The sequence below is a fragment of the Sinohyriopsis cumingii genome, chromosome 8 (genome assembly GCF_028554795.1).
Source record: "Sinohyriopsis cumingii isolate HCF-2022 chromosome 8, ASM2855479v2, whole genome shotgun sequence".
NCBI lineage: Eukaryota > Metazoa > Mollusca > Bivalvia > Unionida > Unionidae > Sinohyriopsis > Sinohyriopsis cumingii.
Genome location: NC_142968.1, coordinates 48417733 through 48489821, shown reverse-complemented (window position 1 = coordinate 48489821; position 72089 = coordinate 48417733). Strand labels below are relative to the sequence as shown.

General features: G+C 39.7%; 1 long non-coding RNA gene across 1 annotated transcript; it reads left to right on the top strand.

Moving 5' to 3' along the window:
- The first annotated feature begins 14715 nt into the window (after positions 1-14715).
- On the top strand, positions 14716-39881 carry LOC149793448 (uncharacterized). The gene is made up of 3 exons (XR_016422789.1): positions 14716-15033; positions 36793-36886; positions 37726-39881. It is a non-coding gene; the product is annotated as an uncharacterized LOC149793448 (long non-coding RNA).
- Positions 39882-72089: the final 32208 nt, after the last annotated feature.

Sequence of the window (72089 nt, the reverse complement as noted above, 5' to 3'; positions counted from 1 at the left end):
TGCGGGATAATAGTTCCTTTGCAGAATGTGAGTTATGTTGAGGACTGCCCGTCATCTTTTGCTGCAGTGCTGGGTCCAAAATTTCGACGTCAAAAGTGTTCTGAGTTTCAGTGATGTTTTGGATTTGTGTTGGGTGAATCATTTCTACTAAAGCCACTTCCCAATGGGCTTCGTGATCTAACGGGATGGCTTGAGGTAATTTGGCCGTGTAACAGCACAACGTGTTGTTGGGAAACACCTCCATGGAACTGTCACTGGGTAAAGTTAAGTAAAATTGGTTTTGGTAACTCATAATTCCAGAGTTCTGTGGCTGTCCGAGGGGTTAGTGGACGTCAGAGGCGTGTCTCCGCCCAAAATGGGGTTCTGGTTGTGGTTGTTGTTGGAGTGGTGACTGGCACTGGCACTGGACACAACGTTCCCGTTCGAGGAGAATTTCAGGGAGGGATTAGGAAGCAGGTAACCGATGCAACTGCTCAATAAAATGGTCCACAATTGTTTGTCTCCTTGTTGCAAACTCAAATTGGCGATGGCTGCCCCGATGACACAATACACCACGAAGATTTGGCAGAAAAAGACGATTTGCGTTTTAGGCACACGTTCTCCACACCACACCCACAAGGGTTGTTTTTGTAAATCTTGCACAGAAGAACTGGGTGAAGAAGGAGTGGTCGACGTAGCTGCGTCTGCTGTGTGAAAGGGCATGATGGTCACTTCTTCTTTTTATAGTCGATGACTTGCGAAGCGTCGATCCAAGAATCGAAACTGGGTGGATATCCTTTCCAACGTACTTTGACTTCTTTGACACGTCGTTTGCCCACTTTACGGGTTCTGCGTTCGAGAATGCTTTCGATGTCGTACACGTCGTCTTCTTTTTTGGTGACACGTTGTAACTCGGGCAAATAAAACGTTCCTTTGAGTACTTCTCCGTTCATGTCTTCCAATTTATAGACGGCAGGATGACGGCCATGCACTCGTCCAGTGACGCGAAACAATTCGGTCGTCCAGTTAGGTAAGTAACCTTTGTCGAAAGTGCGTTTGGTTTTGCCAATGCGCACCCAATCTCCTACGGCCAACTCTCCACTTTTCTTGGGGACAGCCCTCGTCGGGGACGTACCAAACAGGTGCTCAAACACTAGCACTTCGTTGTCGGGAGTCACGTCTTGCGGGGCACGTCCGATGCTTCGATGGTAAGATTGGTTGTACGCTTGCACCAGGTGCGGTAAGATGTCGATGTACTTCAGAGTGTGGTGATGCGTAAAATATTTCCACATGCGTTCTTTCAAAGTGCGTTGAAAACGTTCCACGATGCTGGCTTTGGTTTCGGGATTCTCGGTGGTAAAAAAATGAATGTCACGTTTCTTTAATTCTTTTTGGAAAGCTTGGTTCAGAAATTCGGTGCCTTTGTCCGTTTGCCATCGAAGAGGGTGACGACCGCTTTGTTTCAACACCCGTTGCAGGGCTCGCACTAACTCGCTGCTGGATTTGGAAGTCAAGGGCACGACCGAGGCAAATTTGGAAAAGACGTCGATGACACAAAACAAATATTTGTAGCCACGATTGTAGCTGGCCAAATGAGAGACATCGGCTAAATCGGCTTGCCATTGATGATCGATGCCTTCCACTCGGGTGCGACTTCTGGCAAACTTGCGTCGAATGGGTTTGTGTAAAGTGTAGGTAGCTTGTTCTTGTAACCATCGTTGCACTTGAGGTAAACGGAGACTTTTCAGTCGCGTTTTGGCAGCACGATACAATTTTTGAACTCCTGCGTAACCTGCAGGATGCGAGGGATCGTAGTAAATGCTGGCTAAGACTTTTTCCATTTTTTTGTGTTGGTTGGTGTGTTGATAAGGCACCCACTCTTGGAAGAGGCTATTCTTTTTCTCTTGGGGTATTTTCTTGGATTGCAAGGCTTTGCGTGTGCGACCGGCAATAGGTGTTGAAGAGGAGGAGGAGGATGTCTGAGCGGGGGATATCGGTTCTTGTTTCACTTCTGTCTTCACTTCTGTCTTCACTTTCTTTTTCTCTTGTGATGAAGAAGGGGTGGCCATCATCTTTTTAATCCATCCAATTCTGGAGGTAGGTGGTGTTGTTAACTTGCGTACTTTTTCTGGTGGAGTTTGAAACCCTTCTTCTTCTTCTTCTTTTCCTTTTTCTGTCTTGGTCACTGATACTGGTGGTACTGGTACTGGTACTGGTGATGGTGCTGGACTTTTCATCAAGGTCTTAAAATCTTTCAGAGTGGGTAGAGCTGTTTCGTCTAAAGCTTTCTGGTGAAAGAGTTGCAATCGTTGCAAGAGTTGACCGTACTTTTGCGATTTTTCTGTTTCGGACAAATCTTGGCGATCCATCAAGGACTGCAATTCGTGTTGTAACTGGGACATCTCGCTCAAATTGGGATTGGGAGGTAAATGCGGGGTGCGTTGTTCTTGCCACCGATGGTATTCCATCCATCGTTTGTAAGGCACTAAAGCTAGTTTTCGTCCTTCCATGGGGTTGTCAGGGGTCAATTCTGAGATCTTGGGACTTCCGAGGGCCTTTTTATCTTGCTCCCACCAGTCCTCCCAACATGGTTCCCAAGACTCCTTTCAGTATGGGGCCTAACAAGAGAGGTAAAATGCCTCCACGTTGGACCAACATCTTCTTTTTTTGACGAATGGGAATTTTCTTTCGAACCATTTGGCGAAGAACGTGACGATGTTTGCCTAAGCATTGTTTCTGGTGTTTGGACAAAGGGATCGTGCCTTTCAAAACGTTCAAACAGCATTCGCACACGGTATCGATGACCTCTTTGGAGGCCGTTTGAATGAGTTTTTTTCGTAGGGGTGGAGAAGCTTTGGACAGGACAGATAACAGGTCCCCATGTTTGGCTAAACGTGGTGGCAGTCCTTTCCTTTTCTTTCCTTGGGGTTTTCTGGAGGGTGACATCTTTGAGTCTTTAGGAGCACCTAAAAACACTGATACCCTACTTGGTCACAGGCCTTTTTTATACTGGAACGCGTCGCCACTGATTGTCTTTACGTCGTATCAGTTTGAGGACAGGCATGACACGTCGTGCAGGGGTACGTAACGGACTAAATCGAGCCAGTTCTTGCTTGGACAAATCCAGTAAACTTTGTAACATGCCCGATCTTTCATGGACTTTGAATTTGGGAGAAGGTACTTTGTGAGCAGCAGCCACTGCCACTAAATTGGAGGGTCCTGCCACTGGGGAAGTTCTTTTGGGGGTCATCAACGGAGAAGTTCTTGGTGTGATCAACGTCTCCAAGTACTCTTCAGTTCCTGGTGACATCAACGGAGAAGTGGATAAACGTGAGGCTGCCGGAGACGCAGTCACCGCTGTGGCAGGTCGTGGTTTGCGAGTGTAAGGTTGCGTCCTGGCCGAAGTGCCTCTCTTGCGACTAGTTTTCTTCTGTGGACTTTTCTTTTTCTGAGGACTTTTTCTCTGTTTCTTTTTCTGGGGGCTTCTTTTCTTTTTCCGGGGTGGTGGTGTCTGGTAAGAGGAGGGTCCTGCCACTGGAGAAGTTATTCTTCTTGGGGACCTGGTCTTTTTCTTTTTCTTCTTGGGGCTTCGTTGGACTTTTGTCTTGGGGATAACTTTGGGGGCATTAGGATCCCATCTTAAGAGTGAGCGAATGATGACCCCTCCTAAAGTACCGCTCCCTCCAGGTTTCAAAATGATTTGTTTTTTGGTTTGAGTGTCGATGCGGGGATCGGCCAGTTGGACCAATGCGACTTTGTTTCGATCGAAAAAGCGTTTGGTTTGATGAGGAATCTGAATGATTCCTTGGAGTAATTGACGTGCCGTCACCGTGAACCATCGTAAGACTTCTTTGAGACTAGCTTCTAAGACACGAGCTCGTGTTTGTGGGTCTTTTTCTCGACTGATGCCATACAAGGCACGAATCAATTTGACGGGAAGATGCGACTGAAGGGACGTCATGTTCACACTGTGTGAGACAGACGAAAAAGGGTCTGAGGTTTTTATAGATTTTTTCATGGGGAGTGAAATGAAGTCGAGGACGGAGACGTGTACAGGACAGACCCTCCGTCTTGGCACCAGTGGTGAAACAAGTGGGTACGAAATCGCAAATCCTCGGGGGTCGTAGGTTTCAAATCGACGAGTAAATAGGCGTGTGGCGTTTGAGTGGCATCGTCGTACGCCTGAGTCAGCCAAGGCGTTCCTAACTGTTTGGCTAAGACTTGCACTTGCGATTTATCTCGAGGGCTTTTAAACAAGACCACGTAATGCGCATTGAGACTGATGGTGCGATGGGCTTTACTTTGTTGAAACAAATTTTGGGTGATGTAAACGACACTGGCATTACGGTGATGCCCTTTGCGCGTGAACCACAATTTAATTTCTTCTTCGTCTTCTCCTAACATGTCGTCGAAAATGACCAAATGGGTTTGACGGGAGTCAGAGACGATGCCGTCGTCTTCTTTAGGAATGCCTTCCACAAACACGATGGAATCGCCTTGACTTTCTCGCAAGAGGTTGTACGCCGATTGCCACTCTTTGTAACACCACACGATCCGTTGAGGTGGCCGATCGATCAAATGATGTTTATGTTCGATCAAACGTTTGACGAATTCGGTTTTGCCTGAACCGCTAGGTCCAGCAATGAGCATGTTAAAGGGATGGCGAAGATACAAAGCCTCCCAACTGGCACGATCTAAGTGTTCGTCGATGACTTTGACAGTAGAGGAAGAGGGAGCAGAGACAGCAGAGGTAGCCATGGTGTGAGAAATGTCACTTGTGACACGAAAAAAAAAACAAGACAAGACTTTATATACTTTTTCAGAACACGTTTATTGAATGTTTTTTTTTCAAACATGAATACGAAAGACAAAAATACATAAAAGCCAAAGGCTTAAGTACAACAATAAAAGGCACATGATAACTATGAACGTGGAATAAACACAAGTGTCTGTACAACATGTTTTGGGTAATGTTCTAACCAGTTCTATAGTAGGGGGTAAGGTCACACAAGTGTCCTCCCGAAAGGGTCTTTCAGGCCTGTCCACGACAGTCCTGTCCTGGGTGACGGGTTCTTCTGGCACCGTCACTAACACGGGTTGAAAAGTAACTTTTTTCCTTGAACAACTCTCGTGCATACTGGGCCACTTCTTGGGTCCAAGCCTCAAAACCCCATTCTTTCCAGGCACGGACATCTGTCCAATGGGGATGTAAGTCACAAGCTACACACACATCGTCATACACGTCTTGGGTAGCTAAAAGTTGACGAATCTTTTTTTCCTGTTGAGGTCGAGAAGTATCCAGATGAAACCGCAAGGCTTTGAGCAAAAGGAGTTTTTCGTGACCATTTAAGGCCATGGAGGTGGTAAGTACTGATCGTAAAGAGTCCACAAAGAATCGGCTGGTAAACGAAATCCCAGAAAACACGTCACTAAGACACACACCACTTGTTGTCCCAAATTGAATGGATACAGTTCTTGTAATAATTGATGGTAATGATCCACGGTTTGAATATGGTCATTGAGTTCCTTCCACGGAATCTGTTGGATGACATGTGACATAAACCGTGGCATGGCAGCCTGTTTTTATATTCTCTTTTTTTTGGATGCAATACACGTACTTTCTAGCCAGAGATCTTCGTTCTCCAGTAGGGAATCTAAATCTTGCATACTGTAACCGAAACGTCAGAGTTCGTTTAGAAGTTTCCTCTTCTGCTAAGTAGATTCCACGTAACAAATGTTGGTAATCCTTTACCTTGTCTTCCTCAATGTATTGCTGTAGGTGAATCTCGAAGTAACCATAATTATGAACATGTCGATCATTAGCGACCTCAAAGTTTTGAACAATGTCTGACCATTGAAAGAATTTCTGACGAATCAGTTCTCTTATACCATTCAGGTACCAGTGGTTAAAAATCTGGTGACGTATCGGATGCAGTTGTTCTTTACGTTTGACTTGTATTTTGACCAGCTCTCGGTAAATGCGTTCTCTCAACTCCACAGGCAAAGCACGAATGTTCTCTTGTAAAGTATCCATGAATAGGTCATACTAAATCCTCTTTGGTCTGACACAAGAAATGTACTGTTTGCACAAACATGGTTTTAATTCATTGTCGAATCTAAATCGTTTCACCACTAATCTACACATTACAATTCGTTCAGAAGTTTCCTCTTTCACCAAGTTGACATTGCGTGAAAGATGTTGGTAATTCGTTAACTCTTCCTCTGGAATTCGATGCAGTACGTTTACAATGTAGTAGATAGAATCGTCAATACCAAACCATTCCTTTTTATAACCAGGAGGTCGTTGATCAATGTCTGTCCAATGGAACACTTTCAACTCAATCAGTCCTTGTATAGCCTGAAGGTACCAGTGGTTCAAACACCGGTGACGTAATGGATGCAATTGTTCTTTACGTTTCACTTGTATTTTGACCAGCTCTCGGTAAATGCGTTCTCTCAACTCCACAGGCAAAGCACGAATGTTCTCTTGTAAAGTATCCATGAACAAATTATTATGGTAAGAAGTTACTTCAATGTCTCGGTCCCACTAAAGGTAAGTAATGACAATTCGGTGACCATCGAGCATGTTCAACGTAGGCCGAATCTTGCGGTTCCCAGTGGTGAAGTGACACACCGCAACTGAAGTACTTGACTTTATCTCCTTCGCCCAAGTAGAAAAATCCGGCTCTGGCTAATTCTTCGGGGGTTGGTCCTCCCAGATACTTAGGCCATTTTCCTTTGAACGATTGAAGACGATTTTCAAAGTCGCAGTATTCCGACAAACGCACAGGAAACGAATATTCGTCTTTCACAGGTTCGTTTCGATGAGGGTTGGGTGACAGGAACAGGAGTTTGCTCAGGGCTGGATGACATCCGTAGGGAGGTAAACGTGAAGGTCGACATTCCCCTTTAAACCCGGTAAAATGTCTAAGAGGACGAGCGGCATCGCTTTCGCATCCCTCAGGTTTGACACGCACAGCATCACTTTCCATGATAGGGGCAGTGAGAACAAAGTTCCCATGATGCTTTACGGCATCGCTCAGGTCACAAGGTACAGCATCGTATCCATCGCAAGGCTCACAATCGCACTCGTCTGCAAACTCCGTTACGCAATTACAATGGTAACCACATGGACAATCGCAGTTTCCTTCCGGACATTTTCCGTCGCAATGCATGGGTCTTATCCATCCAATATTAGTCACACTAGAGGAAGATACAACTTTTTTACAATCCCCAAACTGGAACGATGTCTCTTTCAAAGTATTCATCTTGTTCGCTCGGTCTTGGTAGTCACAAAGAACTATCGATCTTGACCATAGCCCTTTTTTATACTAGTCTCAATGCAGTCTCCAGCTTGTACATCTTTCCTTTTTTACGTTTTTTATGTCCTGTTCTGGAAGGTACCGTCTCTAAGGTACCGTCAACATTGTACCGTAGTGTGATGGGTGGAAAGGCCATAGAAAGGTAAGGGCAGTGCGGAGACCATCGAGTATGTTCCAGAATAGCTGAATCTTTATAGATACATAGATCCATTCGTAACTTCAGTCCGCAAGCGAAACACTGTACCTCGTATCCCAATCCTGACTCAGGTCCCAAGTAGACAAATCCTGTTCTAGCTAAAACATGCGAAGAAGGTAATCCTTCCCTATCCGTAGGCCATTTTTGAAACGTGTCCAATCGACGGGCACAATCACAATAGTCAGGTAAGAAGACTGGAAAATGGTAAGGTTTGAACTTGGAGTTCTCATCGGGTTTCTCACTCGATTCTTGCTGTGGCGAAGTCATCTTTCTAGTGGGGTAACTATCCTCTTACAACCAATGTTTTATACCAACGTGTCCATACGGTAAGGTGAAATGATTGGGAAGTCGAACTCGCTTTTGGTATACAATTTGATAGACTTTTTCCAAGGGTCGACTGACGATGTGATGAGTGGGTAAACGTACAATCTTGTTCGGTTGATAGGTGGTCACTTTAAAGTTTCCATCCTCTCCCGATTGCAAGGCTTCTTTCAATACCCCAAAGTTGACCACTCGACTGGTACGATAATTCAGAGTCAGTCCTTTCACTTTGCACGTCGTGTGCACTTCTCCTTGTTTGTCACGGTATTCGTAGCCGTAATTTTTGGGACCACCACTGACGAAACTTAGAATCTTGTCGTCGGGATGCTCGTCTGTCCAGGCTCCTAAACGGTCTCCTTCGATGTCAGGGTGATGTTGAATCGAGTGATGGATGTAAATGCAACTGTCCGTGTCAAAGTACAGGACGCGTTCCCCTAACAGTTCTAAAGCTTCGTACAATTTTAAGCGAGCATGAGCTGTCACGTAAGCCGCAATGATGACATTTCCAAAAGGGTCGTCTTGTACAAAGTCCAGATCTTCTTCGTAATTGACCAAGATCAAATTCTCTCGAACGACGTCCACGTGTTTCATGTATTTGGTTTTGTCGTGAATCATCTGGAAGTAGCGGGAAGGTTCTGTCAAATATTCCGTCTTGGGTAAACACGGTCGTTGTGCCATTTTACCCCACAAGCAATTTAACATCACTTTGGCAAACGATCGCCTGCCTTCGTTTTTCTCGATGTGGTCTAAAGTGATGCCTTCTTGTTCGTAGTATTTCTCTTTGAATTTTATTTGGTCTTCGGGAGTGTGACACCAGGAAGGATAGCCGCTGGCTTCTTGCTTCAGTTTCAAAAAGGCATCCACGTAGTCTGCGAAAATGCTTTTCTGAGTAGGGTCACCCTTGCGGTATTGTTGTGTCTTGGGAAAGTGGCAAATTTCGTACACTTCTAACAGTTGGTATCCCATGCTCAGAGCTTTGAACAATTCTACGCTGACCCAGGTTCCCGTCAAGGCCCGTTCTTCCTGGCTGTGATGGCAAGGTTGGTCTTGGTTGCACGTTTCGGCACAAGTACGGCACAAGGGAAACATCAGTTTGCCTTGACAATGGTGAGGTAAGACGGGATGGTATAGGTTCGTGGGAGGCAAAACTTTACACTTGATCAAGCCTTCGTATTGTCGAATGTTTTTCAGGTCGATGTGTTCCGTCAACAATTGCGGGTGCCCTACGGGAAAGCGACAATATTTGCACACGTAGGGATACAGCGAACACACGTCCAAGTATTTGATTTCTTCTCCTTTCTCTTCGTCGGCTTGGTACAGCAAACAGGTGGCATTGGTCCTTCCTCCGTACAAACTATCCCTCGGGTTCAGCGGGTCCATGAACTGGTAACTTTCCACGAGGCGTTTAAACTCGGGATCGGTTTTCATACAGTGATCGTACTCGTGTTCCCACATTTCCACCACTTGGTATCCTTGCTGTTCTAACTTTAGGCGCCGCTGACAAGTGTCCTGGTACAAGTCTTCCATGGTTCGTTGCAAAAACTGATTTTTAGTGCCACGGTCAGGGTAACAGACGGGACATCCGTGAAATAAGCAACCGTTAAACTCGTACACGATCTTGGGGTTTTCCAAGTCCCAGCCATCGACCGAATACGTTCCGATGGTCTTTTCGCCCCCACCGTTGCGAGCATGCTGAATCCACTTGTCTTCCTTGTCGCACAAGTAATGTAACCAACGTAGGGCTTTGACCGAGTATTGACGTTTGACAAAGTGGGTCGTTTGAGGACTGATGACAGCCACGGTGTTTTCAGGCATGAATCGTTGTCGATACACTAAGGAACACGCTTTGGCAATGGTGCAAGCTTCTTTCAAAGGATCGACCCCTCCGTGTTCCATGAACAGTTCTCGAAATTTTCCACAGCAACGCCGTAAAATGTCCACGTCGGAACGACAATACTTTAACATTTCTTCCTGAAAGTCGAAAGGATCCGAGGCGTGAGCCTGGTACCAAGCGTAGAAAGCTTCTCGTTGTTCGGTACGCATGTTGTCGGGGTCGTAATAGTGAGCCTCAGGTAAATGGGGTAGAACGGCATGTTGATTGGCTTCCGTATTGAAAAAGTGTGGAAAGTACCCTTTAGCCATTTCTGTCATTCCAAACGTTTTAGGCATTCGACTCAAAGGCATGGCCAAGTAACTCATCGAATCTTTAAACTGTACTTGTCCCACTTGCATGAAAATGATTTTGGCTCCGTTCAAAGTGACTTTAGGACGTTCGGTGCCTTGTTCCGTATAGTATCTGAGAAGAAACTGTCCATCGTATCCGGAAAAATTGTGAGCCATCACTGTGGCATGACGATGACAATCTCCGTAACGTTCGATGTCCTCTTGGCTCCACGTCTTGTCGATGGGGTCTAAGACCCATTGGGCAAAATCGGCTAGCGTGTTCAGTCCCCGAAAGATTTTTTCACGCCCTCCAGGAATCTTGCTGCAGTGAGGGCAATGACTGAAGATAGGTTCTTGAATGCACTTCTCGCACGCTCGATGAGCCACGCAGAAATTAGGAATGTGAATGCCAGTCTCTTGCATGCATTCGAAATCGAAAAAGATGAAATTGCCTTTCTTCTTGTGACCGTCCTCTTTCTCTGTTGGGGGTTGGTATTTTTGCACGTAACATTCGTGTTCCAAGTCCACGATGTGGTGACAAATGTGACATTTTTTCTTTCCTGAACATACGTGTGCCTTGGTATTATTGGTACGTATGACTTGTTCACACGTAGAGCACAATCTCAGGAGTTGACAAGCGCATTTTTTCTGTGAACCTTGCGTCTTCAAATGTTGTTGGTAACAGGTAGGGCTGACAAACGTGCGCAGACAAGTTGAACAAGGCACTGGTTCTTCGCTCAGACAGGGTGAAGAGGCCAAACATCCTGAGCATTTCCATCCACAATGCTTGTGTTGCTCTCGATTGTTATAACCATGGTCACATTTCTCACAGTAATAACCGTATCCCAGGAATCCGGTGATACTGGTAATGGTATCAAAATGGTCATCGTGATGATAAACATGAATGTATTTTCCGTCCTTAAAATCTTGGCCTCGAAACAATAGAGGCCCGCGCATTTCTTGAGGGTGCACTTTCAAGGTGTATCGTGGAGCTAGGGCATCTTGCAATTTTTGCATCTCAGGAATGCCACAGGGTGTGTCTTTGGACAGTCCGGCTTGTTGTAACAGGAGTTCTGCTTCGTTTCGTTGTTTGGCTCGGTCGGAACGTTGAATAGTGTTCCAGGTTCTTTTCCATTCTACCGTGTCGTTCTTGTTGGCATAGGTTCGTCCCACCACGATGGCACGGGCTAAACACATCTGGTCATGAGGGTTGTGAATTCGGACGAGACTCTTTTTGGTGTTGCGAAGGTCGTCCACCAATAACATCTTTTTGCGTCCAGTCCCTTGAGGAGGAGAGACGTGGGTCATGTCCAGTGTGGCTTTACCATCGGTGATGTCAAACTGATCAGTAGATTGTTGTACGTGTTGAATCTTGTCCATGACTTTGGAAGCAGTCAATTCTGCAGGGGTGCTAAACTCGATCCAAACAGGGGATTTCAAACCGTCGTGTTGTATGGAAAGTCTCAAGCGATCGTCTTCTTTGGGTTGACATTGTCGCTTGAGTGCAGTGAGCAAAGAATCCCACACCTCAGTGATGAACACTTCTGCTTTCTCTAACGGCACTTCAGCCTTGAAATCTTTAAACTTCACTGTGTATTTGTAAGCCGTGGTTCTAAATTTTCTAGAGGAGCGGTTTTCCGTCTCTCGAATGGAATAGTACTTTTCAGGGTTGACTAAGGGTGGTGAACTTGGTTTAGAGGGTTCGGATTCTGGTTCACTCATGTCCTCTTCAAAATCACTGGCATGAATTTGTGCCAAGATTTCAGCCCTGGTACGAGGCGATAGATCACGTTTCTGCCTCTTACTTTCTTCTTCTTTCTTCTCGAATGAATGGGATCGTTTCATCTTGAAAGCAAAAAGTCAAATGACTCAAGTTCAAACACCATGAGCTACTTTATAGTCATAGCAGACCAGCGTATATAAAAGGGTGTGTGTCTTGTCCTTTCACTATTCATTTCACTCTCAAGCCGAGCACAACGATGGAAGAGACTAACCAGATGGAACGTTTCGTCAGAGCTTTGCGAGGGGTCATTAGAAAATTCTCTTCAGACCAGCCTACGGACTACTCTCCTTCCTTTAGAGATAAAAGTCAAGATACTTGCTATATCTGTCAGAAGAAAGGGCATTGGTCTTCAGAGTGTCCAGACCGTCAAAAAAGAACAAAACCAGGGGCTAAAAAAGACAAAAGTCAAGATACCTGTTATTATTGTAAAGAAAAAGGACATTGGTCTCCAGATTGCCCAAAAAAGAAACAAGAGGAGTCAGAAGAAAAGAGGGATTCTTCAGAAGAAGAGAGGGGTTCTTCAGAGGAAGAGAGGGATTCTTCAGAGGAAGAAAGCAGACAGGTCAAGAAAAAGAAACAGGAGAAGAAAAGAAGAAGGGAAGAAAGTGAGGAGGAAGAAGAGGAAAAGAGTGTGACAGTGAAGAAATTCAAAAAACAGAGAGACTAAACAAGGAGACAGAAGAAGTCAATGAACTTTTAATTAAAGTGTTGTGTTGAGAATTGTGAATTGGATTGTAACAATGGATAAAAGAATAAATGAATGATATAAGGTAAGTGTCTTTGAGTTTTGATTTTAAAATAAGAAGCTACACTCACGCACTCATACACAGACACGTACTATAAGGGTAAAGTGGGTGGGGTTTTTTTTGAGTTATTGGCAAATTGAAATTGTATTTCTTTTCGAGAAATGTGGGTCGCCCTGAAAAGGGCCTATTTTTATTTATGGTGTAGGGGTGAGTTTAAGCAATCAACTTTAACTGCCTTATGCCTTTGCCACGGCCAAGGCCTACTTCTGAACTGCGTAATGTTGATGATGATTGGGTTGAAATCACTAAGGGTGGTACGGTAGGCTTAGTCACAGGGTTGACGTGTTTGGCTCGGGAAGGTCGTATTCTCTTCGGTCGTGATAAAGAAGTCTGATACATTTGTTTCAGACTTCTTAACTCCGCTAAAATGTCCAACAGTACCGTGACCGTTTGATTTTCACCCTCTTGTTTCTTTGCTGCTACTTCTTCTTCTTGCTGTTGTTGCTGTTGTTGCTGTTGTTTTTTTCTTACCTCTTCTTCTTGCTGCTGTAGGAGAAAAGCTTGTTCCGCTTCCTTTTGTCGTTTTATAAATTTCTCCAATTCTTCTTTCTGTCTCTGTCTAAAATTCTCCACTTGCGGTAATGAAGAAGGTAACGAAGGTTCCGGAACAAATTCTTGCGAGGAGAGAAAATCCACAAAATCCCAATTCACCTCTTCTGAAAGTAAGTCCGGGTTCCCTTGGGCGGTCTCCCCTGTTGGTGCACCCCATTGGATCGTTTTCTGAGTTTCCGTCATGTTGAATCACTGCTGCATAGATTGACTACACACAAGCGCTAGCGAATCTATATAGACTACGTGACGTCACAGACTGTTCTCTTCGGATTGGATGCCGGCTGACTGAATTCTGTAACGCGTGTTCAGATTGGTGAATGAACTCAATCCGTTTCAATCCTACCTCTGCCTATAAATAAGCGCAGTTCAGTGCATTGATTCACCTGTTCTCGTCGCTTCAAGATGTGGACCACAGTTGAGTCATCCACCCTTGTGTCTTCCATGATGTTTCGGACAGACTTGCTCATGTATGTCCGATCCAAGTGGACCGTTGTACACAGGACAAACACCAGCCTGTGGATACGTAGGATTTACGTGGAGAGGCAAGGATGCCTGAAAAGAGTGCTAATTTACGGGCCAACAGTGAGACGCAGCCTAAGGACAAGAAGAAGACCAATGCGGTGCCATTTATGTTAATGAATACATTAACATAAACCCAAAGGCCCTTTTCAGGGCCAGCCATATTTCTCGAAAAGAGATAGCCTTTCAATTGCCTACCCCTTTTTTTAAATTTAAAAAAAAAAAAATCCCATGTTAAATTCCCCTTGTACGTAAAGTCACCCACGATTTATTCCCATGTTAAATTCCCCTTGTACGTATAGTATCCCACGATTTATTCCCATGTTAATTCCCCTTGTACGTATATGTTCCCACGATTTTTCGCCATGTTAAATTTCCATTGTACGTATATGTTCCCAAGGGGGTCTGTAATGCTAATTTCCATTGTACGTAATGTATCCCCCTTCACTACTACCACCCTTCTTTAGACATTATAGCCACCCTTATTTTGACAATATAACCGATAGTGTTCTACTCGCAATTCACTATTTTTAAGGTACCAGTTATGGTCGATATTTTGACTACAACAAACCACGAATATAAATATCCAGCGATCGCGCTTTCCTCTGGAATCCACGAATTTAAGTACAAATAAGATCAACTTCTAATTGTTCTTTTCCTTTTGGTTTACGTACGAATTCATGGTAACTGGAGGGTGGAAGATCAACATAATAATGTCACGCACTCAAATACAGAGAGAGAGAGAGAGAGAGAGAGAGAGAGAGATAGATAGAGAGAGAGAGAGAGGGATGTTTAAAAATCTGTAATGAGCGTAATCAAAAGGATTCGACATTTTGCATGAAATTTGAATCGTCCTCTCTTAATCTAACTCATAGGCAAGTACCACTGTGTCCAGTTTTGAAATATATGATTAATATGCCCACTTTTACACCGTATATCATTTACTTTTCTCTTTGTCCGTCTATCTCCGTCTATTTCTCACTGGGTTGTTATTCTCTTATGCTTCTTAATGACGCATTAATGCATCTTTAAAAAAAAAAAAACATAATGGGAAATGACTCATTAGGACATTCACCAAATTTAATTCAGACCTTTGGAATCCAATTTTCCATTGCTTCCCTCTAATTTGGCGGACAATCGGTCCGAAATGAAATTTGGATGGTTCACATGCGCTTAAGAGCCTCACTCGGAATAGATGTGTGCTTACACCCAATTAAACAGGAATGTGTGTATTGTATATGCAGTGACACAGTATTAGTATGTGATATTGTATCATAGTGCTTGTATACACAGAGTACAGGACTGTTTATCTGGAGCTATAGGCAAGAGTGAACCTCCGTGAAAGTGCTGACAGAGATGTAGCTGAATACAAAGATGGATTCGAATTTTCATGTAAGTGATCCTTTCTACTAGATGACATTTGTGTTTAGTATTTAATACACGTATACACTTCTACATATATACTTTCTATCGGTTCAGTACGTCAGTATTCGCCTCAGTTTTCAGTCGTTATCTCATGATCGCAAGAGTCAATTAAATTGTATGTACAAGGTTTTGGGGCATGAGAACACAATACTAATGATGTAGACTTTATAGTGCCGATTGAACGTTAAGTTCTCAAAATATAATACAGGTGTCCTAAATTTAACTATTTTATCTGTCTACAGTTCTCTTTACTTAAGTATGTTTTTTTTTCTTAACGTAAAGTGCACGTATCTCCATGGCCTCTAAGCATGTTATATCTCGAAAATCATATTTTGTGCGCGCAAACAAGGAACGTTCTTGACACAAAATGCTATCAATAAATGCGACAAATGGCCAAATAGAACAAAGATAAAAGCTAAAGTCGGACGTTGCTAAAATACTTCTTTAAATGACATTTATACCTTCCACATCTTCCTTCAAATGCGAGTTTAAGCTATATCCCCCCACCCCCCCCACCCCCTCTCTCTCTCTCTCTCTCTCTGACAGCAGCTCGATTCACTATCACGTTTGTATTCTCTTACATAAATAGAGTTATTCACTATAACGTGCTAAAGAAGATTTTTGGTAAATATGCATGCAACATATGGGATTTGAGTAGCATGATATACATCTGGCAATATCTGTGTCAAATACACGTTTCAGGTTTCAAGAAATTACAGTAAATTTTGCATAAAGTGCAAGTCAACTATTGATTGCTTTCTATATATCGTGGAAAACGAGATCTTTGTATAGGATAAGATCTTGATTACACTTTTATCACACACAAACACACCCATACACAAATAAACACACCCATATACACACAAACACACAGATACATACACAAATACACCCATACACACCCATACACATTCATACACACACAAACACACACATACACACGCAAACACACCCCTACACACAAAAAAACTCCTATACACACACAAACACACCTTGTATCCTATTAGATCAGGTCATATAACTGCAAACAACTATTCCTTAAATAACTCTGAAGTGACCAATTAAAGTGTCTCCTTGTCCTGAAAATGTCCATTCCGCTTGTGTCTTCGTCTGTCACTTAAGTCGTGGTAGCAGATGATGCATAAAGTGTGTTCAATTCATTTAAGGATTCACGTTTAATTTTATAAATTCATTGACGTATTACTGGAGTAAACTATGTACCAACTTTATTATGATCGGATTGTCATAATACAACTTGCGAAGCTGCTGGAGTGGGTGGGCATGTTATGCGTATCTGTATCATCTATTTAATTTATAGCATATTTTTGTTTTAAGTCCCCTTTGGGTTCATGATGTTTATATTTTAATTCTTTAAATGCAGTGGCTGGGTAGTACTATAGTAAAGAACTTGTACAATACGTGTAAAATTCTCATTCATGAGTCAAAGCTGATTTCCTACGTCAAGTGAAAAACTATGTCGATCAAGCACGCCAAGCTTTAATTCTAATGGAGGTCACGAAACTAGGGGTCCATTTGCCCTGTTGAAGCTAGCATGCAAGTCCTTATTGTTGGTTGGTTGAATGGTATGAGAAGGTCATAACATGACCATTTGATCTATTTAACAAAAGAATACAATTTAATTGTTCGAAAATCTTTCAGTGAATCATATTCTGTTGATGTGATGCGTATATTATGACTATATAATGAAAATACACGTACCACTTATTATATTCTCAATATATACTAGTTTTGTAAGATTCGTTGAGAAAAAAATTGTGATTTTTTTTATATATTTGTTTGTTGAGATTAATAGACTGGAAAGTCTTTAATGTAAACAGTCAGTACCTATTGGGTTATGTGAATTTATTCAAGGACTTAATATTTTAATAATTCTATCGGATTATGGAAAACTTTTAATGGCTTCGGAAATATTCTACCGGTAAGTTCATGCGATTACATTGAAGTAAAATTGTTTGGATTTAGAACTGTGATTCTTCAGTGTTCCTAACAATGTAGCACATGAACAGATTAGAACTTTCATTCGGAATACCTTCGGACAGTTTCCGGATTAGTGAGAAATTCAATTTAGTACATTCTAGGAATTCATACACTGTAAGTTATTTTTATAATTCTTTCACTTTGTTTTGGTTTAAATTTTATTTAAATAACTTTATATTTGGAAACTTCAATGCGTGTTGTAACGCAGGCGTGGTGGGTCGGTTATTACTTCCTAATCTTTAAATATTAATTAACTGGTCAGTTCTTATAATTTAATTTTACAGGTATAAACGACAGAATAACTAGAATTATGTCAGCAAATCTACTGATTATATTCGTTCTAATTGTTGGTTTTTCCCGTGCATGAACCCCCAAAAAAGAAAATGGCAATTACTATTGTGATGTGAATACAGCAAATTAGAAAATGGCTCGCATTTTCAAGGGAAACAGGCAGAAATTGACCATTTATTGGTGAATTCCTCACACTTTCCTTCTGTATCAGAGAATTAAATCAATTCAAACAAGATTGTCGATAAATACCCAAATAATCAACAGTCATTCTTTATTTGCTTAATTTTCTATTTACAAGACTTCGAAAACTATGGATAATGAAAATTATACAGATTGTTACGTTCACTTATTACGTGGTAGTGGTTTGGTCTGGTCATTGTCATGGAGCGGATCATCGACTATGGTTTTATTGCCCGGATCAAGTAAATAAAAAATAAAATATGAAATTCTTGGATTGAGTAACTGAGTTCACCTAGGTAAAATATAACAATTGTAAGAAGTACATAAACAAAACTTATAAGAAATGCAATTGGCCGGTATGTTGTACCGACGAAACAAACTTCATCATGAAATCGAGTGAACGATCGAACTAATTTGCCCTGCATGGCTGCATAACGTTGCTGATAGGCCACCAGAGTCGCTACATTCCTTCTCTCTCTCTCTCTCCAAGTAAGTGATCAGCCGTAATTCCGTTATTTGCTGCCTTTTCCCACTGTATGGTATCTATCTATCTATCTATCTATCTATCTATCTACACACACACACACACACACACACACACACACACAGATATATATATATATATATATATATATATATATATATATATATATATATATATATATATATACATACACACACACACACACACACACACAAGAAATTTATTCTGGCGATGTTAGAGCGAAACGAAATACTGGCTGATGCAGTACATTAATGGCAAATGGTGATGTATCAAGGAGGGAACTTTATTATCATTTCTAAGGAACATGAAATTTAGCAATGCAATCGAGGACGCACACGTTTACACAAATATTCTATATAATCCATACAAACTAAGGACGCACACTATTTGACAAAATCACGGAGACCGTGGACATTCGTACTTTATGACCAACAAGGACATAGTTGCACATCTAATCCAGTCTTAACAATCAGTACGACCGTTCAGGTTGCCTAGTGGTTAGAGAGTCCGCCTTGGATGCGGGATGTTGCGGGTTCGATCCACAACAGAGTCATAGCAAAGACATGACAATGGTACTAAAAGCTGCATCGCTAGGAGCTCAGCATTAGGATATTAGTGTTATGACTAGTCGGCCTGGTGTAAAATATATGTGACTACGTGTGACGTCATGCTACGTGTCTGCAGCATAAAGCCCCAATGCTCGACATCACTATAAACTGCCACACTGCAGACACCCTAGCGATATAACTGAAAGATCACATACTAGTATTAATAAATTGCAACCTCCATAAGGGTTTCGTCTACAACTGTTCTTTAGGTCAATTACATTATTTTTGAAATATATATCCTGTTGTTATTGACTGACTGATGCATTAATTGATATAATTATTATCCTGCAATTAGACTTTAGTACGACATAACATGCGTCGGACTAATTCACCGCTTTTGGAGATCATATCGTAATAAATTTGGAGTATTCTCATTTGGTTATAGCGCACCGTTTTAAGGAATTATTAGATTTGTGTGATTATTTGTTTGATTAGTGGAGCTCGATGCAATGGAAATATTCCTTAGCCGGAAACAATTAGCCATTTAGTAGGAGCAAACGTCATGGAGCGAAGTGTTAGTGAGTTTCCATGATGCCATGGTTGATTTTAAAAATCACCGGCCATACTCCAACATTTTCCTTTTTACATCAGATTTACATTACGTGATTAAAAGTAGTTACGCTTGCATTAAAAGAGCAAAAATATTATCAAGTATAAAGAGGAAATAATAATTGAATTACTCGAAATAAAATTATACAACGCTGTTACTTCCCCTTACTTCCGATTTCCCACCTATAGAGGACGCCAACCGGAAATGACGTACATTTATCCCTATAAGACGAAGTACACGCTTCTTGTTGTCGAAAAATAAAACACTATAAACTATGGATAGGGAATATTTAGATGAAACTAATGAAAACTAATTTACTGTTCAGCCTTATATCGGTATGCGTGCACGACGCACTAGATTGTGTCGCTTTCAAAACATTTCCATTGTTTCAATTTATTTGGAAAATTTCAGTTAATACAGGTAAAAAGAATCAATGCTGGCTTCCCTGTGTCGGCAGACTTTATATAAAAAAGAAGAAAGAAATAGGCACATTTATAGAATCCAAAGGAACCAAACATGACTTCCTTTTGTTGGCCGACTTCAGAAGAAAAAATCGGCACACTAAACAGATACCAAAGTCAGTTTCCGGGGTTGGTTTGCTTCGTAATAAAATAACCTATATATTTGATATACTGTCGGTAAGTTTAAACAATGTGTTTATTGCTATATGCCAGTTGTGTTTATCACCCGGGCTTCTATGTGTTTGCCATATGTAATCATAATTGGTGTTTGCAGGGCAAATATTATAAACAATAATAACTTGCTTTAATAATTACTTCTGTAACCCATGCTACCAAAAATATTATCATTTTGTACTCACATTCAATGTATTTTTAAAAAATTATTGTTTATTTGCGAGATACCGTCTTATAGTTAACCTGGATACAATATAATCTGGGTCAGTTTGCAATAAGTAACTTATCATGCGTAAATGTCAGATGCCTTCAAGCAATCGGGTGATGTTTTCGTCTCATTTGCGATTTTGTTAATTGAGATAAGCGATACACTATACACCAAGGATGCATAGGCATGCCGGCATCCGTAACATATATATTTCGCATGATGAAAAAAGAAGGAATGTACGATAACAATCCAAAGTTAATTTCTTTCATTTTATTTTCAAACAAGTGTATGTTTTCAATTTCTTTTGTACCGTAAATGTGTGTGTGTGGGGGGGGGGGGATTAAGCAAAAATATTTCCTTTCTAATTTCTACGGAATAATGGAGTAAATATGAATGACGATATTGACCAGTAATCACAAGCTTTCAGTTTACGCGCGCACACACTAAGACAACTTGAAGAAGAAAAAAATAAACAATACAATTAACTGGTAAGAGCTTCATAATGCAGTAAAAAAAATACTGACCAAATTCTTAACATATTCTCTCTCTCTCTCTCTCTCTCTCTCTCTCTCTCATGTGTAATCAAGTGTGTATTGTATGCATCAGTGTTACAACGTGAAACCTAAAATGAAGTGCATTTGTTATAATATTTCATGTACACTACCCTTCGCACAATGTATATATATTCTGTAGAATATTATCTGTTAAGTATTCTTGTTTTATATATCAATATTGATACTTTGACCAGAAGAGTTAAATCGAGAATGTCGTTGTGCAGATGCATATATGTTTAGCATAAAAAATGTATATAAATATTTTAATTAGAACACGCAAGATAGGTCAGTTTGTGTTTTCTCCCATAAATATGTATGTTACGAAGTATGATTATTTTCTTTCAAAGAATATCAAAATAGTTTATTTAAATTCAGCTTTTTTCCTTAAACCTATCTTACATAGCATCTACATTTTTGTTGAAGAAAAAGAACGTACAAACTATTGTTAAGTTTGGCCGAAGCATTTTAGCACACACACACACACACACACACACACACACACACACACACACACATGCTTCGGTATTTCTGATCAACAACGTTTGTAAAAATAAATAGAGATAAAGATTACCATACAACAAATCTCGAGAATGCACCATAACCAGAACCGCCTTAGAACGAAACAATCAGGCATGACTTCTACATATGGTTTATTCAGTTATGATTTTACTCTTTGTCTCGGTTCATTCGTCATGACTTCCTTGCCAGGATACGCAGCTAACCTCTCTATGAATCACATCAAAGATTCAGCTGAGGTTTCGGCTTAATCACCAAGGACACATTAGCACTATTTAAGGTGTGTGTGCTAAAATGCTTCATGTTAAAGTCGATAAAACTTCCTTATTTAAATTGCAATCGGAACTGAAGAGAATGTGTGCATTTATCAAGTTTATTGGTTCTTTAAAAGCGAAGCAAAACCCACCTATTGGGGACCGCTTTAATAATCGGCAAACTATGACCATGTCAGATGTTTTAAAAACAAAGTTTTCTCCAAGTAGTAAAATGTACCCTCTCTCTCTCTCTCTCTCTCTCTCTGCATACCATTTACAATCTTGATTTATAGTACACAATCTTTATATTAATTGTGGTATTATGAGTTTTTATTGTTTTGAATTAAGTACCATTATTTGCAGAACCTTTTCAAGACACTACACTTGATTTGCAGTCTTTGTTACGCTACCCTTCTAATCGATGCAAACAAACACTAACTTACATGGCACATCAAGATGATGCTTTATAAATGGACTGAACATTAGTACCAGTGGGTAAGGCTAACTCAGTTTTGTTTGATCCATACATGTGTGAACCAATGACATTCAAAAGGGTCAACGAAATCGTGATGAGAAAAGACATGAATTAAATAAACTTGCACTAAGTACCAACAACGCATCTTACTTTCAATGAAGATAAATAATTGTGTTTTGTTTATGCACTTTATTATTTTCTTGAAGTTTGGTGGTTAATTGAAATAAAGTATGTTGTTTACGCCATAACAAAATCAAAATACGTAGGTCTTGAATCATCTGCAAGAGTTACATCACGTTGTCCGATTAAGTTTATTAATTATGTGCTGAAAGTAGTAGATACTAAGCTATGTCACTTCTTGCATACATTTAACGTCATGATCAGCAATCCGTTCTCTTTTTAGCTGGGTATAAGTTTACGTCCGTAGTCAACTTTAATGTTTGTTCATATTGTAATTGTATCGTCCCAGCGACCACCCTCTTTTTACCCTCTTTTTACCACGTCAAAGGACTAGCAGATTAATTTCGGAAGGCATTTAAGGCACTTTTACGCAAATGTACCCAGAATCCATAACAGAAAGGACACCTAATTAACCGAAGTGACACACTGTCACACCAGTGCCCAAATTTTTTTTTCTTTATGTCTGTTTAGGCAGTGTATGCATGATTCTCTGTCGACTGTACCACTTCGCGAATATATTTTGTTTTGTAAGGATTATGTGCAAGTACCAAGTACCCAATTGACTAGATCGAGCGAAACAATATACATTTCATAACTGACACTTTCAAAAGTCACACACACAAACACACACACACACACACACACACACACACACACACACACACATATATATATATATATATATATATATATATATATATATATATATATATATATATATATATATATATATATATATATATATATCCACAACATATGCGTCAGAAAATGTCTGTCATTCATATGGATCCATCCTACTTCAAATGTGTGCCGGTGGCTGATATTGGAACCATCAGGGCTATTTACGAATCAAGAATCGACAGAGGAGTTGCGAAAGCATCGAACCATTTTTTTCGGTCGCAACTTCTCAGGCAGTCATAATATCAATCCAATTTTGTAATTGACCGAGGCGGTCCGAATAGATTTTAATTTTCATTTTTAGCGAAGACATTTACGGCGAGAATATATGTGACATACAAACACGTTCCGGTTGTTGTATTAGGAACGATGGCTGCCATTGCAAACTACAAATGTAAACTACTGACTAAAATTGTATAAAGCGTTTGTAGTCTAGAATATTTTACTTCTGCTCGGCTGTCATATCCTATAAAATGGATTTCAAGAGGTCTTTAACACCCACAGCATGACTGGACTTACTTAATCTCAAAATTATTTATAAAGTTAGTAATGTTAATGAAAACAATTGTTAATTTCAACGCATGTGATAGTTTCAATACTACAACTACTACTACTACTACTACTAATAATAATAATACAATAATATTTCAGATCAAGATTCTTAATTATACCCGTTCTAAGTCGTTTTGTTTACTCGTCATACCTTTTACCCTATTTTCTGTTTGTTTGACATGCTAGGTTCAGTTAGGTATTGTGTGTAAATAATTGAAGATAACAACATCTTCGACACCAAGCTCGCTAAAACATGATCAATGTAGCGTTGACTGAAACCGATATCGAGAAACTGTGTGAACGGTCGAATTTTGAATTACAGTGAACATTAAAGTTGAATGCATTGAGCATTACAATTTTATAGCATTTAAGCCAAAAAAGTCACTTCGACCTTTCTTCGTTCATCTCCCCCATGTCAGTGTAAACTTCAAAGGGGCAGCATTCCAACTCAGTGAAATTGACAGAGGTATCTTAACACGGTCATTAGAAAGTAAACATTTGAGCTACCAACCCTAACCGCTTGGTAGGAACCTATGTCCACTTATAATTCGTTTCAAAGGGAAATTGGTACGCACCGTCGTTCACATATTCCGATCTGTCTAATCCTGATGAAAGGAATTATTTCTTTGGAAATATTTAAGGCCCGCTGCCTACAATTGGGCAGAATAAATTAAGGCGTACACTTTAGGGCAGTCAGACTTTAAAGTGACGACCTTAGTCGAAAATCTTTAGTCTGAAATCTTCCGAAAGAGGAAATAGTCCTCATTCCGTGGGAAGCCTAAAGAGAATAGTGCTTTCCTGGTTAAACAAGAAAGGGACCAGGTGCCCGACTTGTAAAAGGAAAGACAAGTTTTAGTGCTAGGACGCACAAGTTCAGAAAGAGAACAACAATACGGTATGCCATTTTAGTTTCACGTAATATTCTATTATTTTATTGTTTGTCTTATGCAAATATGTTTGCTATGACTAGGTTTCCATATTATGTATCGTTTATTCAGTTTCATGGAAATGTGTTGATGCTAGAGGTGGTATGCACTTTATTTTATTCAATTTCATGGAAAGTGTTGATGCTAGAATTGTTATGCATTTTACCGTATAATTTTACAGTTATTAGTTCATTGGTATAATTGATTGCATGCGATACAAATGTTCACATGTGTAGGATTTCATATGAATATACGAAATAACTTCCTTTGGTTGATACAGATTATCGTGAGTTCCCGATATTTACCTAATATCTGATTTTGTAATGTTTGAATAATCTTGTAGGTTAAGGATTGCTGTGAGTTACAATTTGTGCATTCCATGAAATAGTAATCGAACATGTAATAGCATGTAAAAAGTACGGTAGTAGTTGATAGACGCTCACGTGGTAATTTTAAGATCTGCTGCTGGAAGCGAAGTCAATGTCCTACCGTTCTAAGTAAGAATTTACGTGGATAGCCAACAAGCTCTAAGTAACGAGAGGGAATTTTTATACGTCGTAGAGAGTGGGGTATACAGAAATGTAGGGTAATTTTGTCCTTTAAGGAACAGCTCTCTGGTAGAGAGACGGGACAGTCTGAATACAGAAGTCCGAGGAAAGGAAGGACGATATCAGAATAAAAGGACAAGGAAGTCCATGAAGGGGATAAGCATAGAGGTTAGGAAAGACGAACTAGGGACTTTGATATACGGTCAAAAGAAAGTAAGGTGACGCACATCAATCGTGGACAATGCGCTCTTTTCACCTCTCGTTATGATGATGAAGTAGATCCAAATTAGACACACCTGTTAAATTATATTGCCATATTCTAACTTGAATTGGAACTGCCGTTATTAATTTGTTCTGATTAAATTTGTTATTTTCTTGTCAAAGGGGGATCGTATTGCTTTATTTATTCCCAGTATGTTCGATGAGTTCTCTGTTGAAATTCAATTCTTCTTCACTCCCACAGGTCTATAATATCGAAGGAGGTCATCCTGTATATAGCGCCAGCCAAATCCAATTAACCATCCCTCTTACTAAGAGGGCGACGTTATAAACTGTATGAGAGATAATTCGCTGGATGGTTTGTTTGTTAGGTTGATCGTCTTTTCCGTTGATGCCGCTGCACCTATCTTGGTGCATCTACTTACTATCTTATCGTCAAGTCGTATTTCCGTGGCACTTCCTGAACAATAGCATAAGCAGATTATGTGGGAAGCAATATGACTCTTTGTTACTTGGTATATATAACAGTCGATATATCACGACACTTAGTGTGTATGGATAAACAAAGTTGACAAAATTGTGAAAAGTGAATTGAAACCTTTTGTCAATATATACACGAATGCTCATAAATATATAAAAGAATACTCGTCAATGTAGAAAAGAATTCTTGTCAGTATTTAAAATAATACACGTCCATGTAGAAAGAATACTAGTCAATGCAGAAACGAATACTTACCAATGTCTAAAAGAATACACGTTAATATAGAAAAGGATATTCGCCAATATAGTAATGAATACTCGTCAATATATAAAAGAATAGTCGTCAATGTAAACAAGAATACTCGGCAAAATAAAAGAGTACTACTCGTCAATGTAGAAACGAATTATTGCCATCGAATAATAGAAAACTCGTCAATACAGAACGAACAGTGACAAATTGGATGAATAATCTGAATAGCTTCCATAAATATGTTTGAGATATATAGCTCTTGCCGAACATTATGATAGATAGACAGTTCGGTGTGTGTCGATCACTGATAATGACTTTTTTGTTCTTATTTTTTATTTTGTTTCTTTGTGGGGTTTTTTTGTGGTTTTTTTTGCCTCAGTAAGAGCAACCCATTTTCAAGAAGTAAATATGCTAATTAGTCGGAGGGCGTTCTCATCACACCTGAGAGGAAAGTTGCGGGAGGGAGTCACGGTAACGCAACTGGTATAGCAACAGACTTGTAATCCAAGGATCGTGAGTTCGATACTCGCCCAGGCCAACCATAATCCGTTGTCTCAGTGCTACTTTGTGAAAGCCACACGGTTCTCTCATTTTCTTGGCATGATAAAGCCAATAATGTGTTAAAAGGCATATTAAAAACATCTTAACAACCATTGTATGCACTGACGGTATGACTTGATTTATTCAGAAAGTTAAGGCAATGTAACGTTGTTGCAAATAATAATAATAATAATAATAATAATAATAATGAGGACTTCGTATAGAGCCCAATCTTTAGAATCTCTAAGCGCTTTACAACATTAGACAACACCTATAAGATAGAAAACATATAATGATATGATTATAAAAACAAACACCATGAAATTAGAAAACATTAAAAAAAAACATGCTGAGAATATTTAAGGTAGGAAACATTATTAGGTCTTTAAGTTTGTTCTTGCAGTCGAAATAAGTGAGTTTTGAGAGGCCTCTTGAATGTGATCACTGTGTCTTTGTGTCTAAGTTCAGTTGGCAATTCATTCCACGTTGCTGGGCCCTGGTATGCAAAAGAACGCTGTCCATATGATTTTGTTTTCATAGTGGGAATAATGAATATACGATTGTCAGAAGAGGAGCGTAAGAATCTTGCCGGTGTGTACACATGGATGAGGTCGGATAGGTATGTTGGACTAGAGTCCGACAGTGAAACGTAGCACAGAGAACAAATTTTGTGTTTGATTCTGGATCGAATGGATAGCCAGTGTAGGGTACATAGCAGCGGGGTGGTGTGCCCTGGTCGTGGTACTCTAAGGATGATCAGAGCAGCTGTGTTTTGATCTTTTTGAAGTTTTGGAGCAGATATTGAGATGAACCAGACATAATTGAGTTACAATAGTCCAGTCTTGAAAGTACTAATGAACACACAAGTGTTTTAGTGGCATCAACTGAAAGATATTTGCGAATTGAGCAGATGCGTCTCAGCTCAAGATATGCATCCTTGCATATGTTCATGACATGTTGGTGCAATGTGAAAGTACTGTCCAGAGTAACACCTAGGTTTCGTACTGATTATGTAAATTTAATGTTGGTGTTGCTGATATTTGTTCTTTGAGGTATAGGATGTGAATGAGAAAGTCTTTGTGTTGTGATCAGAATGGCCTCAGTTTATCATCATTCATCTGCAGCTTGTTACATGTCATCCATGATTTCACATCTGAAATGCACCTCTCTACACCTTGGATGGTAGGATCAACTTCAGTTGGGTGGCTAGATTTGTATATTTGGGTGTCATCAGCGTACAGTTGGTGAGACACTGGATGATGATCTATGACACTTGAGAGCGACTGAGTTTCAGAATGAAGAAAACAGGTCCAAGAGCAGACCCCTGTGGAACACCACAGCATAGATCAACTGGTCTGGAGTGTATTCCATTTTCAGATACAATTTGTGTCTTGTTGACCAAGTAGGACTTGAACCACGTTAAGGCTGTATCATGAAAGCCAAATACATGCTGGAGACAGTAAAGTAATATATTATGGTCTATTGTGTCAAATGCTGCAGCCAAATCAAGGAGGATGGCTGTAATCTTTCTACTATCCAACGCAGAGAGAATGTCATTAACTACTTTCAGAAGAGCGGTTTCAGTACTTTGGCAAAGGGAGATATGCAGATTGTACATTGCTTAAAAGACTGTTTGAATTTAGATGAGATACAAGTTGGAATAGAAAAACCTTTTCTAAGATTTCTTGTATGAATGGGAGATTAGAAACTGGGTGGTAGTTCTTTAAATCGTTATGGTCTAGTGTTGGTTTCTTCAGCAGAGGCTTTACAATGGCAGTTTTGAAAAAATGATGGGTATTCCCCGGATGAGAGAGAGGTATTAATGACATCAGTTAGTGAAGGCGATACTGGATCTAAGCACTCAAGCAGCAGTGATGTTGGAATTGGATCAAGTTCACATGACTTTGGTGCACTCTTCATCAGGATTGTACGTACGATATCCATAGAGACAGGTTCAGCTGCTGCTAATGCTTGCCGCTCAAATTCTGTATCCCAACTGTATGGTGACGACGAGTCAATTGAAATTCTGGTGTCAAGCTTATCTCTAATGGTTTGTACTTTGTCACGGAAGAAAATTGCAAACATGTCCGGAAGGTCGACTGGAGAGAAAGTAGTTGGAAGTGGTGTAGATTTGTTCCTTGACATTAGCTTGTTAGTAATCTCGAAGAGCTCTCTGCAGCTGGAACTTTCCATGATCTTATTAATGTAGTAATCTGATTTCGCTGCATGGACTATATTTGTGACATTCTTCTTAGCGGCTTCATAGATTTGCTTATGAATAGTGAGTCTGGTAGAAAGCCAGAGCCTCTCAGCTTTTATCGTGGTCTGTCGACAAAGAACATTAGCCTGACTTAATTTTAGTGTGATTTTTATTTTTATTTTGGGGGGAAAATGGGGAATGGAAAACATATATTTTACGTATTTTATAATATCATGACTAATTGCGTGTCTAATGGTATAAATCAACGCCCTGACCAAAGTGCGTATCTAAAGGTATTGTTCAGGAAAGGATATTCTCAACAAAAAAAAAAAGAGTGGAATAATATAACCTTGTCATTGTATTGGCGTGGTGCAGCATGTATTCAGGAGATTTATGCGTAATTCAAGGATATAACAAGTTGAAATGCGATACTAAATGCCCTGATGTGTACAACAGGTACATAAATGCTCAAGCCCACTCTTATTTGTCTTGTTTGTCTCTATGGTAGCCGTAACGTTCTTTGACGTTTTGTTGACCGACACAATAATCGCTTTATGTACTCGCATAACGACTTGTTCAACTTCAAAATCTACAGATCCAGCTCTGCTGCTGCATAATTCACCGACTGATTCTGTCCAATTTGTTTAGAGTAATCAGTAGAACAAACAACAAAGACCTTGATCGGCAGGCGCATTATGCTACGACGGATCAAGATCTTTGTTGCTTGCAGTTTGACTCGACTTACAGGCGAATATATACAGTACATGTTACGAAGGCTGTAAGTTAGCTTGATATCATCATAATTATCTAATACTGATATAATAGAGACGTCAGTTTAACGGACATAGTACATTTTGTCAAGAAATTCGAATCGATATAGCACTGCTTGAAAAGCATGTATCAGCTATTTGAATAACATTGCCGAGCACAAGATAATCTTTAATAATTATATTAGCAGTATATTTAAGAACTAGAAGCTATTTATATAAATGTGGAAAAATGTAAAACGACTTGACTTGATTCCGATAGATCGATAAAGCAGTGAAAGGGAAAAATAATATTCGAACTCGAAAATTATGGCATCTACATCGATCACTCAGACCACTGATATACACAGATTATAATACATATTATTTTATACTAGGGACAAACATCTATAAGATAGCAGAACTGCGCAAAATGTCTTATTTAATTCACTGTATTAGTTGAAAAGTTACACCAGTAATTGGCGGGGTTGTCAAACTTAATCGATTTCACTATTTTAGCTTTTTCAAATGTGCTAAAAAATGAATAAATAAATAAATAAATAAATAAATAAATAAACAACAATCACAACATTATTGGTCATAGAACATACTTTAAAGAAATGAATAGAAAAAGATGATTTCGTTTTAGTTTCTGGTCTCTGATTGCTGGAAATGATAGCATTAAACGTGAATGGTCTATCCACACCTACGTAAACTGTAGCTTTGTCCCGTCGGAGAGCTCTGCAAGTATTTGTCCCAAAGAAACAGGATTCACGCAGCAGTGCAAAAGTGTCAAGAGTCTAGAAACTTCCATTTAAGTTCAAATTCATTATGCACCCGGTTATAAGTCGCGTCTAGCTGCAAATTCAAATTTACCGTCACATAATGCGTCCGTAGATATGGGTGAATTCATTTCGTTTCAGTAATGATTTGCACAGACAAGATAGATCCTGATCTGACAGCGCATTATGCAACGGCAGAACATGGTATATGTGGTTTGCAGTTGGACTTAAATGGGCGAATAAGCGAACATAGACGGTAATATTCTTTGTTCTCTTAGGGAAAAGTGGAATGTACGTCCTTCTTATAAACGAGAGAGAGAGAGAGAGAGAGAGACTTCATGCTCAGGCTTATAGTTCTCTCTCGTGCACACATTAAAATCGTACTGAATTTGCTGTCCATGTAAATTCATATATCACTGTGATATCTGGTGAGAGATATTATGTGGAAGAATTAACAAAGACCTTAGCCTTTATTTATTTAATCCAAGAGAAGGAAAGCCACCACACACACACAAAAAAAAAAAAAAAAAAAGACAGGTGAAAGGTACACTTGACTTATTTTACTACTGGGTGTGACACGGTGAATTCGAGCAGAAAGATCGTATTAAGAAACTTTACATACTCCCACTTATGCATGTAGTGTTTATGGTGACATGTACGACTTACGAATTGCTGATAAAATATGTACTGGCGAAAGCAAATGGAATTGTATCTGAACGTGAAAATGAAGTATTTTTTTGGCCCATATGTTTTTATTAAAAATTTAATTCAATTATCTTTCAAAAGTTCAGATTTGATTATAACTTCCGCTATACCTTCGAAAGATACTGTAAACATTACACAACAAAGCATGTCTGGAATGCGTTTCACATTGTAAATGTCACCTTCGTTAAGAAAGGCAAACTACATGTTTCTTAATTAAATATAGCAGAGCTATTTGATGATTTATATGTGTGTCTGTGCTTGCGCTCCTGCGTATTTGTAGGTTTGTGCGTGTGTTTGTGTGTAACACGTTATTAGCTGTATTACCAATGTATAAGCTTACTCAACCCCAAGCTGCACCGGATACCGGATATTACCAGATATTGAATCTGTTGCCGTTTGCAGCTAGAGCTAAGTGTTTATTTTCAATCATGCGAGTTTACGCATATGTATACGAAGCATGCGATTTCCTTCATGAACGGCAGTCATAGTTTACATACATACATCTTTCACCTTTCATCACTTAGTTCACGCAATACTAGCTTTTGCCCTATCGAGCTAAACCATATTTCTTTTTAGTATAATAAAATAGTGCACAAAATCAGACGATAAAATTTAATGAGCAGTTTATTTATTTACTGGAAATTTTAAATAAAGGAAGCAAGCAATTTATGCTTGTTTCTTTCATATATTTTATGTTACTCTCACTGAATGCAAGGAAACGTGCACACATAAAATAGCCATATTCTTGTTTGTAATAAAACAGAGAATACGGGCCGAAAATGTTCAATATTGATAACCAGGTCATAAGGGGGTGGGTGTACAACATATGTTATTACACAATAGTATTTTAAGATTGTATGATGGCTATGGTTACTAAGGCTCCGGTAGACATTGACTGTCTTTGACACTAACAAATGTAACCTGTTATAAAATCTGCACTAGCAGCTGTAGGTCAATGAGAGCGTGGAGGCGCTCGTGCCCCTTCAGCCCACTTCAATCCCCATTAGAAAACGATTGCAAAAGAACTGATACATTACATTGATCAAGCTTTTTGACCGTTCAATATTACAAAATATGCCCAGGAAAATACGTAACATGTAGAAGGTTACGGTGGCTTTGCTCCACGGATTTCATCTCACGGACACCTCGCCTACTTTTTTAGGACCCCCGACCCACACACAGAATAGACGTTTTTCCTTATGGATCAGTCCCTGCTTAGATGTATCTATTGTATTGTATATGACATCAGGTTTCGATAAATACATAGATTTGGAATGCATTAGAGAAAGGCAAAAGTGAAAGATATATAGTAAAAATTTGGGGAAAATATTGTTTCAACGCCTTTCGGTTCAGCGGGAGACGGGCACACACACTGTTTTAATAAACTCATCACCAGTTAATAGTCAAGCTTTTGAATTTTGGTGATTCATTCTATACAAACCAAGGTATATTCTAAAGATGGATGAAATATGATATATAATGATAACCCTTGTTGCTAATGTCAGTGTATGGAACTAAATAATTTGTAACTGCTACCGTGAGTTATCCAAAGCCCGAGGATAGAAAGCCCGGGGGTAGATGGAGTCACCTTTAGCAGCTAAAATATCATATCATAATGCGGAACAGGAATTGAACATATATATATATATATATATATATATATATATATATATATAGAGAGAGAGAGAGAGAGAGAGAGAGAGAGAGAGAGAATTTCACCGATTTGGATTAATTTAAAAGCAACTCATGCATTTTAATAGTTTTGTAATACTTATATGGTATTCTTTCTGTGTGAGGTTTATTTTCTTTTATTTGTATTGACATTAAATATATTTTATATCAGTGTAATTACTGTGTTTTTAGTTGGAATAATAATTTATTATTGTTATTATTATTATTATTATTATTATTATTGCAGAAATTACGGGCTGAGTAATTCGTCCTATACTATTAGAAATAGAGATTTCACTTGAATTGTAATTTCGTCAAACGTTTCAAGTAATGTACAAGGACATAGCGGAATCATTACTGTAAGTCACAACTGTGACCGCGACCAAAAGAAATGGTCTAAATTATGTGTCATCTCTGATCGTCATGTGTGATTTAACGATGATTTTTTACTGATGCAGTTTAATATGTCTCGTGCAATCTGGTTGCGCCTTGTGCATTTGTTTGAACTTAAATATAAGGCAAATGACCATGGGTAAGGTGTTTGCCTTTCAGTCTGAAACTTCTATTACTTTCTATTTGTTGTAATCTGGCTGTACTATTATTGCAACGAAACCTTATTTCATCATGTTGGGCTGTGTTTTAAATTATATCGGTTTGCACCATTCATATTATGTCATAGACAGCAAAGTTAATATTGCTTGGATGATACACAGTCTCATCATATTTCGTCACAAACATGTAGAATATTTCTAATATTTCGGCAATGGTTTAAAATGATATTCAACTTCAGCAGTTAGTACCAGTGTTGGGAAAAATCAGAGACTCTCACACACGAAATTTGTATAAGTTTAGTTTTAATGTTTTACGGTTCAGCAACACAAGTACAAAATTTCGAACTAAGGTGATTGAACCCAATTGTTTTGATTAATGACGCTACTCTAACAGACGGGAGTTGAATTGGAACCCCCACCTATTGTGTTGCAAGTCTGGCACCCAAATCACCGAGCCACCGCGAGAAAAATAGCTACTGTTTCACAGTCTTTGATGCAGTAAATTATTTTCGTCAAACATTGCCTAAAAAAATGTAAACATACGAGCGAATTCCTGCCTCGAATAGGATGTTGCCATCTTGCTCGATTCGAGGTACGTCTTTTGTCTTTAATTTTGCTATAAGCAATATTTGTTAACAAATATAAATCACATTTATATTAAAATATTTGGACCGCTCCGGTGGCCTAGTGGTTAGAGCGTCCGCCTCGGATGCGGGAGGTCGTGGGTTAGATCCTCGGCCGAGTCATACCAGAGACTTAAAAAATGGTACTAACAGCTGCCTCGCTTGGCGTTCAGCATTAAGAGGTTAGTGTTAGGAATGGTCGGTCTGGTGTCAGGATAATGTGACTGGGTGGGACATCATGCTACATGTCTGCGGCATGATGCCCCAGTGCTAGACATCACTATAAACTGCCACATTGCAGACATCGTAGCGATATGACTGAAAAATTGTTAAAGCTACGTTAAAAATCAAAATCACACATCACATCACCAATATTTGGAACCGGCTGAGACATGCTGAGATTTAAATGCAATGCAGAAAAGACCAAGACGATCCAAATACCCCTGACGTGGGCTGATGAGATTTAATCTATATATGCCTGTAACACTTTTTGTTTTCCTTATCTAATTTAAATACGTTCTGTAATAGTAGATAATAAATGTATTTCATAACAATTGTATGATCAAAGTATTCAAGGAAATATCCTGTTTTATCTGGTCAAACTTGAGAGATTACAATCATAGAATATCATAAGGGATATTGATGGCTTTTGATGCAGTTGTTATTCTTCCTGGACAGTGAAGTTGAATTATTGGAAAGAAAGTTAAAGATTATGCTTCAGCTAAGTCTGCAGCTTTTGTGATGATAGCAGATACGACTTCCTTTGTATTAACAGTATTACCTATGGACTCTGTTATGAGTCTATGCTCTTAAAAAATGTAACAGAAAAGTGTGAAGACAACAAGCTTTGTAAAATTTAACACATAATTTATTTCCCTAGACTACAAAGTGAAAAATGAAAGAAAAAAAAAGAACTTACGGTACTGCAAATTAAATCCAAAAATAATCCAAGAATTAAAGTCAGAAGTCCTAGTAAAAAAAATCCTGAATAAGACAGTTCAGTTCCCAAAGAGATCCAAAATTGAAGGAGATCAATCACGTGTCTGTTATAGCCTACGAAGTAATGATGTGTCAACATACTCTTGTTGAATAACATAACTATTATTCCAGATTTGAATAAGAATAAATTCCAATGAATGTCTTTATCCAAGAATTTTGTCAGAACACTTGTATTTCCAGGGATAATAATCATTTGAATTCAATGATTTGAAGAAAATGCAATTCAGAATAAACTGGTCCAAACATAATACAACTTAAAGTGTAGGATGTAAAAGCACAACTGGCGAAATCCCCACAGTCACAAGATAACGTAGTTTTCAGGTCACATTAGCATTTTTTTTAAATAAAAAAAAACAACCATTACCTGATATAAGAAAACCTTCTAGAATGATCTAATGAGCCTTGTTTGTTTACAACACAATAGCCTACTAAATTCACATGTGAATCTCCAAAAACCTAGACGCTATGAAGATATTATTAGCTGTTGACATAAATTAAATTAAATTTGTTTTTAAAAAAGTCACTCAGGTGAAGCAGAAATGAACTCAGTTTGGACAAGGTCAAGTCCAGTAAACAGTGTTACAATATAATAGCATATAATGAAATAAAAACATTAAAACTAACAGCCAAGCAATTAAATTAAATATACACAACAACACTACTCCTTGATAAAGGTCAAACATTTAACAACTAAACTTGTGTCTGTTAATTGTTTGTAAATTGCCTCACTCTGTATACTCTCTCTCTCTCTCTCTCTCTCTCTCTCTCTCTCTCTCTCTCTCTCTCTCTCTCTATATATATATATATATATATATATATATATATATATATATATATATATATATATATATGTATATATATATGTATATATATATATATATATATATATATATATATATATATATATATATATATATATATATATATATGTATGTATGTATGTATGTAAATATATATATATATATATATATATATATATATATATATATATATATATATATATATATATATATATATATATATATATATATATATATATATATATATATATATATATATATATATGAATGTTCAAGTATATAAGTGATATGCACAAAATATTGTGTACGGAATTTTAGGCCCAATTTATGATTTGTGAAGAAGACGAGGATTATTAACATTACAGTACGGTATAGAACATGTTTCATTTATAAAACATTTGGATACATGGAATTTTGAGGTGTACATTATCATTTACTTGATTGGAACACATCGTAAAACTTGGTTCTTGGAGCAAGGTGTATTGCTCACTTGGGGTTTGTGACTGGAGGTAGTGGGGGTTAGGACCAACCTGACTATTTCTGAGAGTCACAAAAAAATGTTTCTGTTTTATTTCGGTGTAGCATTTTACCAAAAATTATGTTTTCTACTCCAGAAATTTCTTAGTGTTTAAGAAACCTCAATTATTCGGGTGACCTCGGCTATTTCTTTGTTTATATTTTGAACGTTAGATTGAAATTGAAAATGAAAAATATGTTTCGATGCATTCTAAAAATCCTCAGTCTATCCTTGATCCGTCCAAGCCAGTGGGTTCTTACTGGCAGCTATCAACATACATTTGACATACAATCCGTACCTCTAAGTTGTGATTGTGGTAATCAAGTAACTTTTGCGTCTACTTCCTGTTTACTATGAAGTAGTTGTGTTTTTTTTGTTTTTTCTTTTACCGTTTTAAAGACATAATTAATATAGTTCTAAAGTCGTATACTCATTATATAGGAGAGTTTAGAATTAACTTTCCAGTGACTAAGATCTTAATGTCGGTTCTAATATTTCGACGCGGATCTAAAATGCATCAACATACACAGCTAGACTCCTGACGCAGGGATCCAGACTGCAACAGCAAATATCATTTGATATTCGGTTAGTTATTCATAGAGACAGCTGGAGAGGCAATTGTCATTTTGGTTTTAAGAGCAAATGAATGCATTAAATCGTGCGTTATGTGTAACATAGTTCACAAAACGTTTGGAAATTATTTGTCGTTATTACTTTACCACGTGTACAGACCCTCATTAGAAGCGTACACAGATTTAGCATTGATTTCATTTAAGAAATTCCGGTATATTAACTTACGTGGTGTTGAACATTTGACTTCCCAGTACGTAAGACAAAAGCCAATTGCAAATAATGAAAACACAAAAATATAAACGTTTGAAGTGTTAACTAAATGCCGAACATGTTTCTTTAAAAGAGAGACTAGAATATGGAAGAATACCGAAAATTGCCAGGGGGATAAAAATAACTATTTCTTATTTTTCAGTGTCTACATGGCATAACAGTATTGATATACGAGGGTACGCAAGCTGAGGTGAAGCCACTTGGGAATACATCGAATGTAGAATTGTGTTAATGAGGTATGAATCATTTCATTTTAGGTACGTTATATATGTGTGTTGCAATACCAATGTTTCTAACGGTTGTTATTTAAGATATATGTAATACACACGCTCTCTCAGATTTATGGGAACGTTTTCATTCCAACACCTCCTTAACAATTTCGGCAAATTTTCAAAATGGGAAGACGTTTGTTTATTGCTGTATAATTTACTTTTTGTCACCTTATTTCACGAAGCGCCATAAACTGTTTTATAGTCAAAATACATAATCAAATCTCCAGTATTAGTCAAATGGGTGTATACATAATCAAATCTCCAGTATTAGTCAAATGGGTGTATACATAATCAAATCTCCAGTATTAGTCAAATTGGTGTATACTAATGGGTATATAAAGAATTGTTAAAGTATTACCGTGACACATCTTTGTCAGTTCATGCATGCAAATGTGATTTTTGATGAATACGTACTGGGGATAAAGAAAATTAATTCTTTTACATTAGTTTCATTTATAATGTATGGTGTATTTTGTATGACTTACATAAGCCATAACAAAGCGCAGCTACATATTCTGGTTCATATCAACTCAGTTATCATCGCTCCCTGTCTGTCTCTCTGCATATACATATATATATATATATATATATATATATATATATGCAGACAGAGAGAGAGAGAGAGAGAGAGAGAGAGAGAGAGAGATGATAACTCAAAAGAACCAAAATCTATATACATATATACAATCTTAGATGCATCAAACAGACATACAAACAACTTCTTTCGTCCTGGAACCTAGTTTTCTCAGAAACAATAACTGTGCTCTTGACAGTGATATGACACTTTCATTGTTATATTGCAGGTACCCATCATCAAGTATTAACGGAAGCTCATCAGATAAAATCTGTTGAAACTACAAGATAAACGTTTTATTATAAAACCGTTACCTCATATAAATACATGTATTGGATGCATTTCTATGTTCAACAGCGATGCTATCAGAATATGCACATAGATACCAACGAACATGGAAAGTTTTGCAAGCGACAACATCATTGCTTCTTTGCGGAAAAGACGTGAGGAAGAAAATATAGCGAAACTTCCCTAAACTGGCCCATTTGCAACCGGATTCAACTGCAGAGTGGATGTATATTTGTTTATTTTTACCCCTTTTGATACCGAACAAACGTCTGTATAGCAGCCAGCCTGTTTGGTTACAACAGTGGCCGATTCAACGATGTTTAATAGTAAAACATAAATATTCATTCGGATGATCCAGAAATCCCTGAGATGTTCAGAATTAACTGAGCAGCTTTTTCTGTTATCTGTGCAATAGTAGCAACGCAGGTCTGTCATTCACACTATATGCATGACGTATTTAGAAATGATATATCTTTCTCGAAGACTTGGGTAGGTTGAAATGTGAATGTGTGGAAAAACTCTATAATATATTAAGTTTCCAGTGAAATCTCAGATACTTCAAAAACAGCAAGCTCACGGAATGGGCAGAGCACATATATGTGTTAGGTAACAACCACACAAGTCGACCGTGTGATAGTAAGTGCAAAGCTGAACATGCGTTAGTTTATTAACAAGATTTTCACCACGATGATTCATAATTTACCTTATGGTTAAAATATTGAAGGATTTCCTGAATGCCGTGCTGTTTTGTATTCTGAAAAGTTGAACACTAATTTTCAACAGTGCTGTTTGACGTATTATCCATCCTGTACTTATTGTGCAACTCACAAGATGACAATGAACTCCACAGAAGAAGATGAGCGCTTGATAGAATTGAATGACACATACGCCCGAGCTCTGCTACCAGTAACGATACTGCATGGCTTCATTTCAGTGATGGGAATAATAGGGAACCTTATCGTCATTGTTATATTTTCAAAAAGTCGAGAATATAGACAAGATAACTTCAGAGTATTTGTGTTGTTTCTCGCAGTAATTGATCTTGTGGGTTGTGTGTTTTTGGTTCCGGTGGAGATGATTAAGCATGCGCATTATTTTTCCTTTGAAAATGCTGCCGCTTGTAAATTAAAGTGCTTATTCAACGTCTTAGGATGTACTGCGTCCACATTTACTCTAATATTAATTTCCGTTGACCGGTTTAGAAGGGTCTGCCAGCCATTGAGAAAACAAATCGGAACCAGCTTAGCCTTTAAACTGTGTACCTTTCTATGTATTACAGCTGTGATTGTTTCAATCCCCGCCCCTGTATTTTGTGGCGTAAGATCCGATACAATGGAGAATCCTTTTGGCGGTAACACCACAGTATTTTTATGTTCAACGGAGGCTAGATATCAATCAAATATATGGCAGAAAATATACGCTCTATTTTCGCTATTTCTTTTAGTTATCTTTTCTATATTTTGTGCTGTTGTTTATTTCTTGATTGGAAGGGAAATTTGGAAAAATTCAAACTTTCCACATAGTACTTGCTTGTCCCGCAGTAAATCCAATTCCGATATACTTGCGATTCAAATGCAACTCGATCCAGGCTATGACGTAAACAGTGGTTTTATAGGAGAAGAAGAAGGTATTAGTCTCGCCAGAGAAACTTCATCACCGAAAGATAGGTCCAGAACGGCCTCTAATGCGTCGAGTACGACAGAGAAAATTAATCGTGCAAACGTTTCAACGCGAAACGCATCAAAAGGAGCCTTATCAATGATATCGACCATCACAAAGACGACGTCATGTTGTTTCAAATATCGGAAAACGCTAATCTGGTTCCTTGTGACGCTTGTTTTTATTTTAACGTATATTATATATTGTGGACTACTTATCGAGAGAATGAAACTCACGAAAATGAGTGCAGAAAGACTTGCTGTGTTTTCATTGTTTGAACGATTGTATTTTATAAATAACATGGCAAATCCCATTATATATGCTTGCTTATACAATAAGTTCAGAAGATCCTGTAAAACATACTTGAATACAATGATCACATATGTATGTAGAGCACGATGATGTATTGGGATAATTAAAGACATAAGGACAGCTGCAGCATTAATTGAGATTTTGTATGTCCTAATTTATGAACTGTTTATACTCGCTTATAAGGCTAATCCAGCTTCAAACTGCACTGATTCAGATCTGCAGGCGCAAGGTGCTCTGTCACATCTGGATCAGTGCAGTTTGTTTGGATTAATCAGTAAAGAAACAACATATACCCTGATCTGCTGGCGATATTATGCTATCTTTATGGATTTTTGTTGTTTGCAGTTATACTGGTGGTGTTGCGAGGTTGTACCTTCTTACATGGCTGTCGTTATCTAGAGGGTGATCGCCGTCGGTATTGTTGCCCTGATCGAGTAAATTTCAAAATAAAGTGTGAAATTATAGATGGAATAATTAGAGATCTCAGCAGATATATAGAACAGAATGACACGAGCCCCCCCCCCCCTCCGTACATGGAAAAACAGTGATTTCATCAATTTCATAAATAACTTGGATAATACATTATATTAGGATGATACACTTCTTTTTGGAATAAATCTTTCACCGAATTTTAAACACAAATATATTTTTCAAAATAGTCGATCTGTTTAAATGATAGAATTGGTTCGTCATATAATCGAGTGAACGATCGAAGTCAATGCCTTGTACAACTTCATAACCTGCTTATTTTCGGTCCACTCCAAATTCTCAATGGTGGTTCCTCCAGGTCCTTTCACTTTTTCTCTATTCCGACCTCCCGACTGTCTCGCCTCTTTTCGGCCTTCAAACTTTGTGTTGGTAGGAGGATACGTAATTACATAGATACTTGGATAAGTCGGTACGTGGATACGTCCGTGGATACTTCAGCGGATACGTCCGTGGATCTATTTCCCCTTTCAAAATAGAGAAGCAACTTAAATATTCTGTCAGTTGTCCTACTTGGAACTGATCATTATTCCTCTGTCGTTATGTCAGATAGGGTTCTATCGGAATTCGAGCAGACCAAGGGCTATCTGGTCAAGCTAAACGTGGCAGAACATAAACAAGCCTAGTTTCACAAGATTAATGTATTTTCTAATGTCTATTTCATTACTGATTCCCATTAACATTACACGATACATAACGGTTCCGTTCTCGACTCAGTTACACAAATGCTGTTATGTTATTTTGATTTTTAACGTAGCTTTAACAATTTTTCAGTCATATCGCTACGATGTCTGCAGTGTGGCAGTTTATAGTGATGTCTAGCACTGGGGCATCATGCCGCAGACATGTAGCATGATGTCCCACCCAGTCACATTATCCTGACACCAGGCAGACCAGTCCTAGCACTAACCTCTTAATGCTGAGCGCCTAGCGAGGCAGCTGTTAGTACCATTTTTGTAAGTCTTGTTACACAAATTAAATTCATTATATGAATATATATATATATATATATATATATATATATATATATATAGAGAGAGAGAGAGAGAGAGAGAGAGAGAGAGAGAGAGAGAGGGAGAGGGAGGGAGAGAGAGAGAGAGAGAGAGAGAGAAAGGGGCCCCGAGTGGCCGAGTGGTCTAAAGCGCTCTTCGTTACGGATCACTGCCATCTCACTTCTGTCTGCGTGGGTTCGAATCTAGGATTCGGCCAGTGTGGGTATGTGAGAAAGCTTGCCAGTAGCTTCTCGTGGGTCGGTGGTTCTTCCCAGAGTTTTCCCGGGTTCTTCCTCCACCATTAATACTAGCCGCCATGCATAGCCTATCGTGTGCTGAAAAATGGCGTTAAACCCCACAACAACAACAACAACAAGAGAGAGAGAGAGAGGTAGATAGATGGATAGATAGATAGATAGATAGATATTGACTGGTCATTTTTGTCTGTGTGCCCGTCAGTCAGTCAGTCAGTTAGTTGGTTCTTACAACAAATTTAAATTCACCTACCTCTCATGTATCGTATTATCGTACTGTTCATACTGTCTATATCGTTTTACGATGATCTGACTGTAATTCACGTTTAGGAGCTTAGATGCAGCCTAGGGGAGGAGGTGATGGAAAGGAAAGGTCACGTTTTAACAGGTAATACGGACACTTCATTGTATCTTGAACTGAGTGTATGCGAATTAAAGCAGGATGAATGCATATTGCGTGATCTCTTTCCTGAATCAGTAGAAAAGAACGAATTTTTCTAATGATAAATGATGTCTACGACATTATTGCATTCGTTATTGGAAAGATCATTATCTAGTAATATTTAAAAACATTTATATAAGATAGTACTTTCACCAAATAGTATGTTGAAAACAAATTATATTCTTCATTCTTGTTTGTTAATGTAAATTTATTTATTTATTTTCATGCTCAGAAAATTGGACATTTCGCAAGCTTGTACAGTCAATTTATGGAAAGATAACGACTGTATCAAATGTTTAGCATTTTATAAATGTGTGTATGAGGTTTGTACGCTGCACAAAACATTTTCATTTTATTTTTGGACTTTAATTCGTAGAATGTAACATGTATGATACGGATAATGTTTGTTCAGTTTTAGCATATTACATAAATTACCAGTAAGTATGAATTTTATTGACCGAGGCAAAAGGGAACCTAGGGTGGTCGAGTGGTCAAAATCACTGGCCTTTACAGACCACTGTCATCTCAGCTTTGTCCGCGTGGGTTTGAGTCTCGGATTCGGCATATGTGGGCGTGTGAGAAAGCTTTCCAGTATCTTCCCGTGGGTATGTGGTGCTTACCCGGTTTCTTCCGGGTTCTTCTCCACCATTTATACTGGCCACCATGTAAAGCCTATATTGTGCAAGAGAGCATTACGCAAACTGCTAACATTTTAAATGCAATAGTTGCAAAGAATAATTTATTACTTTGAATCATGTTTCAAATACGGACTTAATAACCAGGCTGAGGGATCATCGTATTGGTAAAATGCGGGTTACTAGTTCGATATCAGTCAATGTCAAGCCTAAGTCAGCTTTTTCCACATTTTTAAATGATATATTTATGTGACATAAGTGCTGATAAAACCAACCAACCAATATAAGTTAAGGACAGAAGAACTCTAACTGTACCTACAATTTTGCCCGGGTTCTATTTCATATTTGTTTATCATAACTTTATTTGTCTTTTCTATAAAATAATGTTCTCCTCCTGTCATTGTGTAACGTTAGTCTTATATTCATTTTCACGCATGTGATAGATGTTACTGAAAGTATTAGTGAGTCGGAAACAAGTACATCGGAGTCAGAAAAAAAAAAGAAAGAAGAAAAGGGAAAATAATTGGCTGAAGAAGATAAGGTGGGTCGACAAAACTAGTGCAGCTTTTCACGTGAGTAGTTAAGTGGGCCACTATACGTACAATGGAAATTTAACATGGCGAAAAATCGTGGGTCAATATACGTACAAGGGGATTTAACATGGCGAAAAATCGTGGGTTAATATACGTACAAGGGGAATTAACATGGGAAAAAAATTGTGGGCCGATATACGTACAAGGGGAATTTAAGATGGGGGAATAGAGTTTGGGGATTGTTTAGGGACAAAGGGGAATTGAATATGGGATTTTTTTTTTAAATTTTTTTTTAAAAAAGGGGTAGGCAATGGAAAGGCTATCTCTTTTCGAGAAATATGGCTGGCCCTGAAAAGGGCCTTTGGGTTTTCTTCTGCTTCTAGTTTCTTCTTTTTCTCCACCAAGTTCTTATTTTATCTCCAACACTCTTTCTCTTCTTTTCTTTCTTTTTTTTCTCCTGCTCTTCTTTCTTCTTCTCTTCCTCCTCTTCTTTCTTCCTCTTCTCATTTTCTTCTTCTTTTTCAATCTTTTCGTTCCATTTGCTTATTCTTATTCTTTCCTCTTCATCCTCCTTCTCCTCCTTTATCTCTTTCATGACACCACTAATCTTGTCCTTTACCTTTTTTAAGTTATTAATTTCCATCTTTACACGATGGGGACTATAGGAATAATGGTCTTCAACCAGTCTTATCAACATCTGCTCCATCATTCCTAAGTTGTCTAAAACGTCTTGTAATGTTTGTATTTTGTCCATTTGGTTAGAAGCCATCTTCTTTTTTTATTCTTTGCAGAATGGTTTGAACGACGAATACTGTGGGTTCTTATACTTAAAGCGCGTACGTGAAGGAAAACATCCCCCTAAAACGTAAAATTGATCTTACCTAGATCATGACCAAACAACGCGCGGACGTGAAGGAAAACATCCCCTACTTTTTCATTTCATATAATAAAACCCAAACTATACTCTCCACATACGCTAAGAAACAATAGACAAATCCATGATCTACTATCCACACAATCGTACGTGAGCGGGTACAAACACAAACACACAAACACAAACACACAAACACATACGCTAAGAAACAATAAACAAAATCCATAATCTATTATCCTCACAATCGTACGTGAGCGCTTACAAAACCCAAACTATACTCTCCACATACGCTAAGAAACAATAAACAAATCCATAATCTACTATCCACACAATCGTACGTGAGCGGGTACAAACACAAACACACAAACACATACCCTCACACTATCTTAAAAAAGAGTTAGTGTTTATATTCACACTACTCTACCTACACATTGGCAAATTGATGGTTATTTCTTTTCTAGAGTATTGGGTAGCCCTGAAAAGGGCTGTTTTTTTTTTTTTTGGAACTTCATGGACACCTGGTTAATGGTGGCACCTTCCAGGCCTGGCGCCACATACACATCTTATCCCCCAGTTACTTTTTACTTTATTGGGGGAGAGAGCAGAGGCAGGATATGTCGCTTCAGAATCCCAATTTTCGCTCTCTGGGATTCTGAAATTTATTCTTCTTCTCTTCTTTTCCTTCTCCTCCTCCTCTTCTTTGTTTCTTCTCTCCTCCTCTTTGTATCTTCTTTCCTCTTCTTCTTCTTCTTTATATCTTCTCTCCTCCTCTTCTTTTTTTCTTCTTTCCTCCTCCTCTCTTATCCTTCCCTCCTCCACAATGGCTTCCGCGGCCAGTTCATTCAACAGGCGCCTGGCGTATTCCAGATGCACATGAAGTTCCAACAGTTTAGACAGTCTCGTGTTCATTTTTGGTGTTGATCAATCAACAAGGGTAGCTAGACTGCCCAGCGAGTTTCAATTTATAGTGAAAGCGCGGACGTGAAGGAAAACATCCCCCTAAAAAACATAAAATTGATGTTCGTTCGTTCGTTAGTTGGATTATAGTGGTTTTCGTTCTTTTGAACACGTACCACTTTTTTATTCACGCACTGCGTGATTTTTAATTACTCCTGGGGGAAGGAAAAGGAGCCTCATCCCCCAGGCTTTTATGTACTCAAAGAGTACTTTTTAATTTAGCCACTCAGGTGTAGGACTAACTAGTCCTTAACAACCTGACTGAAAGGCTAATAGACATGAGTGGGAATAGTCACACCACACACTCGTGTTTCTTAGTTGGATTGAAATGCCCCAGGTGTCAAACCAAGCAGTATGTGACTCCCGGTCTTGTGGCATTGACGAAGTGGCCCGCTTTTTTGATATCATCAGTTGCCTTTCCCAGTCCCATATTCCGGTAGACAGAGCCTTCCTTTTTTCCACTCTGTTTAGGTGGTGCAGGTTCATCAGCTTCATCGCCGCTGGATGATGATACTTCCAGGGCCGCTGCCAGCGTGGAAGTTTCAAATTCTTCAGTGTGTTACCTACATCATGACCAAAAACAACAACGCGCGGACCTAAAAGAAACACTCACTCACTTTTTTATGCTACCGATCACTATTTTAAAATTTTTTATAAATCACTTCAATAGACTATCCACATACGCAAAGCAATCCAATCTAACCTCAAATCTACACCTCAAACACCAAATAAAGACATCATTTTAATCTACTATCCACACCAATGTACTTGATCACTTACAAACACACAAACTCACAAACACATACCCTCACATTTTTTTTAAAAAGAGTTAGTGTTTATTTTCACACTGCTCTACCTACACACATTGGCAAATCGATCGTTATTTCTTTTCTAGAGTATTGGGGGGTAGCCCTGAAAACGGCTGTTTTTTTGTTTGCTATGGCATTTTTTTAGTTTCTAAGAATGCGATGTCCTCTGAGGATAGACTTTCTGGCGATAGGTCTGCTTCTTCGGAAAGAGAAGAAGAACTCTTTGGTGTCGATACGACAATCGACAAAGCCTCTGTCAGCTTCAGGTTGCTGCTGCTGTTGTTGTTGTTGTTGTTGCTGCTGTTGCTGCTGTCTCTGAAGTCTGTACTTCTCTGTCCATTCTTCTTTTTCCCTGTTCATTTCTTCTCTGAAGAGCTCTTCTATCAGGTCTTCAGTGATTTTTAACATTCTCACATTCTCTATTTCTTCTGGCTTCGGTATCAGACTGTGTCTGACCCTATGCAAATTCACGTAGGCTTCGTTGAGTTTAGCTAGTTTGGAGCACATCTTCTTAGGAGGATGAGTCGACAATGGATGGTTAGACTGGAAACAACCCGGTTCTTAAAGTCAAAGCGCGGACGTGAAGGAAAACATCCCCCACATGGTTTTTGAGTCGCAACGTTTAGTGAGTGTCATGAGAGGGATAGTAAGAAATGAAAGAGCATCAATCCAACATTCTTATAGCTAAACAAAAGACAAAGGCATTTTTTTCAAAACACAACATTTTTTATTCAAAAATCACTTAACACTAAACAACAACTCTAACATTTTTAACAATAATCCAACAATATAACATCAAACAATTTTTTCAAAACACATTTTTTATTCAAAAATCACTTAACACTAAACAACAACAACTCTAACATTTTTTAACAACAATGCAACACTAAAAGTTTCTTCACTAGGTAAAGAGGGATAACAGTCTCCCATGGTTTCTAGTAATCTAGGATGACTTCTCTCAAACTGTTGATTTCTATGGTATTATCGAATTCTGCATACAGGATGACGTTCACCGTTTCATCAGGGTCTCGGTCTTTAAACTGAATTTCCACACGAATCTGGCCGGATTTTATAGGGTGGAAATGTCCCTCGTCGCTGCCTTGGTCTGGAGTGAAATCGAAAGCCCACAAAGCGTAGCCTCCTGCATAATCCTCGTACGTAATACCGTGACTGGTATTGGTTCCTAACTGTCCGGTGGCTTCGTACAGGGACAAGTACGATCTCAAGTAATTCTTCTTGGTAAAGTCAGGTTCGAAAGGTCGGGTACACAAGGTCTTGCCATCGCGACTGACTTCGATTTTGGACACGCCAAAGTGTTGAAAGTAGAAAGGATTTTTTTCGGCAGCTCCGTTGAAGGCTGTATTCTCGACGATACCAACGATCAAACGTTTGGGTAACTGTCCTTGGAACAGATGATCTTCGATCATGGATCGCTGTCCCTTGGGAATGGTGAAGGTTTTCACTTACACGCGTCGTATGGGATACTTGGCGGTCGTTCTACTCAACGTCTGACTGATGTCGTTTCCCACTTTAGGTAACACTTCCACACGGCGTACGTAGAGTCTGGCTTCTAGGATTTTGGTTTTGTAACCGTCACTATCAGCCATCAAATGGAAAGCGGCACTGCTACGATTCAGTCTCAGACGGACATCCACCCCGTTCAGCAAATACTTTTCTTGCAACCACATGTCCAAATGCAAACGATCCATCAGTTCTAATCTTGTGTCGGCTCCCGTGATTCTCTTTCTTCGTTCTACAAATCCATCATTGTTGTCTTTCTTTTCATCAGTTTCCAATATTTCAAACTTGGTAGGTTCGTCAGCTTTCCATACCACACAGGCATTGAGATGAGTGTTCTTGGCATCTATTCCGTACGTCAAGAGATTTTCCAGGTAGGCACGATAAGGGTAAGTATCCATGCTGCTACTGACCAGTTTGTTATTCAAATACAAGTCCACTCCACTGAACAAGGAATGCATGAAATTGTTGACGGGAGCTACTGCTTCATCGTCTATAGCACCTCCAGTCTTATCTAGAATTTTGACTTTCAGGTACAAGTAACTGCTATTCAGATCGATGTAATCTTCGGGCTGTCCTTTGATTTCAAACTCGATGGGAGCGGAATCGGTCAGTGAGGAGACGGGGTGAAATTCCACCCACTGGGATTCTTGCATCGTCATCATTGTGGGGGGCATGGCAAACAGATCCAGTTCCGTCTTGGAACAAGCGCAAGATTCTCGGTGCATCATTTTTTTGTCTCTTTTCTCAATAATCGAAAACGTCTAAGTCTCGAACGGTTCTTCTTTTCTTGGCCTTTCTCGCTTGAAGTCTGGTGAAAGGGTGTTTTCTTCGTCGTCTCTTTCTGCCTTGTCCTTGCTGAATGCCTGACTCGGTAGCGTGCAGGGCATTTATAGGTGTTTCTCGTTGGCCTAAAATGTCTTTGCCCGTTTGCAGCAAGACATTTTTGCCTGCCCTCATGAAGGCTTCTTTAGGGTTTTGTTTGTCGATGATGACATTTTGGAGAAATTCTTTGCCTTGCGTCAGTGCCGCATCTTTCAAGGCGTGCAATCCGCGTGTCACCATCGGTTTCAACACCGGGGCCACCGAACGAAAGGCCGATTTTAACATATCTCCTAAGCCGTGTCCTCGCTGTCGAGCAACCCCTCGGTACACTGGATACATGACTTAAGAGTCGTGAGAGAACCGTTTTCGAAAATGGAGTTTCACCGTGACTTTTCCTTTGGTGAATGGAATATTTTGTCCCAGATCTCCTTTTATAGCAAATACGACTTACTGACAGGCAAATAGTGAGGATGGACAAATTCGCGGTGGACGTGGTAAGTGTTTCCACCTTCCTCGTCAGTGTTCGTGGCAGAATCCACTTTGAAAGGAATGACACGCAGTAACGGTACGGAGGTGTGTCCCACCACGTTGTACTCCACCACATCGGAATACACGAACATCAAATTCAGTCCTTGGTTCAGTTCTACCGGGGCACGAAATAACTTGCTAAAAGACTCGTTGTCGTAAACGATGGGTAATTCGTTTTTCTTGATCATGGTCTTTCTCATGTCCATGTCTCCGCCCAACATGTCAAACAATTCAGGACAAAATAAAATGGACAGGATTTTACTCCGTTCAAATTTCATCAAGAAGCGACGAGCTGCTTTGTGGTACTCCATGGTGACATTTTTGTTGACATGCTCCAAAGCTTTCAGAAACACGACATTAAACCAGGAGGTTATGGTGCTGACCAAATGTTGACCACTAAAATAATAGCCTGGGGGAATGAACAAGTGATAGGTGGTGTACTTTTGTGTACGGGTTTTCTTGTCATATTTGACATTGCTATCCATCCACTGTTGCATTTGCTCGTCATGAACTTCCACATCAAAAAAATTTTGATTGGGAAGGACATTGAGGACTTGGGTCGGGTGAATCATTTCTACTAAAGCCACTTCCCAATGGGCTTCGTGATCTAACTGGATGGCTTGAGGTAATTTGGCCGTGTAACAGCACAACGTGTTCTTGGGAAACACCTCCATGGAACTGTCACTGGGTAAGGTTAAGTAAAATTGGTTTTGGTGACTCATAATTCCAGAGTTCTGTGGCTGTCCAAGGGGTTACTGGACGTCAGAGGCGTGTCTCCGTCTAAAATGGGGTTCTGGTTGTGATTGAAGTGGTGACTGGCACTGGCACTGGACACAAGGTTCCCGGGGTTCCCGTTCGAGGTGAATTTCAGGGAGGGATTAGGAAGCAGGTAACCGATGCAACTGCTCAATAAAATGGTCCACAATTGTTTGTCTCCTTGTTGCAAACTCAAATTGGCGATGGCTGCCCCGATGGCACAATACACCACGAAGATTTGGCAGAAAAAGACGATTTGCGTTTTAGGCACACGTTCTCCACACCACACCCACAAGGGTTGTTTTTGTAAATCTTGCACAGAAGAACTAGGTGAAGAAGGAGTGGTCGACGTAGCTGCGTCTGCTGTGTGAAAGGGCATGATGGTCACTTCTTTTTATAGTCGATGACTTGCGAAGCGTCGATCCAAGAATCAAAACTGGGTGGATATCCTTTCCAACGTACTTTGACTTCTTTGACACGTCGTTTGCCCACTTTACGGGTTCTGCGTTCGAGAATGCTTTCGATGTCGTACACGTCGTCTTCTTTTTTGGTGACACGTTGTAACTCGGGCAAATAAAACGTTCCTTTGAGCACTTCTCCGTTCATGTCTTCCAATTTATAGACGGCAGGATGACGGCCATGCACTCGTCCAGTGACGCGAAACAATTCGGTCGTCCAGTTAGGTAAGTAACCTTTGTCGAAAGTGCGTTTGGTTTTGCCAATGCGCACCCAATCTCCTACGGCCAACATTCCACTTTTCTCGGGGACAGCCCTCGTCGGGGACGTACCAAACAGACGCTCAAACACCAACACTTCGTTGTCGGGAGTCACGTCTTGCGGGGCACGTCCGATGCTTCGATGGTAAGATTGGTTGTACGCTTGCACCAGGTGCGGTAAGATGTCGATGTACTTCAGAGTGTGGTGATGCGTAAAATATTTCCACATGCGTTCTTTCAAAGTGCGTTGAAAACGTTCCACGACGCTGGCTTTGGTTTCGGGATTCTCGGTGGTAAAAAAATGAATGTCACGTTTCTTTAATTCTTTTTGGAAAGCTTGGTTCAGAAATTCGGTGCCTTTGTCCGTTTGCCATCGAAGAGGGTGACGACCGCTTTGTTTCAACACCCGTTGCAGGGCTCGCACTAACTCGCTGCTCGATTTGGAAGTCAAGGGCACGACCCAGGCAAATTTGGAAAAGACGTCGATGACACAAAACAAATATTTGTAGCCACGATTGTAGCTGGCCAAACGAGAGACATCGGCTAAATCGGCTTGCCATTGATGATCGATGCCTTCCACTCGGGTGCGACTTCTGGCAAACTTGCGTCGAATGGGTTTGTGTAAAGTGTAGGTAGCTTGTTCTTGTAACCATCGTTGCACTTGAGGTAAACGGAGACTTTTCAGTCGAGTTTTGGCAGCACGATACAATTTTTGAACTCCTGCGTAACCTGCAGGATGGGAGGGATCGTAGTAAATGCTGGCTAAGACTTTTTCCATTTTTTTTTGTGTTGGTTGGTGTGTTAATAAGACAACCACTCTTGGAGGATGCTACTCTTTTTCTCTTGGGGTATTTTCTTGGATTGCAATGCTTTGCGTGTGCGGCCAGCAATAGGTGTCGAAGAGGAGAAGGATGTCTGAGCGGGGGATATCGGTTCTTGTTTCACTTCTGTCTTCACTTCTGTCTTCACTTTCTTTTTCTCTTGTGAGGAAGAAGGGGTGGCCATCATCTTTTTAATCCATCCAATTCTGGAGGTAGGTGGTGTTGTTAACTTGCGTACTTTTTCTGGTGGAGTTTGAAGCCCTTCCTCTTCTTCTCCTTTTTCTGTCTTGGTCACGGGTACTGGTGGTACTGGTACTGGTACTGGTACTGGTGATGGTGCTGGACTTTTCATCAAGGTCTTAAAATACATTCATAGTGGGTAGAGCTGTTTCGTCTAAAGCTTTCTGGTGAAAGAGTTGCAGTCGTTGCAAGAGTTGACCGTACTTTTGCGATTTTTCTGTTTCGGACAAATCTTGGCGATCCATCAAGGACTGCAATTCGTGTTGTAACTGGGACATCTCGCTACAATGGGGATTGGGAGGTAAATGCGGGGTGTGTTGTTCTTGCCACCGATGGTATTCCATCCATCGTTTGTAAGGCACTAAAGCTAGTTTTCGTCCTTCCATGGGGTTGTCAGGGGTCGATTCTGAGATCTTGGAACTTCCGAGGCCTTTTTATCTTGCTCCCACCAGTCCTCCCAACATGGTTCCCAAGACTCCTTTCAGTATGGGGCCTAACAAGAGAGGTAAAATACCTCCACGTTGCACTAACATCTTCTTTTTTTGACGAATGGGAATTTTCTTTTGAACCATTTGGCGAAGAACATGACGATGTTTGCCTAAGCATTGTTTCTGGTGTTTGGACAAAGGGATCGTGCCTTTCAAAACGTTCAAACAACATTCGCACACGGTATCGATGACCTCTTTGGAGGCTGTTTGAATGAGTTTTTTTCGTAGGGGTGGAGAAGCTTTGGACAGGACAGATAACATGTCCCCATGTTTGGCCAAACGTGGTGGCAGTCCTTTCCTTTTCTTTCCTTGGGGTTTTCTGGAGGGTGACATCTTTGAGTCTTCAGGAGCACCAAAAAACACTGATACCCGACTTGGTCACAGGCCTTTTTTATACTGGAACGAATCGCCACTGATTGTCTTTACGTCGTATTAGTTTGAGGACAGGCATGACACGTCGTGCAGGGGTACGTAACGGACTAAATCGAACCAGTTCTTGCTTGGACAAATCCAGTAAACTTTGTAACATGCCCGATCTTTCTTGAACTTTGATTTTGGGAGAAGGTACTTTGTGAGCAGCAGCCACTGCCACTAAATTGGAAGGTCCTGCCACTGGGGAAGTTCTTTTGGGGGTCATCAACGGAGAAGTTCTTGGTGTGATCAACGTCTCCAAGTACTCTTCAGTTCTGGGTGTCATTAACCGAGAAGTGGACAAACGTGAAGCTGCCGGAGACGCAGTCACCGCCGTGGCAGGTCGTGGTTTGCGAGTGTAAGGTTGCGTCCTGGCCGAAGTGCCTCTCTTGCGACTAGTTTTCTGTGGACTTTTCTTTTTCTGGGGGCTTCTTTTCTTTTTCCGGGGTGGTGGTGGTGTCTGGTCAGAGGAGGGTCCTGCCACTGGAGAAGTTCTCCTTGGGGACCTGGTCTTTTTCTTCTTGGGGCTTCGTTGGACTTTTGTCTTGGGAATAACTTTGGGGGCATTAGGATCCCATCTTAAGAGTGAGCGAATGATGACCCCTCCTAGAGTACCGCTCCCTCCAGGTTTCAAAATGATTTGTTTTTTGGTTTGAGTGTCGATGCGGGGATCAGCCAGTTGGACCAAAGCGACTTTGTTTCGATCGAAAAAGCGTTTGGTTTGATGAGGAATCTGAATGATTCCTTGGAGTAATTGACGTGCCGTCACCGTGAACCATCGTAAGACTTCTTTGAGACTAGCTTCTAAGACACGAACTCGTGTTTGTGGATCTTTTTCTCGACTGATGCCATACAAGGCACGAATCAATTTGACGGGAAGATGCGACTGAAGGGACGTCATGTTCGCACTGAGAGTGAGACAGACGAAAAAGGGTCTGAGGTTTTTATAGATTTTTTTATGGGGAGTGAAATGAAGTCGAGGACGGAGACGTGTACAGGACAGGCCCTCCGTCTTGGCACCAGTGGTGAAACAAGTGGGTACGAAATCGCAAATCCTCGGGAGTCGTAGGTTTCAAATCGACGAGTAAATAGGCGTGTGGCGTTTGAGTGGCATCGTCGTACGCCTGAGTCAGCCAAGGCGTTCCTAACTGTTTGGCTAAGACTTGCACTTGCGATTTATCTCGAGGGCTTTTAAACAAGACCACGTAATGCGCATTGAGACTGATGGTGCGATGGGCTTTACTTTGTTGAAACAAATTTTGGGTGATGTAAACGACACTGGCATTACGGTGATGCCCTTTGCGCGTGAACCACAGTTTAATTTCTTCTTCGTCTTCTCCTAACATGTCGTCGAAAATGACCAAATGGGTTAGACGGGAGTCAGAGACGATGCCATCGTCTTCTTTAGGAATGCCTTCCACAAACACGATGGAATCGCCTTGACTTTCTCGCAAGAGGCTGTACGCCGATTGCCACTCTTTGTAACACCACACGATTCGTTGAGGGGGTCGATCGATCAAATGATGTTTATGTTCGATCAAACGTTTGACGAATTCGGTTTTGCATGAACCGCTAGATCCAGCAATGAGCATGTTAAAGGGATGGCGAAGATACAAAGCCTCCCAACTGGCACGATCTAAGTGTTCGTCGATGACTTTGACAGTAGAGGAAGAGGGCGCAGAGACAGCAGAGGTAGCCATGGTGTGAGAAATGTCACTTGTGACACGAAAAACAAACAAGACAAGAGTTTATATACTTTTTCAGAACACGTTTATTGAATGTTTCAAACATGAATACGAAAGACAAAAATACATAAAAGCCAAAGGCTTAAGTACAAGAATAAAAGGCACATGATAACCATGAACGTGGAATAAACACAAGTGTCTGTACAACATGTTTTGGGTAAAGTTCTAACCAGTGCTATAGTAGGGGTAAGGTCACACAAGTGTCCTCCCGAAAGGGTCTTTCAGGCCTGTCCACGACAGTCCTGTCCTGGGTGACGGGTTCTTCTGGCACCGTCACTAACACAGGTTGAAAAGTAACTTTTTTCCTTGAATAACTCTCGTGCATACTGGGACCACCTCTTGTGTCCAAGCCTCAAAACCCTGGTCTCGGTGATGTCCAACATTTGACTCATAACCAATCTGGTTTCTTCTTCGTCAACGACATGGTAAGTTACTTCAATGAACAATGAACAATCGATCTTGCCTAGGGTTCCTTTTTATATACAGACCAATACCGACGTGACCGTACGGTAAGGTGAAGTGATTGGGAAGTCGCACTCGCTTCTGGTATACAATTTGATAGACTTTTTCCAAGGGTCGACTGACGATGTGGTGAGTGGGTAAACGTACAATCTTGTTCGGTTGATAGGTGGTGACTTTAAAGTTTCCATCCTCTCCCGATTGCAAGGCTTCTTTCAATACCCCAAAGTTGACCACTCGACTGGTACGATGATTCAGAGTCAGTCCTTTCACTTTGCACGTCGTGTGCACTTCTCCTTGTTTGTCCCGGTATTCGTAGCCGTAATTTTTGGGACCACAGCTGACGAAACTTAGAATCTTGTCGTCGGGATGCTCGTCTGTCCAGGCTCCTAAACGGTCTCCTTCGATGTCAGGGTGATGTTGAATCGGGTGATGGATGTAAATGCAACTGTCCGTGTCAAAGTACAGGACGCGTTCTTCTAACAGTTCTAAAGCTTCGTACAATTTTAAGCGAGCATGAGCTGTCACGTAAGCCGCAATGATGACATTTCCAAAAGGGTCGTCTTGTACAAAGTCCAGATCTTCTTCGTAATTGACCAAGATCAAATCCTCTCGAACGACGTCCACGTGTTTCATGTATTTGGTTTTGTCGTGAATCATCTGGAAGTAGCGGGAAGGTTTTGTCAAATATTCCGTCTTGGGTAAACACGGTCGTTGTGCCATTTTACCCCACAAGCAATTTAACATCACTTTGGCAAACGATCGCCTGCCTTCGTTTTTTTCGATGTGGTCTAAAGAGATGCCTTCTTGTGCGTAGTATTTCTCTTTGAATTGTATTTGGTCTTCGGGAGTGTGACACCAGGAAGGATAGCCGCTGGCTTCTTGTTTCAGTTTCAAAAAGGCATCCACGTAGTCGGCGAAAATGCCTTTCTGAGTAGGGTCACCCTTCTTGTGGTACTGTTGTGTCTTGGGAAAGTGGCAAATTTCGTACACTTCTAACAGTTGGTATCCCATGTCCAGAGCTTTGAACAATTCCACGCTGACCCAGGTTCCCGTCAAGGCACGTTCTTCCTGGCTGTGATGGCAAGGTTGGTCCTGGTTGCACGTTTCGGCACAAGTACGGCACAAGGGAAACATCAGTTTGCCTTGACAATGGTGAGGTAAGACGGGATGGTATAGGTTCGTGGGAGGCAAAACTTTACACTTGATCAAGCCTTCGTATTGTCGAATGTTTTTCAGGTCGATGTGTTCCGTCAACAATTGCGGGTGCCCTACAGGAAAGCGACAATATTTGCACACGTAGGGATACAGCGAACACACGTCCAAGTATTTGATTTCTTCTCCTTTCTCTTCGTCGGCTTGGTACAGCAAACAGGTGGCATTGGTCCTTCCTCAGTACAAACTATCCCTCGGGTTCAGCGGGTCCATGAACTGGTAACTTTCCACGAGGCGTTTAAACTCGGGATCGGATTTCAAACGGTGATCGTACGCGTGTTCCCACATTTCCACCACTTGGTATCCTTGCTGTTCTAACTTTAGGCGTCGCTGACAAGTGTCCTGGTACAAGTCTTCCATGGTTCGTTGCAAAAACTGATTTTTAGTGTCACGGTCAGGGTAACAGACGGGACATCCGTGAAATAAGCAACCGTTAAACTCGTACACGATCTTGGGGTTTTCTAAGTCCCAGCCATCTACCGAATACGTTCCGATGGTCTTTTCGCCTCCTCCGTTGCGGGCATGCTGAATCCATTTGTCTTCCTTGTCGCACAAGTAATGTAACCAACGTAGGGCTTTGACCGAGTATTGACGCTTGACATAGTGGGTCGTTTGAGGACTGATGACAGCCACGGTGTTTTCAGGCATGAATCGTTGGCGGTACACTAAGGAACACGCTTTGGCAATGGTGCAAGCTTCTTTCAAAGGATCGACCCCTCCGTGTTCCATGAACAGTTCTCGAAATTTTCCACAGCAACGTCGTAAAATGTCCACGTCGGAACGACAATACTTTAACATTTCTTCCTGAAAGTCGAAGGGGTCAGAGGCATGAGCCTGGTACCAAGCGTAGAAAGCTTCTCGTTGTTCGGTACGCATGTTGTCGGGGTCGTAATAGTGAGCCTCAGGTAAATGGGGTAGAACGGCATGTTGATTGGCTTCCGTATTGAAAAAGTGTGGAAAGTATCCTTTAGCCATTTCTGTCATTCCAAACGTTTTAGGCATTCGACTCAAAGGCATGGCCAAGTAACTCATCGAATCTTTAAACTGTACTTGTCCCACTTGCATGAAAATGATTTTGGCTCCGTTCAAAATCACTTTAGGACGTTCGGTGCCATGTTCCGTATAGGACCTCAAAAGAAACTGTCCATCGTATCCGGAGAAATTGTGAGCCATCGCCGTGGCATGACGATGACAATCTCCGTAACGTTCGATGTCCTCTTGGCTCCATGTCTTGTCGATGGGGTTTAAGACCCATCGGGCAAAATCGGCTAACGTGTTTGGTCCCCGAAAGATTTTTTCACGCCCTCCGGGAATCTTGCTGCAGTGAGGGCAATGACTGAAGATAGGTTCTTGAATGCACTTCTCGCACGCTCGATGAGCCACGCAGAAATTAGGAATGTGAATGCCGGTCTCTTGCATGCATTCGAAATCGAAAAAGATGAAATTGCCTTTCTTCTTGTGACCGTCCTCTTTCTCTGGTGGGGGTTGGTATTTTTGCACGTAACATTCGTGTTCCAAGTCCACGATGTGGTGACAAATGTGACATTTTTTCTTTCCTCGACATACGTGTGCCTTGGCATTGTTGGTACGTATGCCTTGTCTACACGTAGGGCACAATCTCAGGAGTTGACAAGCACATTTCTGCTGTGAACCTTGTGTTTTCAAATGTTGTTGAAAACAGGTAGGGATGACAAACGTGCGCAGACAAGTCGAACAAGGCACTGGTTCTTCGCTCAGACAGGGTGGAGAGGCCAAACATCCTGGGCATTTCCATCCACAATGCTTGTGTTGCTCTCGATTATTATAACCATAGTCACATTTCTCACAGTAATATCTGTATCCCAGGAATCCGGTGATACTGGTAATGGTATCGAAATGGTCATCGTGATGATAAACATGAATGTATTTTCCGTCGTTAAAGTCTTGGCCTCGAAACAACAGAGACCCGCGCATTTCTTGAGGGTGCACTTTCAAGGTGTAGCGTAGAGCTAGGGCATCTTGCAATTTTTGCATCTCAGGAATGCCACAGGGTGTGTCTTTGGACAGGCCAGCTTGTTGCAACAGGAGTTCTGCTTCGTTTCGTTGTTTGGCTCGATCGGATCGTTGAATAGTGTTCCAGGTTCTTTTCCATTCTGTCGTGTCGTTCTTGTTGGCATAGGTTCGTCCCACCACGATGGCACGGGCTAAACACATCTGGTCATGAGGATTGTGAATTTGGACAAGACTACGCTTAATGCTGCGAAGCTCGTTCACCAATAACATCTTTTTGCGTCCTGTCCCTTGAGGAAGAGAGACGTGGGCCATTTTCAGTGTGGCTTTACCATCGGTGATGTCAAACTGGTCATTAGATTGTTGTACGTGTTGAATCTTGTCCATGATTTTGGAAGGGGTTAGTTCTGCAGGTCTGCTAAACTCGATCCAAACAGGGGATTTCAAACCGTCGTGATCTATGGATAGTGTCAAGCGATCGTCTTCTTTGGGTTGACATTGTCGCTTGAGTGCGGTGAGCAAAGAATCCCACATCTCGGTGATGAACCCTTCTGCTTTCTCCAAGGGTACGTCGGCCTTGAAATCTTTAAACTTCACCGTGTAGGTGTAAGCCGTGGTTCTAAATTTTCTAGAGGAGCGCTTTTCCGTCTCTCGAATGGAATAGTATTTTTCAGGGTTGACTAAGGGTGACGAACTTGGTTTAGAGGTTTCAAATTCTGGTTCACTCATGTCCTCTTCAAAATCACTGGCATGAATTTGTGCCAAGATTACATCCCTGGTACGAGGCGATAGATCACGTTTCTGCCTCTTACTTTCTTCTTCTTCTTTCTTCTCGAATGAATGGGATCGTTTTATCTTGAGTGCAAAACGTCAAATGACTCAAGTTTAAACACCATAGACTAATTTATAGTCTTGGCAAACCAGCGTATATAAAAAGGGTGTGTGTCTTGTCCTTTCACTATTCATTTCACTCTCAAGCCGAGCACAACGATGGAAGAGACTACCCAGATGGAACGTTTCGTTAGAGCTTTGCGAGTGGTCATTAAAAAATTCTCTTCAGACCAGCCGACGGACTACTCTCCTTCCTTTCGAGATAAAAGTCAAGATACTTGCTATATCTGTCAGAAGAAAGGGCATTGGTCTTCAGAGTGTCCAGACCGTCAAAAAAGAACAAAATCAGGGACTAAAAGAGACAAAAGTCAAGATACCTGTTATTATTGTAAAGAAAAAGGGCATTGGTCTCCAGATTGCCCAAAAAAGAAACAAGAGGAGTCAGAAGAAAAGAAGGATTCTTCAGAAGAAGAGAGGGATTCTTCGGAAGAAGAGAGGGATTCTTCCGATGAAGAAGAGGAATAAAGAAGACAATTCTATTTAAAAGAAGCAAAGAAACAGGAGAAGAAAAGAAGAAGGAAAGAAAATGAGGAAAAAACGGTGAAGAAATTCAAAAAACAGAGAGACTAAACAAGGAGAAAGAAGAAGTCAATGAACTTTTAATTAAAGTGTTCTGTGGTGAATTGTGAATTGGATTGTAAAAAAATGGATAAAAGAATACATGAATGATATAAGGTAAGTGTCTCTGAGTTTTGATTTCAAAATAAGAAGCTACACTCACGCACTTATACACAGACACGTACTATAAGGGTAAAATGGGTGGGGTTTATTTTTGAGTTATTGGCAAATTGAAATTGTATTTCTTTTCGAGAAATGTGGGTGGCCCTGAAAAGGGCCTTTTTATTTTGGTGTAGGGGTGAGTTTAACCAATCAACTTTAACTGCCTTAAGCCTTTGCCACGGCCAAGGCCTACTTCTGATGATTGGGTTGAAATCACTAAGGGTGGTACGACAGGCTTAGTCACAGGGTTGGCGTGTTTAGCTCGGGAAGGTCTTATTCTCTTCGGTCGTGATAAAGAAGTCTGATACATTTGTTTCAGACTTCTTAACTCCGCTAAAATGTCCAACAGTACCGTAGCCGTTTGATTTTCACCCTCTTGTTTCTTTGCTGCTACTTCTTCTTGCTGTTGTTGCTGTTGTTTTTTTCTTACCTCTTCTTGTTGCTGTTGCTGTTGCTGTAGGAGAAAAGCTTGTTCCGCTTCCTTTTGTCGTTGCATAACTTCTACAATTCTTCATTCTGTCTCTGTCTAAAATTCTCCACTTGCGGTAATGAAGAAGGTAACGAAGGTTCCGGAACAAATTCTTGCGAGGTAAGAAAATCCACAAAATCCCAATGTACCTCTTCTGAAAGTAAGTCCGGGTTCCATTGGGCAGTCTCCCCTGCTGGTGCACCCCAATGGATCGTTTTCTGAGTTTCCGTCATGTTGAATCACTGTCGCATAGATTGACTGCACACAAGCGCTAACGAATCTATATAGACCACGTGACGTCACAGACTGCTCTCTTCGGATTGGATGCGAGCTGACTGAATTTTGTAACGCGTGTTCGGATTGGTGAATGAATTCAATCCGTTTCAATCCTTCCTGTACCTATAAATAAGCGCAGTTCACTGCATTGATTCACTTGTTCTCGTCGCTTCAAGATGTGGACCGATGTGCAATCTTCTACGCTTGTGTCTTCCATGATGTTCCGGACGGACATGCTCATGTATGTCCGATCCAAGTGGACCGTTGTCCACAGGACAAACACCAGCCTGTGGATACGTAGGATCTACGTTGAAAGACAAGGATGCCTGAAAAGAGTGCTGATTTACGGACCAACAGTGAGACGTAGCCTAAGGACAAGAAGAAGACCAATGCGGTACCATTTATGTTAATGAATACATTAACATAAACCCAAAGGCCCTTTTCAGGGCCAGCCATATTTCTCGAAAAGAGATAGCCTTTCCATTGCCTACCCCTTTTTTAAAAAAAATTTATAAAAAAAAATCCCATATTCAATTCCCCTTTGTCCCTAAACAATCCCCAAACTCTATTCCCCCATGTTAAATTCCCCTTGTACGTATATCGGCCCACAATTTTTTTCCCATGTTAATTCCCCTTGTACGTATATTAACCCACGATTTTTCGCCATGTTAAATCCCCTTGTACGTATATTGACCCACGATTTTTCGCCATGTTAAATTTCCATTGTACGTATAGTGGCCCAGGGGTCTCCGTAATGCTAATTTCCATTGTACGTATAGTGGCCCACTTAACTACTCACGTGTTTGTACTTGTGTTGTTCAGTACAGAATGCCGATTGAGAATATGTCGCATACCTATATGTGAAGCGTCGGGATTTTTGTTTTGTTGTTTCCAGTGTAAAACACCGGTGAAGGATATCTATTCATTGTTATCTTCTGTTTCATCGCACACCTTCTACTACGAGCATTTTGTACACAAAGCAGAGGCGTAGCAGGGGGGGGGGGATGGCAGTGGGGTACATATGTCCCCGGGCGCCAAGGTACAGGGGCGCCAAAATGAGGCTTACAACGTTACATTATAATAAGTAAACAAGGGTAATATTCAAAAATGTGATTAAACGGGGAGGGGGTTGGGGCGCCAATTTTATAGTTCGTCCCCGGGCGCAAAATATCATAGCTACGCCTCTGACACAAAGTGACAAAATTCTCCCTATTTCGTCATCATTAGAGCAATGTTATTTAGCAATCAACATAAACAATTTCAACATATTTGCCTACTACAACAAGCAGAGGTTAAAGTTCTTCGTCGCAAGCCACATGCGAAAATCGGTTATGGTTTAAGTGTCCCTCATGGAGGATGTATTTCACAGATAGACCTAGCTACATTAACAAATTCTGAAGTGGTTTCATGTAGAATAGCCTCTGTAGTAAATGTGTATGTGTTTGTTTAGCGTATTTTTGTATTCACTTAATTATTATATTTATGAAGGGTAAATCAATTATATATTTATGTTGGTTCGAAAACTGTATCAAAAGTTTTGTCTGACTCGATTAATCTTAGGGTTATTAGGGGACTTTATTGTTTCTCCTGTTTACATTTGTATCATTGCGCAAGTTATCTACAAGACACCACTCTGACGCCGTGTATTATTATTAAAGTGGCTGTTTCAACCAATGCTTTTAAAGGGTGTACATTTAAGTTTTTAGTGTAAACCTTTCTTTGTAAGCTCTGTGTTCAGGTGAATAAATCTGCTACGAATGTTTTGTTGTTTGAAAGTTACATAGTGTTCTCATTTTGTCTTCGACCTCATGTTTCTTTCAAAAATATAGGAAACATAGTTATAATGGGTCTTGCATTAATGCACAATTCTTTACAAGTGGGTCGGTGCTGGTACTCAGGCTTTGACGAAATGGATTAAACTTGTGTTATTAGTGTTGTTCTATCTCCTTAAATTTATCGTCAAACGCTGTGAATTTGTGATATATTAACTTTTAAAACTCCATACATTTTAAGCAGTGTACATCTGAATGGTCTATGTATGTATGTATGTATGTATGTATGTATGTATGCATCCATCTATCTGTCTGTTCTCTCTCTCTCTCTCTCTCTCTCTCTCTCTCTCTCTCTCTATATATATATATATATATATATATATATATATATCAATCTACCTATCTATCTACCTATTCTATCTATCTATCCGTCTGTCTGTCTATCTATCTATCTATCTATCTATCTATGTGCCTGCCTTGCCCTGTATTCTCATAATATGCAATGACATCTTCTGGATCACAACTGGTAATTGGTTTATGACTATGGGTTACCAATGTTACAGGACTGACACAGTTATCTAAACTATATGAGATTTACTCACATAAAGCAGAATGAGTTGAACTTTCAATGATATTCTCTTTCTGATAATTTTGGTTTATCATCATGTACTTATCTAATATGTCTGCACATTGTTTGATTTGAAATGTAACATCCTGGACATCTGGTTTTCTGGTTTGCACACCAGTTTCTTATTATGCCGAATGGGATGCTACACACAACATATTTTTGAACTGTCTCTCGGGGGGGGGGGGGGGTATCTTTTTTCTCTTTCGATCGATATGGTTGACACGTAGTGTTGTAAATATGATAATGTTCCGCCTCATCATCGCTTGATACGCAATATTCCTTCATGTTTTGTATTTCGAATTTCCTCCTTACATTAGTCTTACAAAAGCAACCCGTGTAACTTAGATGACAAACAGTAGCACAATAAAACCTAACGTACCCAAGGTCTTCAAATATCATGCAAAATTAATCAACATACGAAACAAAAGCAATAAACGTCGCTAAACCACCACCAATATGTGTATTACCAATTCTAACAGAAAGTTTCAACTTTTTCTCAACACGTGGCCTGTAGACAAGTTATCTTCCACCCGTAGAAAACACGAGGACACACACACACACACACACGCACACATATGTATATAATAATAATAACAATAATAATAATAATAATGAGGACTTTGTATAGCGCCTAATCTTTAGAAGCTCTAAGCGCTTTACAACAATACACCTATAAGATAAAAACATATATAATGATATGATTACAAACACAAACAACATGAAATTAGAAAACATATAAAAAAACATGCTGAGAATATTTAAGGTAGGAAACATTATTAGGTCTTTATGTTTGTTCTTGCAGTCGAAATAAGTGAGTTTTGAGAGCACTCTTGAATGCGATCACTGTGTCTTTGTGTCTAAGCGGATGACATTCACAATTCCACGTTTCTGGGTCATGGTATGCAAAAGAACGCTGTCCATATGACTTTGTTTTCATATTGGGAATAATGAGTATACGATTGTCAGAAGAGGAGCGTAAGTATCTTGCCGGTGTGTACACATGGCTGAGGTCGGATAGGTATGTTGGACTAGAGTCCGTCAGTGAAATATAGCACAGAGAACAAATTTTGTGCTTGATTCTGGATTGAATGGATAGCCAGTGTAGGGTACAGAGCAGCGGGGAGGTGTGCTCTGATCGTGATATGATCCTAGCAGCTGTGTTTTGAACTTTTTGGAGTAGATATTGAGATGAACCAGACATAATTGAGTTACAATAGCCAAGTTTTGAAAGTACTAATGAACACACAAGTGTTTTAGTACATCAACTGAAAGATATTTGCGAATGGAGCTGATGCGTCTCAGCTGAAGATATGCAGCCTTGCATATGTTCATGACATGTTGGTGCAGTTTGAGAGTACTGAGAAAGTCTTTGTGATGTGACCAGAATGGCCTCAGTTTTATCATCATTCATCTGCAGCTTGTTACATGTCATCCATAATTTCACATCAGAAATGCACCTCTCTACGCCTTGGATGGTAGCATATACTTTAGTTGGGTGGCTAAATTTGTATATTTGGGTGTCATCAGCGTACAATTGGTGAGACACTGGATGATGAGCTATGACACTTGAGAGAGGCTGAGTGTATATAATGAAGAGAACAGACCCAAGAACAGACCCCTGTGAAACACCACTATATATATCAACTGGGCTGGAATGTATTTCATTTGCAGACACAGTCTTTGTCATGTTGACTAAGTAGGACTTTAACCACAGTAAGGCTGTATCATGAATGCCAAATACATGCTGGAGACGGTGAAGTAATATATCATGGTATATTGTGTCAAATGCTGCAAATGGGTGTGAGGACTGTGATCTTTCCGCTATCCAAAGCAGAGAGAATGTCATTAACTACTTTTAGAAGATTAAATATTGTGGCAAGAGCGATATGCAGATTGTTCATTGATTAAAAGACTCTTTGAATTCAGATGAGATACAAGCTGGGATAGAACAACCTTTTCTAAGATTTTTTTTTATAAGAATGGGATATTAGAAACTAGGGCGTCTGGTGGAAAGTCAAAGCCTTTCAGCTTTACGGCGGTCTATTGTAGCAGTGCGAACTGGTTCCTAATACTGCTATACCATGGAGAACAATTTTGAATTGATACTCTGCACTTGGTAGATGAGGCATGTTTGTCGAGCGATGAACGCAGGCAGTCATCGAGTTGTTCTGCTGTAGGAGGTAAGCAAGTTGTTAGGTTTGCTTGGATGTCATGCATTAGTTTGGTTCTATTTATCATACGGAGGTTTCTCTTAGCAGCACATAAAGGTGGAGGGTTAGAAACTGATACGTCAAGATGGCATATAATGCAAAGGTGATCTGATGCAAGTTCATGGGATACCAGGGAGGACCATAGAATGTTATCATCATGTCTATGAAGAAACCAGTCTAAAATGTGACCCTGTTTATGGGTGTGTTGGTTAAATGACTGTTTGAGGTTATAAACATTAATGGAATCTATGAGTTTTGATGTGTTTCGGATTCCGGGACAGTCAAAATGAAAGTTGAAAAAGAATAATCAGTTTGCCACCTATTGAATTATCATACTCCAGGAGATTCGGAAAATGCTCCAAAAAGAGAGATTCAGTCAGCTTGTTTTTTTCTGCTAGGAGGAGGGCGGTATATGCAGATAAAATGGACTGACATTTGCTCCAGTGTTAGTGTGGTTTGGACTAGTTCAAACGATGTGTGGTCGAAATTGAATGTTGTGGTGTGGTTAAGACGTTTGATCATGGAGTTCTTTGTGATGGCAGCGATTCCACCTCCGCGAGAGTTACGGAGAGACAGAGAGAGAGAGAGAGAGAGAGAGAGAGAGAGAGTAGTCATACTCGATTTCATTGAGCTTTAAGAATTCTCGATTAGTGATAATCGTAACATACAAGAGAGCTTGAAAGGTTTTTGTCAAAGTATGCAATTTTTCGCACATCTTACCTAATCAGTTTTTAAGGTTCATAACATTAAAAACGCTTTTGTTCTCTTGAACCACACAATTTCCTTGAGTAAAATGCTTCGGCACCCAATATCGGAAACGCCGTGAACAACGACACGAGTTTTAACTTACGAAAAAGATCAATAAACATCAAGTTTCTGAAGAATAAGATATTAGGATATTTAGTTAATTTAAGGTACCATTCTTTATCTTTGAAGAGGCGTTAAGAGGTAACGGTAGATAATATCGGAATATATAAAGTGCAGCATGTTAATATTCATAGCATAGAATGTGTTTGGCGAAATAAATGACAGAATGAAAACGTTACGCTTTGAAAGCAGGAAAGATACAAAGATGATCTGATGTCGTATAGACTTCCATATTTCCTGCAGGAGAATAGTGCAGATAAAGTCTAGTCCCTGTATAATCTCACAACATTACCAAGTATAATATCTCATTAGTTAATATCTTTTAAAAATGTGTTACATAATTTCTCGATATATTGTTGGTGGTTTGTTTGTGCCCAATATGGGAGCTAGTAACAAAAGGGAAAAAGAGATGATGCAATTCATGTACAAGTTCATACACTAATTACGATGACGTCAACGAGTTGCGTGAAGGGTTTGCAGAACTGACTAATCAAGGCCGCCCTAATACAATTTCTGTATCTCGCCTAATTTGTATATCGCCCATGTCAATAGTGACGCAACTGATGCGCAATCTTCCTGACCCAGATCAGATGACAGGTAGTAAACTATGACTGTCATACTGAAGCCTACCGAACTAATTTTACATGTATATATTTGTCCAAAATTTAAATTTAAGCTAACATTATGTGAAAAAGCCTGTGATGAATGTAAAGCAAAAGCAACCAGAAAACCTACAGAAAGCACATAAAGAAACAAAGACAAATAACAAGTTCCACGTAGGTTACAAAAGCTGAGTCAAATTGTATATGTACAGTGAAACCTTGTTTATTTATTTCTTCAGACATATATGGTTTTTAATCAATTATATGTTTATGCGTATATATTTAATTTATTGAGTTTAATGTTTTGTTTCCTTTAGTCTGAGCACTCGAGGTCCCATTATCTGGCAGCCGGATTATGTTTGCATTATACCCAATAAGAACTATTTCTTTACATCATATAGACATTTTAAAGATACATGACCGTACGTCCTCGTCAATGTTAGTCCATAATATGGAACTGGATAATTAGCTTACGAAAACTACATGTAATCTAATACTCATCAGACTAACGTGTAACCTATGTGTTGAGTACTCGCTGGATATTAGATAAAGCTGAACACAGCGCTTTCGTTAGATATTAGAGGGTTGGACACAATATCTTCTCTGTACATAAGAGAGTTGGGCACAACATATTTGCTAGACATTACAAAGAGATGAACAAACACATCTTCGCTGGACATAAACCAGATTTTACACAACATATCGCTAGAAATTTGAGAAAGTTGAACAAAGCTTCTTCGTGTCTATTTTAGAGGGAGTTGGATACAACATTTTCGTATTTCTTTACATCATGTAGCCATTTAAAGGTTATTGACCCTTCGTCTTCCTCATTGATAATAATGAATGAAGTAATTAGCGTGCAACGATTCCATTTACTCCCAGTACTGATCACAATAACACTTATTAATGACTAATTTGACTTATTAATTACGTGATGATTAATTTCCAGAATATTATCAAGATATTACATATTTTAAGAAAGATTTATAAATTATCTCATGTAAAATCATTGTTAACGTCATAATTCGAGTTGTAAAAAGAGACGACTATAGTTCAGTTAGACCGACTATATTTAATGGTAAAATACAAAGACAGCCAGAATTGCATTCATCGCATGAGAAATGTAGTCATTACGACATAAATGTTTGATAGGGTATATTCATCTGCGTTGGAGAGAGAGAGAGAGAGAGAGAGAGAGATAACATCATCATTGGACAATAGAGAGTGTTGGACACAATATCTTCGCTAGACATCGGGGTGAGTTTGACATACCAGTTTGGCTGGATATTAGAGAGTTGGACACAACAATTTGGCTTAATACTATAGAGAGTGGTACAAACATCTTCACAGCATCTTATCTGGAATTAGAGAAAGATGTAAAAAACATTTTTGTCGGCCATTGGAAGGAACTGAACCTTTTCAATGCATGTTAGAGATTATTATATACTCATTTTTTCCCCCGTTAACTTTACATTGTCAGAATCGTTCAATATTACCCGATACTGAACACGCGCGACAATACAAATATAGCATTCACGTGTATAAAGGAACTACTTTATATTGTAAACAAACAATGGACGCAGACGCCAGCCCTTTTGATTTGTACACAAATCATGTACACTCGCGTAAGAGGCTCTTTACGTTGTGGTTGTTTAAATTTGTTTCTGAATGAACTAAAACAGATGTTTCGTGGGCTGCCACATACCAGCTGCTTTGGCACATTCTGCGTTGATACAATGTTACGGATTCAGGCTAGCTGCTTTATATAACAGACGCAAGATAATGTCCTTACAAATAACATACAAGTGACAGGTCATATACTCTCTTCTTTAGCTGGTGATAAGCAAGGCAAAATAAAATATACTTATAGTTTTACATCCTGAATTTTGCTCAAAATGTATTTTCTTAATTCTGCAAATCCGAATTACATGAGCCATGTCATAGGTTTTCAGTCTGGATTACACATTTCGAAATTGTGCTATAATTTCGATGATAAGTGCAATTGCATCCTCCTTACTGCATTCAAAATGAAATAAGCATTAAATTTCATAGCGTCTTTTGGATAATTGCAATTGAAAGAGCTCATATTTTCCCCACATTATGATTTCAAACATTCAATGACAGAAACAGAAACACATTTGCAGATGTCAACACGCTTTTCTCCCTAGCTTATTAAATCTCGTGTATTTCACGTGGAATCGTCACATACAAATCCAATCAATAATCACGAAATTTTCTAGAATCGAGAAAAATACAAAAATCTATTCATTCCAGATCAAATGGAAAAGTTGTTGCAATGCTCATTTATTCAAAATATGGCTCCAAATTTCAATTTTAAGTGGACACGCCATTTTCTTTCGAAAGTTATGTCGAGCGCGCGACCAAGTTCAAATTTATCTTGGCGGAGTTATGTGCGCAGTAAAAATGTTGATTTGTGTAATGATGAATATGCGCTTGTTTATTTAGTTTGGAATGCGGCATACATTAATTTACGTTGCTTTTTGTAGTGTATTGTGTTTATATAATTAAACCTTAGGTAGAATAAAAAAAATGAGCATAGCATATAATAAAAAGGTTACTACCTTGGTATGGGAAAATATGAACTCGTTTTGTCGGAAGAATATACTGCAAGGTCGTGCAGTATTCCATCCCAAAACTCGTTCATATTTTCCCATACAAATGCAGTAACCTCTAATAACTAGATACATTTTCGTTGGACATGAGAGAGATTTTAGCATAACATGTCACCGAGGGATAGCTAGAGTTAAAACAAAGTTTAAATTATTATGAGATATTTTGCCTTTATCATGGTGTACATTTTGAGCACGATTTCTTGGACATTAAACTGCATAGGGTCAATGTCACCTTTTATATATCATACGATACGATCTATTGCAAACAATACTAACGTATATTCAAGTAATATTCCAATCGTGTCCTATTACCAGAAGATCAGATGACATGAACTAATACAAACAATACAAACACATATTCAAGTAAGGACAACATCGTGTCTGTTTCATAGTAGATCAGGTGATACTCTATAATGCAAACAATACCGACATCTATTGAAGTAAGGACAACATCGTGTCCGTTTCATAGTAGATCAACGAACGAGTAAACAAGAATCATCAAGTTTGTTATACCTTCCAAAATGTGCAATCATTAGTACATGGACCGAATGTTTACAATGCTGAGATGATGAACGTCTTCATTCTTGTAGCAGATGGATTGAATGTAATGAATATATTGTTCAATGTTCTAAAATTAAACTATATTCCTTCTTCTCTCTCCAGGGATCATTATTTGACACTGATGTTAGAAGACAAATGAAGACAAGGAGTACATCGACAGTTTAGATCAATCTGTCTGAGGCTGTCCCCCGTGATCAACAAAGTACTTCAGTTGTGTTGAAAGTGACAATCATATGACCGAGAAAATAAGAATCGAAGTTACAGAGTTAAGATACGTGTCATACCCACAATATATTTTCATTTTGAAGTAAAATTATTGACAAATTACCATCGAAATCTGGAGATAGATAATTTCTGTACATATCTAACAAGAATGTGTTCATATTAGTGCTTCATCATAGAAATGGTGCTCCAAAATGGAATAGACATACAAACACAATGGGAGTTCAGTATACATGGTTGTTATATGCAAATATATGTGGATAAGTCGATGATGGTGGTGGGGTTACTACACCGATACAGTAGTAAGGCAAACACATAATTAACTCAATGTGATAATTCTCGAAGATGTGTCATTACAACATGCATATGTGATGAAGAAGTTAACCACAACTTTATGTTCCTATAAACCCTAAATAAATAATGTTTATGACACTACATTAGAAGAACGAGTCTATTATGAACAATCTTTCATTTGCCATAAATTAAAGCTTTAATGAAGGTTTGGGGTGGGAGTTGAAGGTACATACAGTGATGTTTACTAGCATTAAAGTAATCTATGTTACGAACAGTAAAAATTAATTCTAATGTATTTGACCGCTCTGGCCGCCTCGTGATTAGAGAGTCCGCATCGGATGAAGGAAGTCGTGGGTTCAAATCCCGACCGAGTCTTACCAAAGTCTTATAAAAATGGTACTAGTAGCTGCCTTGACTTACGCTCAGCATTAAAAGGTTAGTATTATAACTGGTCGGCCAGGTGTCAGGATAATGTAACTGGGTAGGACATCATACTACATGTCTGCGGCATGATGATCCAGTGCTAGATATCACTATAAACTTTTACACAGCAGACATCGTAGCGATATGACTGAATACTTGATAAAGCTACGTTAAAAGTCCAAATCACACAAACGGGCACACACTAATGTATTGATATAATGCCTTAGTATGGTAAACTTTTATACTTCGAAGCATGCACACGAGCGGTGTTCTTATAGCTGGTCGCAAAGCGGTGCAGAATCACTGCCAAAAGCACAAAAAGCTGATCACAAGCCTGCGTTAGCTTGTTGAACACTGTTGTACTGCATATCAAGAAAAGCATTGCAGCAAAATATAATATCCACACACGGGAACGAGAAATAAAACAGCAAGAAAACAAACCCAACCCAAATATACCATCTACACAGGGGAGAAGGGACAAAAACCACACACTTTACTATGCACACGAAAATACGCGAACGCTTACAAACATCAAAAATATACTAATCACACAAACGTATGTGCACTTATTCAAACACTCACTCTACTTTCCACACAAACGTACGTGAGCTCATTCAAACACACACACACACACACACACACACACACACACACACACACACAATTACTTTAGTAAAAGGGTGAGTGTTTATAATCACAATACTCCACATTCACACAAATTAGCAACTTGAATTGTGTCTCTTTTCTAGAGATTTGGGTAGCCCTGACAATAGCTGTTTTTAGAACTCCACATGCACCTGGCTAATGGTGACATCTCCCGGACCTGGCATCACAGACACATCTTCGACTCCAACCCTGTTCCCAATTAATGCGTGTGGTTCGGAGAACTGAGGGAATTTGACTGGCTTCACTCTCCCAGTCTTCACTTTGAGGGATAGTGATGACTTCTATTTTTCTATCTCTCTCTCTCTTCTCCTATGCCACACGCGTGGATGATGTGGCCTCCTTAATTCTTCTTCCCAGTTTTCAGTCTAGCAAACAACGGGTCTTTGTACTGGTGGCAGAGGCCGTGACTATGATACTGATACTGTCTGCGGAGGCGTACTCACCTCAGGCATGACCACACACATAGGTCTTAGAATGAGGTGAGACAGGATTCATCTCTTCTTTCCTCCTCTTCTTTCTTTTTTCTCTCCGCCTCCTCCTTCTGTATCCTGGCCTCTTCGGCTATGGCCTCTATATAATAGCCAGCTCTTCCAGAAGACAAGCGGCCTCCTATAAGTCTTCCATGTTCAGTCGTAAAAACTGATTTTTAGTGTCACGTTCAGTGTAACAGTGGGGACATCCGTTAAATAAGCAACCGTTAAACTCGTACACGATCTTGGGGTTTTCTAAGTCCAAACCATCCACCGAATACGTTCTGATAGTCTTTTCAACTCCTCCGTTGTGGGCATGTTGGATCCATGTGTTTTATATGTCGCACAAGTAATGTAGTCAGCGTTGGGCTTTGACCGAGTAAAAATGTTTGAGAGCTGATGATATCCAGGGTGTTACAGGCATGAATCTTTGGTGGTATACTAAGGAACACACTTTGGCGATGGTGCAGACTTCTTTCGAAGGATCGATCCCTCCTTGTTCCATGAATAGTTCTCGAAATTGTTCACAGCAACGCCGTAAACTGTCCACGTCGCAACGAAAATACTTTAACATTTCTTCCTGAAATTCCAATGGTACCAGTAGTAGAAAGCTTCTCGTTGTTTGTTACGCATGTTGTCGGGGTCGTAGTCGTGAGCTTCAGACTATTGGTGTAGAACGGTGTTTGGCTGTCTTCGGTATTGAAAACGTGCGGAAAATAAGCTTAGTTATTTCTGTCATTCCAAACGTTTTAGGCATTCAACTCAAAGGAATATTTGAACTGCACTTGATCCACTTGCATGGAAATGATTTTGGCTCCATTCAAAGTCACTTTAGGACTTTCGGTGTCTTGTTCCGTATAGTATCCCAAAATAAACTGTCCATCGTATCCCGAGAAATTGTGAGCCATCACCGTTGAATGGCGATGACAATCTCCGT